The following is a 71,295-nucleotide window of genomic DNA, read 5'->3' as shown; positions in this document are numbered from 1 at the left end:
ATTTGGGTCATCTCTCTTTTCTTTTTGATAAGTCTGGCCAGGGGTTTATCAATCTTGTTAATTCTTTCAAAGAACCAGTTCCTAGTTTCGTTGATCTGTTCTACTGTTCTTTTGGTTTCTATTTCATTGATTTCTGCTCTGATCTTTATTATTTCTCTTCTCCTGCTGGGTTTAGGCTTTCTTTCCTGTTCTTTCTCCAGCTCCTTTAGGTGTAGGGTTAGGTTGTGTATTTGAGACCTTTCTTGTTTCTTGAGAAAGGCTTGTATTGCTATAGACTTTCCTCTCAGGACTGCCTTTGCTGTATCTCAAAGATTTTGAACAGTTGTGTTTTCATTTTCATTGGTTTCCATGAATTTTTTTAATTCTTAATTTCCTGGTTGACCCATTCATTCTTTAGTAGGATGCTCTTTAGCCTCCATGTATTTGAGTTCTTTCCGACTTTCCTCTTGTGATTGAGTTCTAGTTTCAAAGCACTGTGGTCTGAAAATAGGCAGGGAATAATCCCAATCTTTTGGTACTGGTTGAGACCTGACTTGTGACCTAGGATGTGATCAATTCTGGAGAATGTTCCATGGGCACTAGAGAAGAATGTGTATTCCGTTTCTTTGGGATGGAATGCTCTGAATAGGTCTGTAAAGTCCATTTGGTCCAGTGTTTCATTTAAAGTCTTTATTTCCTTGTTGATCTTTTGCGTCGATGATCTGTCCATTTCAGTGAGGGGGGTGTTAAAGTCCCCCACTATTATTGTATTGTTGTCAATGTGTTTCTTTGCTTTTGTTATTAATTGCCTTATATAATTGGCTGCTCCCACATTAGGGGCATAGATATTTACAATTGTTAGATCTTCTTGTTGGATAGACCCTTTAAGTAAGATACAGTGTCCTTCTTCATCTCTTATTACAGTCTTTGTTTTAAAATCTAATTTGTCTGATATAAGGATTGCCACCCCAGCTTTCTTTTGGTGTCCATTAGCATGGTAAATGGTTTTCCACCCCCTCACTTTCAATCTGGGGGTGTCTTTGGGTCTAAAATGAGTCTCTTGCAGACAGCATATTGATGGGTCTTGTTTTTTAATCCAATCTGATAGCCTATGTCTTTTGATTGGGGCATTGAGCCCATTTACATTCAGGGTAACTATTGAAAGGTATGAATTTAGTGCCATTGTATTGCATGTAAGGTGACTGTGACTGTATATTGTCTGTGTTCCTTTCTGATCTATGCTGCTTTTAGGCTCTCTTTTTGCTTAGAGGACCTCTTTCAATATTTCTTGGAGGGCTGGTTTTGTGTTTGCAAATTCCTTTAGTTTTTGTTTGTCCTGGAAGCTTTTTATCTCTCCTTCTATTTTCAATGATAGCCTAGCTGGATATAGTATTCTTGGCTGCATATTTTTCTCGTTTAGTGCTCTGAAGATATCATGCCAGTCCTTTCTGGCCTGCCAGGTCTCTGTGGATAGGTGTGTTACCAATCTAATGTTTCTACCATTATAGGTTACATATCTCTTCTCCCGAGCTGCTTTCAGGATTTTCTCTTTGTCTCTGAGACTCGTAAGTTTTACTATTAGATGTCGGGATGTTGACCTATTTTTATTGATTTTGAGAGGGGTTCTCTGTGCCTCCTGGATTTTGATGCCTGTTTCCTTCCCCACATTAGGGAAGTTCTCTGCTATAATTTGCTCTAATATACCTTCTGCCCCTCTCTCTCTTTCTTCTTCTTCTGGGATCCCAATTATTCTAATGTTGTTTCGTCTTATCGTATCGCTTATCTCTCGAATTCTGCCCGCGTGATCCTGTAGTTATCTCTCTTTTTCTCAGCCTCTTTATTTTCCATCATTTGGTTTTCTATATCGCTGATTCTTTCTTCTGCCTCATTTATCCTAGCAGCTAGTGCCCCCATTTTGGATTGCACCTCATTAGTAGCCTTTTTGATTTCGACTTGGTTAGATTTTAGTTCTTTTATTTCTCCAGAAAGGGTTTCTCTAATAACTTCCACACTTTTTTCAAGCCCAGCTAGTATCTTTAAAGTCCTGATTCTGAACTCTAGGTCCGACATCGTACTAATGTCAGTATTGAGTAGGTCCCTGGCAGACGGTACTACCTCTTGTTCTTTTTGCTGAGGCGATTTTTTTCATCTTGTCATTTTGTCCAGAGGAGAACAGATATGAATGAGAGAACAGAATGCTAACAGGTTAACAACGTCTCCAGCAAATATATTCTGTACAAATCAGAAAAGACCTGAAACCAGGGGACAAGAAAGGGAAAGAAAGAAGAGAAAAAAAAAAGGAAAAAGAAAAAGATAAAAACAAACAAAAACAGAACAAAACAAAATAAAACAGAATATGATCAAATATGATCAGGCTAGTGCATAGATCAGTGCCACACACTAGCTTTTGGGCATATTTTGGTCTGTTAGAAGAAAGTGCCTGCTAAAATTTTAAAGGAAGAAAGACTTATATATGTACAAAATAAGGGTTGATACAATGAAGGGATGGCAGATGACTGTAAAGATGAAAATTATAAAAGATTTTATAAAAGGAATTGATAAGAAGTTGTTTTTAAAAAGAAAGAAGATTTAAAAAGAAAAAGAAAAAAGAAAAAAAGGGAGAGAATGTGATCAGGCAGAAGAATAGAACAAAGCCATACACTAGTGATTTAGGGTATATTTTGATCTGTTAGAAGAAACTGTATCTCAAAATTTTAAAGACAGAACAACTTATATATATATGCCAAAAATAAGGGTAACTACTATGAAGTGATAAAATATGACTCTAAAAATGAAAAATAAAAAAATTTTTTTAAAAAAAGGGATTGATAAGATGTTGTTTGAAAAAGGGAAAAAGTAAAATTAAAAAAAAACAGTTAAAAAAGTTAACTTTGAAAAACTAATGAATTATGGTAAAAAAGCCATGAATTCTATGTGCAGTATTCCCCTAGCGCTGGAGTTCTCCCGTTCTCCTTGATGGGTAAACTTGGTCTTGGCTTGCTGGCTGTTCGTGCTGATCTTCTGGGGGAGGGGCCTGTTGCCGTGGTTCCCAAATGTCTTTGCCGGAGGCGGAATTGCCCCGCCCTTGTGAGTCCAGGCTAAGCAAGCTGCTCGGGTTTGCTCTCAGGAGTTTTTGTTCCCCGCAAGCTCTCGGTACAGCTTTGGAGGACCAGGGTGAAAATGGTGGCCTCCCAATCTCCGCCCAGAGGAGGTGAGAACTCGGGGCCCCGCTCCTCAGTGCGCCCCCAGAGAAAAGCAGTCACTCCCGTGTCCCCGGTCTCCGGCCGCACTCCGTGCTCACCCGGCCTGTGACCGAGCATTTCTATCTCTGGCACCCGACCCCGTGTGGAGTCTCCAAACCCAGCAGATCCCTGCGGTGCGCTCCTGCGCCGCTCCTCCCGGGGGAGGAAGGGGAGTCTCCCCGGCTCTGCCGCTTGTTGGGTCCCTGCTGGAGGAGCAGTGGCCCGACTGGGCCGCGGATCACAGTTTATGGCAACCCCGAGCTGAGAGCCCGCGCCTCGGCTCCGTCTCTGCGGCCGGCTTCCCTGCTCGGATACCTGGGAGCTTTGCCGCACTCAGGCACCCCCGGTCTTTCTGTGACCCCGAGGGTCCTGAGACCACACTGTCCCGTGAGGGTTCCACCCCCCCGCTTAGCCACTGCAGCGACGTCCCTCAGGAGAGCCGGCTTCTAAAAGGTCCGATTTTGTGCTCCGCGGCTCTAGCACTTGCCAGAAGCGGCCGACGGAGGCCCCCTCCCCCGCCGTCTGTCCTCCCGAATATCGCCTCGGATTCACTTCTCTGCACGCCCTACCTTCCAGAAAGTGGTCACTTTTCTGTTCAGAGAGTTGTTACTCTTCTTATCTTCGATCTCCTGTTGAGGTCATAGGTGTTCAGAATGGTTTGATCCCTATTCAGCTGAATTCCTGAGACCAGATGAAATCCAGGTCTCCTACTCCTCCGCCATCTTGCTCCGCCCCCCTTCATGTTGTTTTTTATCAGGTCTTTGATTACTTAAGAAAACCCAGTCTTCTCAATATTAAAAGAGCTGTTTTGCTCACAACTATGTAACCTTTCATATTTGATTTAAAATGATCTGTGATTTTATTTAGTCAAATGTTCCAATCTTTTGCCATTTTGACAACTTTCCTAAATCAAATTCTAAATAGAGTCTTTTTTATTTCAGAGTAACTTTGAGATTTCCTAAAGGGTCCCTGGAAACCTCGAAGGATTTATCACCTTGGGAAAGAGAGATATTAAATTAATCAGGTGTATTTGGTATGTTAAATTATGTGGGAAGCATTGTAAAATAAGAAATGATGATAAGCCTTTGTAGGTTTTATGTGTGTTGATATATGTTACTGATTTAGGATTCCAGAAATTGTTTAAAGGTTCCAGAAATTTGTCAATACTCTCATTGTCCAATTATTATCCTAAGTTATTTTTTGCCATAGAAATAACTACATTTTCTTATCGAATGAACTCTCATCAGATCTTTATCCATGGGCATTTTGAAATCTCTTGTCATTTACCGGCTATTATAGTTTTAGTCTGATGCTTTTGTTACTGTGCCACTAACATTGTCACATGGTCACAGCCGCTAACTCAAAGAATGAACGAGTAAGCCCTGGTGCACCACCCTGGCCACCTGGTCCAACCAGGGAAATCCTGCAGCCACTATACAAATCAAAATCATAGTTCCTGGCTGGGTTTGCCAACACTATTGCCAAAGTCCAATAAACTCATCACAAGAGAAGCCAATAACTCAAAAGATGAGTTTTTGGAAAAAAGAAAGGGAGACATTTGTTTTGGGTGCTGCTCAAGCCTTCACAACTGACCACTTAGCCCACAAGATGAACGCCTAGCATTTTCTAAGGAGAGGTTGGGGATGGGGATGGTATGTGCAAGAAAGCAGGCTGCATGGGCGGGAGTCAGTATGTGTTCAGCCCATTATCATGGGGAAGCAAGGGGATGTATGTACCTGTTTTGCCATTCTTCTTCCTCTTTTTGCCACTTGGAAACATAACGCTATCATTTGTATTTCTGGAGCTCTTGCAAAGGGGGAAACCTATATGATTATTGGGTTTGCCATCAAAGACTACACTTGGTCCATGATGCTGGTGATCCTGTAGTTCTGCCTGTTACAAACTTCTCCCTGATTTCCAATGCTTCAGTTTAATGGACCAAATGAAGCCCTTTCTCTACATGTCAGACTCCCTAAAATAAAGGACATCAAACGTGTTCCTTCATTGTCATTTAACAAAACAAAAACATAGAGCAATATATAGTTAACACACTAAGAGACCCAAATTAATAGTTACTATGTCAGCATATGAATGCTTACTATAGAGGAGGCATTTTATATATATTATCTCTAATACAACAATTTCAGAAGGTAAACTATATCCATCGTCATTTGCACATGAAGAAACAGTTAAAAGATAAACTGAGGCACATTAAAATTTTTTTAAGAGTTTATTTGAGCAAAAATCAATTTCAACTGGGAATCCGGAAGTGGTCAGGAGCAGTCCACAAACAGAAGCTTCAGGGAAGACTTTTACAGAGAAAAGGTGGAAGCAAAGCCAGCTAATCATTTTGTTGGCTGTAGCTTAAGCATTTGCATTATTTGCAAAAGCCTAGTCCGCTGTTTGTGGTTTGTTGTGAAGGGGCGAAGAATATGCCATCCCAAAATATGCCTCTTTGGCATAAGCATTATGTTGAGCTGCTTATTTTTAAGTAACCACAGACTCAAGAGAAGTTCTGAAAACCAAGTGGGAGTGGCCCTTCTGTAAGGGACATTTACATTTATAAGGGAATCTCCATTTGTAAGGGGGGGGTCTCCCTCCCGCTGCCAGGAGGAGAAGGATGACTCTGAATCACAAGAAACTCATCAATGGAGAAGGCGTAGACTTAAATCCGTCTAAGAACTTTACTTTTTACTGTGCTTTTCTTGATAACCTCCTGTAACTGACTCCTCCTCCCCATTCCAAAAAATTTTTTTTTCTTTTGTGTTTCGCTGAAGATAATGTTTAAGTGATGGCTTAGGCCGTTTTGGGGAGTCACTCAGTTTTCCTGGATATTTCCCATGTATACAAGAGGTATTCATGTTATTCAAATTCTCTTTGTTTTTCCTCCTGTTAATCTTTCTTTTGTTACTGAGGAGGGGGTGGTGTCTCAGCCCAGATCCTAGAGGGTAGGGGGAAAAATTAATTCTCCTCCCCTACAAAACCAAAGAGGAGTCTCTCTATAGAAATAGGAGTCTCTTTCCCATTACAGCTGGGAAAAGACCAAAGAACAAAATACAAAGAGGTGTTTCTAAAAGAAAATGGATACAAGTATAAAGGCACACTTTTTTTTTGAAGATTTTATTTATTTATTTGAGAGAGAGAGAGAGAGAGAACACAAATGGGGGAGGGGCAGAGAGAGAGGGAAAAGCAGAATTCTTGTAATCTTAGATGTATTATCCATCTTTTTAAAGCCCTGTTGTTTCATCTTTAAAATGGAGATTGCATTAGCACTTACCTTATAACGTTAAGATTAAATCAGAAAATTCATGAGTAATGTTGTTTAAAAAAACAAAATTCAACTGAGTAAATTTTGAAGATCTTACTGGTTCTATTCAATGATTAATTGGGCAGCATCCAATCTAGCAGATAGAAAAGAGCTCCCAGGAGCCGTACAAAATGAAAGATTTTATAGACAGACGGGAACAGAGAGAAGGAAGTTATACTAGGCCAAAAAGAAGATTGGTTATGGCAAGATTGCTTTCCTTTGGGGGATGACGTTGGGGGGAGTGTGTCATCAGGCAGATTACCTAATTTATGCAGATTAGGTGATTAGTGATTGGTTTAAGATCCCATTTCTGGAAGAGGGCCAAAACTATAATTAAGTCTCAGTTTGATGATGTGGGGTTTAGCATTTTGGGTTTGTTGGCTTGTTCTTAACAACGTTTAACATAGAACCAGGGGGCACCTGGGTGGCTCAGTCAGTTATGCGTCTGTCTTCAGCTCAGGTCATGATCCCAGAATCCTGGGATCAAGCCTCACATGGGGCTCCTTGCTTAGCAGAAAGCCTGATTCTCCCTCTGCCTGCTGCTCCCCCAGCTTGTGCTCTCTCTCTCTCTGACAAATAAATAAGTAAAATCTTAAAAAAACAAACAAAAACAAAACAAAACAAAAAAAACCCCCCACCTGGCATATAAATTTAGTCTTCATCATTACTGTCATTAAAAGACCAGGAGAATCTCGTCTACTCCAACGAGGAACATTGTTTATGGACCCAATTTGGAAAGGGCCAATTATTGCTATAAAGTCCAGTGTCTCCAGCTCCAGATGCTCTCAGATTCTAGCCACTTGATTCCAGAGGTGCTCTTTTTTCTTTTCTCTGCTTGGTTGGGTTTTGTTTCTCTTCCTCTTAACTGCGTGACCACCCTTTTAGTGGATTCCCGTGATTGTTTTATCAGTTCTCTCTAAGGTTTCCTCATTACAGCCACTTCCTCCAGAGCTGAGCCACCCAGGCAGCACCACAATCAGCTGCTGACCCCAAAAGAAGAGGAAGTCAGGGAGGAAAAGCAACCACAGACGAGAAGAAAGGAGAAAGAAGGATTGACGTATGGAGACTCTGGTTTGAGGTATCTCATCCAGGTCCTACACTGGCATCACAAGAGCAGCCTGGAAACTTCCTCTGGGAGTTCATGTCTTTGTGTTAAAACTTTGTCATCTTTAACAGCATTTTAGAAACACAAATACCCTAAGCTAAGTGGGTCATTAACTTCAGAGGATGCATTTGTTTACCTTTCTCAGAACAGCAGAGTGTTGAATTTTGATGAGAGGAGAGAGAAATAATATGACAGCAGGGCTATTTCCCAGGAGGCCAAGATCCATGACAAAGTGAGGGGCTTAGACAACAAAAGGCTATTTATCTCCAAGGACCAAAGTTAGTAAGGGAGGGGTAAGACTTGATTTTAGACCTACTTTTGCCACTCTCTGGTCTTAGGCAAGGCATTTTGTTTCTCTGGACCTCAGCATAATGAAGAGGATGGACAGGATGCTCTTCATCAGATATGACTTGCAAATATTTTCTCCCAGTCTGTGACTTGTCTTCTGATTCTCTTGACATCATCTGCAGAGCAAAAGTTACTAATTTTAATAAAACCCAGCTTATCAATTATTTCTTTAATGGATCATACTTCTGATGTTGTATGTAAAAAGTCATTAGCATATCCAAGGTCATCTAGATTTTTCTTCTTTGTTATCTTCTGGGAGTTTTATAGTTTTGCATTTTACATTAAGGTCTATGATCCATTTTGAGTTAATTTTTGTGAAGGGTTTAAGGTTGGTGGCTAGATTCACTTCTTTGTATGTGGATGTCCAGTTGTTCCAGCACCATCTGTTGAAAAGACTGTCTTTTCTTCATTATATGGCTTTTGCTTCTTTGTCAAAAATTCAGTTGAGTATATTTATGTGGGTGTATTTCTGGGCTCTCTATTCTGTTCCATTGATCCATTTGTCCATTCTTTTGCCAATAACCAGGTGTTCTTTAAGAGCTCTTCTTGTTTTTGTTCCTCTGTTAAGGAAAACCACTGAGTGTGAGTCTTCAGTGAATGTGCAATGGGGGAGAGCTGCTCCAGAGTCACTCGCCAGCCACCCAGGTTTGCAGAGCACAGCAAACCCTGCTCCTGCCAGAGAGCAAGGTGAGACCAGCAGCAGCTGTGGTGATGATGATGGAGGGGGGCCCGCACCAGTGCTGATGACTGCCAGATCTGTGTCTGGGAGGAGAAAGGGGAAACTGAGAGGTACAAGAGGAAAAAAGAGAAAAAGATAATTAATTGAAACTCACGTGTTCTCCATCATTGGGTACAACTTAATATTTCGTAATGAATTTTTTTAAATTTTTTATTGTTATGTTAATCACCATACATTAAATCATTAGTTCTTGATGTAGTGTTCCATGATTCGTTGTTTGTGCATAACACCCAGTGCTCCACGCAGAACGTGCCCTCCTTAATACCCATCACCAGGCTAACCCATCCCCCCACCCCCCTCCCCTCTAGAACCCTCAGTTTGTTTTTCAGAGTCCATCGTCTCTCATGGTTCCTCTCCCCCTCCGACTTACTCCCCTTCATTCTTCCCCTCCTGCTATCTTCTTCTTTTTCTTTTTTCCTAACATATCTTGCATTATTTGTTTCAGAAGTACAGATCTGTGATTCAACAGTCTTGCACAATTCACAGCGCTCACCATAGCACGTACCCTCCCCAATGTCTATCACCCAGCCACCCCGTCCCTCCCACCCCCCACCACTCAGCAACACTCAGTTTGTTTCCTGAGATTAAGAATTCCTCATATCAGTGAGGTCATATGATACATGTCTTTCTCTGATTGACTTATTTCACTCAGCATAACACCCTCCAGTTCCATCCACGTCATTGCAAATGGCAAGATCTCATTCCTTTTGATGGCTGCATAATATTCCATTGTGTATATATACCACTTATTCTTTTTTTTTTTTAAAGATTTTATTTATTTATTTGACAGAGAGAGACACAGTGAGAGAGGGAACACAAGCAGGGGGAGTGGGAGAGGGGGAAGCAGGCTTCCCGCTGAGCAGGGAGCCTGATGTGGGACTCGATCCCAGGACCCTGGGATCATGACCTGAGCCAAAGGCAGACGCTTAACGACTGAGCCACCCAGGCGCCCTACACCACTTATTCTTTATCCATTCATCTGTCGATGGACATCTTGGTTCTTTCCATAATTTGGCTATTGTGGACATTGCTGCTATAAACATTGGGGTGCACGAACCCCTTCAGATCCCTACATTTGTATCTTTGTGGTAAATACCCAGTAGTGCAATTGCTGGATCGTATGGTAGCTCTATTTTCAACTGTTTGAGGAACCTCCATACTGTTTTTCCAGAGTGGCTGCACCAGCTTGCATTCCCACCAACAGTGTAGGAGGGTTCCCCTTTCTCCACATCCCCGCCAGCATCTGTCATTTCCTGACTTGTTAATTTTAGCCATTCTGACGGGTATGAGGTGGTATCTCATTGAGGTTTTGATTTGGATTTCCCTGATGCCGAGCGATGTTGAGCACTTTTTCATGTGCCTGTTGGCCATTTGGATGTCTTCTTTGGAAAAATGTCTTTTCATGTCTTCTGCCCATTTCTTGATTGGATTATTTGTTCTTTGGGTGTAGAGTTTGAGAAGTTCTTTATAGATTTTGGATACTAGCCCTTTATCTGATATGTCATTTGCAAATATTTTCTCCCATTCTGTCGCTGGTCTTTTGGTTTTGTGGACTGTTTCTTTTGCTGTGCAAAAGCTTTTTATCTTGATGAAGTCCCTATAGTTCATTTTTGCCCTTGCTTCCCTTGCTTTTGGCGATGTTTCTAGGAAGAAGTTGCTGCGGCTGAGGTCAAAGAGGTTGCTGCCTGTGTTCTCCTTTAGAATTTTGATGGACTCCTGTCTCAAGTTTAGGTCTTTCAACCATTTGGAGTCTATTTTTGTGTGTGGTGTAAGGAAATGGTCCAGTTTCATTCTTCTGCATGTGGCTGTCCAATTTTCCCAACACCATTTGTTGAAGAGACTGTCTTTTTTCCATTGGACATTCTTTCCTGCTTTGTCAAAGATGAGTTGACCATAGAGTTGAGGGTCCATTTCTGGGCTCTCGATTCTGTTCCATTGATCTATGTGTGTGTTTTTGTGCCAGTGCCATACTGTCTTGATGATGACAGCTTTGTAATAGAGCTAGAAGTCGGGAATTGTGATGCCACCAGCTTTGCTTTTCTTTTTCAATATTCCTCTGGCTATTTGGGGTCCCTTCTAGTTCCATACAAATTTTAGGATTATTTGTTCCATTTCTTTGAAAAAAGTGGATGGTATTTTGATGGGGATTGCATTGAATGTGTAGACTGCTCTAGGTAGCATTGACATCCTCACAATGTTTGTTCTTCCAATCCATGAGTATGGAACGTTTTTCCATTTCTTTGTGTCTTCTTCAATTTCTTTCCTGAGTATTTTATAGTTTTCTGAGTACAGATCCTTTGCCTCTTTGGTTAAATTTATTCCTAGGTATCTTATGGTTTTGGGTGCAATTGTAAATGGGGTTGACTCCTTGATTTGTCTCTCTTCTGTCTTGTTGTTGGTGTATAGGAATGCCACTGATTTCTGCGCATTGATTTTATATCCTGCTACTTGACTGAATTCCTGTATGAGTTCTAGCAGTTTTGGGGTGGAGTCTTTTGGGTTTTCCACATACAGTATCATATCATCTGCAAAGAGTGAGAGTTTGACTTCCTTCTTGCCGATTTGGATGCCTTTGATTTCTTTTTGTTGTCTGATTGCTGTGGCTAGGACTTCTAATACTATGTTGAATAGCAGTGGTGATAGTGGACATCCCTGCCGCGTTCCTGACCTTTCAATGGGGAAAAGCTGAGAGCTTATTCATAGATGGCTTTTATGATATTGAGGTAGGTACCCTCTATCCCTATACTCTGAAGAGTTTTGATCAAGAAAGGATGCTGTACTTTGTCGAATGCTTTTCTGCATCGATTGAGAGGATCATACGATTCTTGTTCTTTCTTTTGTTAATGTATTGTATCATGTGGATTGATTTGCGGATGTTGAACCAGCCTTGCAGCCCAGGGATAAATCCCACTTGGTCCTGGTGAATAATCCTTTTAATGTACTGTTGGATCCTATTGGCTAGTATTTTGGTGAGAATTTTTGCATCCATGTTCATCAAGGATATTGGTCTGTAATTGTCCTTTTGGATGGGGTCTTTGTCTGGTTTTGGGATCAAGGTAATGGTGGCCTCATAAAATGAGTTTGGAAGTTTTCCTTCCATTTCTATTTTTTGGAACAGTTTCAGGAGAATAGGTATTAATTCTTCTTTAAATGTCTGATAGAATTCCCCTGGGAAGCCATCTGGCCCTGGGCTTTTGTTTGCTGGGAGATTTTTGACGACTGCTTCAGTTTCCTTAGTGGTTATAGGTCTGTTCAGGTTTTCTATTTCTTCCTGGTTCAATTTTGGTAGTTGATACATCTCTAGGAATGCACCCATTTCTTCCAGGTTATCTAATTTGCTGGCATAGAGTTGTTCATAATATGTTCTTATAATTGTTTGTATTTCTTTGGTGTTGGTTGTGATCTCTCCTCTTTCATTCATGATTTTGTTGATTTGGGTCATCTCTCTTTTCTTTTTGATAAGTCTGGCCAGGGGTTTATCAATCTTGTTAATTCTTTCAAAGAACCAGTTCCTAGTTTCGTTGATCTGTTCTACTGTTCTTTTGGTTTCTATTTCATTGATTTCTGCTCTGATCTTTATGATTTCTCTTCTCCTGCTGGGTTTAGGCTTTCTTTGCTGTTCTTTCTCCAGCTCCTTTAGGTGTAGGGTTAGGTTGTGTATTTGAGACCTTTCTTGTTTCTTGAGAAAGGCTTGTATTGCTATATACTTTCCTCTCAGGACTGCCTTTGCTGGATCCCAAAGATTTTGAACAGTTGTGTTTTCATTTTCATTGGTTTCCATGAATTTTTTAAATTCTTCTTTAATTTCCTTGTTGACCCATTCATTCCTTAGTAGGATGCTCTTTAGCCTCCATGCATTTGAGTTCTTTCCAACTTTCCTCTTGTGATTGAGTTGTAGTTTCAAAGCATTGTGGTCTGAAAATATGCAGGGAATAATCCCAATCTTTTGGTACCGGTTGAGACCTGATTTGTGACCTAGGATGTGATCAATTCTGGAGAATGTTCCATGGGCACTAGAGAAGAATGTGTATTCCATTGCTTTGGGATGGAATGTTCTGAATATGGCTGTGAAGTCCATTTGGTCCAGTGTGTCATTTAAAGTCTTTATTTCCTTGTTGATCTTTTGCTTAGGTGATCTGTCCATTTCAGTCAGGGGGGTGTTAAAGTCCCCCACTATTATTGTATTGTTGTCAATGTGTTTCTTTGCTTTTGTTATTAATTGCCTTATATAATTGGCTGCTCCCATGTTCGGGGCATAGATATTTACAATTGTTAAATCTTCTTGTTGGATAGAACCTTTAAGTAGTATATAGTGTCCTTCTTCATCTCTTATTACAGTCTTTGTTTTAAAATCTAATTTGTCTGATATAAGGATTGCCACCCCAGCTTTCTTTTGGTGTCCATTAGCATGGTAAATGGTTTTCCACCCCCTCACTTTCAATCTGTGGGTGTCTTTGGGTCTAAAATGAGTCTCTTGCAGACAGCATATTGATGGGTCTTGTTTTTTAATCCAATCTGATAGCCTGTGTCTTTTGATTGGGGCATTGAGCCCATTTACATTCAGGGTAACTATTGAAAGAGTTGAATTTAGTGCCAATGTATTGCCTGTAAGGTGACTGTGACTGTATATTTTCTCTGTTCCTTTCTGATCTGTGCTGCTTTTAGGCTCTCTCTTTGCTTAGAGGACCCCTTTCAATATTTCTTGGAGGGCTGGTTTCGTGTTTGCAAATTCCTTTACTTTTTGTTTGTCCTGGAAGCTTTTTATCTCTCCTTCAATTTTCAATGATAGCCTAGCTGGATATAGTATTCTTGGCTGCATATTTTTCTCGTTTAGTGCTCTGAAGATATCATGCCAGTCCTTTCTGGCCTGCCAGGTCTCTGGATAGGTCTGTTGCCAATCTAATGTTTCTACCATTGTAGGTTACATATCTCTTCTCCCGAGCTGCTTTCAGGATTTTCTCTTTGTCTCTGAGACTCGTAAGTTTTACTATTAGATATCGGGGTGTTGACCTATTTTTATTGATTTTGAGAGGGGTTCTCTGTGCCTCCTGGATTTTGATGCCTGTTTCCTTCCTCACATTAGGGAAGTTCTCTGCTATAATTTGCTCTAATATACCTTCTGCCCCTCTCTGTCTTTCTTCTTCTTCTGGGATCCCAATTATTCTAATGTTGTTTCGTCTTATCGTATCGCTTATCTCTCGAATTCTGCCCGCGTGATCCTGTAGTTGTTTCTCTCTCTTTTTCTCAGCCTCTTTATTTTCCATCATTTGGTCTTCTATATCACTGATTCGCTCTTCTGCCTCATTTATCCTAGCAGTTAGTGCCCCCATTTTGGATTGCACCTCATTAATAGCCTTTTTGATTTCGACTTGGTTAGATTTTAGTTCTCTTATTTCTCCAGAAAGGGTTTCTCTAATAACTTCCACGCTTTTTTCAAGCCCAGCTAGTATCTTTAAAGTCATGATTCTGAACTCCAGGTCCGACATCGTACTAATGTCCGTATTGAGTAGGTCCCTGGCTGACGGTACTATCTCTTGTTCTTTTTGCTGAGGTGATTTTTTTCGTCTTGTCATTTTGTCCAGAGGAGAATAGATGAATGAGAGAACAAAATGCCAACAGGTTAAGAACGTCCCCAGCAGATATACTCTATACAAATCAGAAAAGACCTGAAACCAGGGGAAAAGAAAGGGAAAGAAAGAAAAAAGGGAGAGAAAAGAAAGAAAGAAAAAAAAACCAAAAAGAAAAAGATTAAAAACAAAAACAGAACAATACAAAAAAAACGGAATATGATCAAATATGATCAGGCTGGTGCATAGAACAGTGCCACAGACTAGATTTTGGGCATATTTTGGTCTGTTAGAAAAAAGTTCCTCCTAAAATTTTAAAGGAAGAAAGACTTATATATGTACAAAATAAGGGTTGATACAATGAAGGGATGGAAGATGACTCTAAAGATGAAAATTATAAAAGATTTTATAAAAGGAATTGATACGATAAGAAGTTTGAAAAAAGAAAGAAGAAGATAAAAAAAAAGGGAGAGAATGTGATCAGACAGGAGACTAGAACAAAGCCATACACTAGTGATTTAGGGTCTATTTTGATCTGTTAGAAGAAACTGTATCTCAAAATTTTAAAGAGAGAACAACTTATATACATATGCCAAAAATAAGGGTAACTACTATGAAGTGATAAAATATGACTCTAAAAATGAAAAATAATGTTTTTTTAAAAAAGGGGATTGATAAGATGTTGGTTGAAAAAGGAAAAAAGAGAAATTAAAAAAACAGTTAAGAAATTAACTTTGAAAAACTAATGAATCATGGTAAAAAAAAAAAAAAAGCCATGAATTCTATGTGCAGTATTCCCCTAGCGCTGGAGTTCTCCCATTCTCCTTGATCAGTAAACTTGGTCTTGGCTTGCTGGCTGTTCGTGCTGATCTTTTGGGGGAGGGGCCTGTTGTCGTGGTTCCCAAATGTCTTTGCCGGAGGCGGAATTGCCCTGCCCTTGTCGGTCTGGGCTAAGCAAGCTGCTTGGGTTTGCTCTCAGGAGCTTTTGTTCCCTGCAAGCTCTCAGTACAGCTTTGGAGGACCAGGGGGAAAATGGTGGCCTCCCAATCTCTGCCCCAGAGGAGGCAAGAACTCGGGGCCCCGCTCCTCAGTGTGCCCCCAGAGAAAAGCAGTCCCTCCCGTGTCCCCGGTCTCCGGCCGCACTCCGTGCTCACCCGGCCTGTGACCGAGCGTTTGTATCTCTGGCACCCGACCCCGTGTGGAGTCTCCAAACCCAGCAGATCCCTGCGGTGCGCTCCCGCGCCGCTCCTCCCGGGGGAGGAAGGGGAGTCTCCCCGGGTCTGCCGCCTGTTGGGTCCCTGCTGGAGGAGCAGTGGCCCGACTGGGCCGCAGATCACAGTTTATGGCCACCCCGAGCTGAGAGTCCGCGCCTCGGCTCCGTCTCTGCAGCCGGCTTCCCCGCTCCGATCCCTGGGAGCTCTGCCGCACTCAGGCACCCCCGGTCTTTCTGTGACCCCCAAGGGTCCTGAGACCACACTGTCCCGCGAGGGTTCCACCCCCTGCTTAGCCACTGCAGCGACGTCCCTCCACGGAGCCGACTTCTAAAAGGTCCGATTTTGTGCTGCACGGCTCTAGCACTTGCCAGAAGCGGCCGACGGAGGCCCCCTTCCCCGCTGTCTATCCTCCCGAATATCGCCTCAGATTCACTTCTCCGCACGTCCTACCTTCCAGTAAGTGGTCGCTTCTCTGTTCAGAGAGTTGTTGCTACTCTCCTGTTCGATCTCCTGTTGAGTTCGTAGGTGTTCAGAATTGTTTGATCCCTATTCAGCTGAATTCCTGAGACCAGACGAAATCCAGGTCTGCTACTCCTCTGCCATCTTGCCCACATCACCGCTCTTTCATAATGAATTTGTTGTGAGGAAATAATACAATTGAGAGTATTTGCCCAAATAAAAAAATTTTTTTTCTTCTTGCTTTGGGGCACTTGGGGGCAACTTGAGTAGCTCAGTTGGTTAGTTATCCAACTCTTGATTTTGGGTCAGGTCATGATCTTGGAGCCATGAGATCAAGCCTGTGTTGGGCTCTGTGCTGGGTGTAGAGCTTGCTTAGGATTCTCTCTCTTTCTCTCTCCCCCCAAACCTTCACAAGTACGCACGTGCTCTCAAAAAAATAAAATAAAATAAAATAAAAATTTCTTGTTCTAACCAGGTCTTCCTATTCATTAACCTATATGGTAATAAGCATTAACTCACATTGGGCAGGAAAATTTTCCTCTACCCTACAGTAGTCTTTTGGTTGGCCTAAGAGTTAAACTGACATGAGACAGATAAACAGGAGAAAATCAATTTAATTACATTCATACAGGGGCTCCATCAGAACAGGAAGCCCCCAGGCAGACAGGCAATTGAGAGTTATATGCCATCCAGATCTAAGGAGAAGGGGGTAGGGGCCTGGGACTTAGAAGAAATCAATTCATAGAAAGATGAAAATGAAAATGAGTAAATGTTGGGTAAACAAATGTTTGCTGGGCCACACAGAAGCAATGGGTCATAGAGAGGAATTTTAACAAAAAGACTTTGCTAAATTCCTCACTACCACCCCTAGGTCATATTATACTGTAGTTATCTATGGTAATAGCAGGGGATGGGGTTTGGGGCAAGGGAGAGGGAGACTCTTGTGGGCCCAATATGAGCCCGCCCTGGGTCTTGATCTCAGGACCCTGAGATGATGACCTGAGCCAAAGTCAGATGCTTAACTGGCTGAGCCACCCAGGTGCCCCTTGAGCCTTCTCTTAAATTAATTAGCCTAAAATAATCCACATGCCAAAAAGACACATTTTGGGTGGTGAATTTAGCTCCCCACAGTCCTACCTTTGAAACTTCCCCCCAAAACTTCATAGTCCATGATGTAGAAAAGATGTTAGGGTTCAAAGCTGATGGCCAAGAAAGAATTCTTGAGATGTCTTTGGTGCAAAATGGTGGCTTTATTAAAGCCCGAGGACAGAACCCGTGGGCAGAAAGAACTATACTGGGGTCATGAAGAGTGGCCTACTATATACTTTCAAGTTGGGAGGGAGTTAGGGATATTGTGAGCCTCTACGGAATTTTGGAAGCAAGGTTTCCAGGACCTTGAGGGCTAGGTGTTGTTAGGAAAAGTCATCTATTACTGTCTAATAAAACCTTAGTCATGAGACCTATCAGATGTATATTCATGGGTCATATGCTCGGGGGATGATTGCCAATATATATTTGGGAGGGTAGAGATAAAGGAAGTTTCCAAAGGAATTTTAATGTTAAAGTAGACTTGCAGGATCCTGAAAGGTCAGGCTAAGATTGCCTTCTGTGCTTAGCAAAGTATTAACATGGAAGCAGCTGAGTTCCTAGAGAAATGTCACTCTGCCCATTTCAAGGACTTGTCAATGGGCCATAGGTAGTAACAGGAAGTAAGGAAATTTAATAATTTTCCTCTGCCTTTGTTTCCCACATCAGTCCAGAATCTAAGTTGGTAGATTATTTCATCTTACTGAAATAGTCTCTGTCCTAACAACAAGGTCAGTTCAGCTAAACTCATTTCAGAAGGCAATGGTGCAGGTGTGTTCCCAAAGTTAGGCCAATGGTTCAAATAATCAGGTATTAAATAAGGCATTTTTATGGAGATAAAAGTAAAACAACGGTTAATGATTGGAGCAAATTATCAACTCAGTTTCTGAGTTCTGAAGGCAACCAGTTGAGACAATTTTTAGATGTCCATCTTGAAGCATCTCTAGATGGAGTGAAGGCAGGCAGCAGCAATCTGGCATGAAGATCATCCACACATGAGCTGATGTGGTCATTTCTCTAAAGTTTATGTCGAGTCATTCCTATTTCATGTGTAGGGCTTCAGAAAAAAGAGCAGCTTTATCTCCCAATGATTTCAAGTCAGACGGGTGAGACAAAAATTGAAAACCTTAGTTTGCAGAGTTGTAGCCAGACATTAGAGGAAACTCGAAGAATCGGGATCTAGTCCACTTTGCGATTAACAGTATTAGAATTGAATAATCACAAAGGTGTGCTACTAAACAATTTTTGGTCTCTATAATCACCTTAATTTCTAGCAAAGGTAACCAGAGTATGACAAATTTTTTGCAAAATAAGTCTACTTTCAACAAACTTGGCCTGATTACTTGCAATAAGTACAGCAAGAATGGCAGCTAATTGTATAGGCTCTTTTATATCTGCTTTGCTACCACTTCTCATAAAGAATCTCCAAATTGAATTTTTAATCTTGAGGCTAAGAAGCCAAGCCAAATACTTCCTATCCGACTTCACTTGCAATACCTACAGATTTGAATTCATTCCTCTCTTCCTGAGGCCCTCGAAAGATCCTGAGATTCCTGCACCTGCCAGGAAGTGGCATTCTTTACTTACCTGGTAAGTTGCTGGAAACCCTGGACGCAAGCTATCAGGGCATTATTTCCAATACGGTTCCATCAAGTTAGTCTTCATGCCTTAAAGCTGTCTGACCATTTCCGAGTATATGCACATCTCTCTCAAAGATGACATTCCAGTCAAAGCCTTGGCAATATAAGAATGTTTCTAATTGTATCCTGTTGCAAGGAGACTAGATTCTTATATGAAAATAAATGTATTGCCATAAAAATAAGAATACTCATGAAGTTTTCAAATTCTGGAGGGGTCCAGTAGGGAGAAAAAGATCAATGTTTCCATTCTGCTTACAAAGGTACAAATTGCCAAATTGCTGTAAGTCATAGTTAGCTTAAGAGGGAAGGTTTCCTTATTGGGCTCCCTGCTAGGCGGGGAGCCTGCTTCTCCCTCTGCCTCTGCCTCTCTCGCTCTCTCTCTCTCTGACTCTCATGAATAAATAAATAAAACATTTTAAAAAATTTTTTAAAAGGGAAGGTTTCCTTATATCTGAAAAACAGATTAAAGAACCAGCAATATTTGAAACAAAAAGTCATAAAAGTTATAATCCTCCTCCTCAGTTTATTCAGTTCCATGTAATTAATTCTTATTCTGCTTGAATCCATTTTTTTTCCATTAGTTCTGGAAATGTCTACCCAGTTAATTTTATGATCCTAAACGTATCAGAAAGTTCTTTTTAGAGTCTTTTTCATGAGTCTCCTTTAAGATGAAGCATTTTTGCAGGAATTATTTTGTAAAAGCATCTGAGTAAAAAAAATAAATGTCTGTAAATGATAAAAGACTTAAAAATGACATAGTTAATGGTCTAATTAGAGTGCATTACAATGCAGTTATTAAGGACCCGTAGTTATTTCCGTGACATACAATATTTTAAGATAATAACTAGAATTATGATTGATAATATTATACATATCATATCATATATCATAATTTTAGGGATTTTATACAATTTCTAGGACATTTATAGTAATAATATTTACCCATACAGCATCATCTAAGAAAGTTCACATCACTTATTTGACAATGTTTTCCATGTAATGTAACACATCAAGTAAGCCTAATTAGTTCAATATCTCTCTTTTTTAAGGAGAGAGAACAAATCTTTTGTTTCTTTTTTTTCAAGGACCCTCTGAAAAATCCCAGTTATTTTGAGGTTAAAAAAAAAACAAAAGCAACTTCATTTAGGATTTGATTTTTTGGAAGTTTGTCAAAAATACCAAAAAGGTGGGGCACCTGGCTGGCTCAGCTGGAAGAGCATGTGATGCCTGATCTCGGGGTCATGAGTTTGAACCCCATGTTGGTTGTAGAGATTACTTAAAAATAAATAAATAAACTTTGGGAAAAAATATATCAAAAAGGTTTAAAAACACTTAGTCAAATAGGATCATAGGTCACTACGTAGTAACTAATGATACTTAGTTATCCATTTAACCATGGTGACAAAGACATGGTTTTGCAGGCAAACACAAAATGTTAAATGGCTGTAAAAAGGGAAAACTTAGCTCTTATAAAATTGAGAAGATTCGGTTTTCTTAAGCAATCAAAGATCAAATTAAGACAACATGAGGCACCAAACCTTATTTTGATAAACACAACATTTTTGTTTTCTAGACATCTTACTTCAAAGGCAAAAAAAACCCCTTCATAATCTCTTGTTATTAAGAGCAGAACAATAGTCCAAGAAAATTTTGTCCCCTTAACAGACCAAATTTTGGGGTGCCTGGCTGGCTCAGTCAGTTGAGTATGGGACTCTTGGTCTCAGGGCTGTGGGTGGTAAGTTTGAGCCCCACCTTGGGTATAGAGATGACTTAAAAAATAAAATCTTAGGGGTGCCTGGGTGGCTCCATCGGTTGAGAGTCTGACTCTTGATTTCGGCTCACGTCATGATCTCAGGGTTGTGAGATCAAGCCACAAGTCAGGTTCCATGCTCAGCGTGGAGTCCGCTTGAGATTCTCTTTCTCCCTCTTCCTTTTCCCCTCGCACTGCTCGAGCGTGCCTTGTACTCTCTCTCTCAAATAAATAAATCTTTAAAAATACATATTAAAAACAATAAAAGCTTAGAAAAAAGAAAAACCAAATTTTAATTTTGCACCAGCTTACTTTTGATATTAAAACCCATTTACTTAATTAAATCCCTTCCAATCTTAGCCAGTCTTAACCATATATAAAATTCACTTTCAAAGATTTCTTTTCCTCAAATCTTCTACAACTTCCGTTTTTTTTTTACAGTCAGATTTTGTCCTTTCCTCTTTCCCATAACCAGTTTTACTTCAGTACAAATTTTCTTTCTTTCCCCTTAACCAAAACATCTCCATATCTCATACATTTTCTTACCCAAAACATGTCCTACTTTACTTGTATACAGAGTTGCTTCCTTGTCAGTTCTAGTAGTTTTAACCACATACATTATTTAAAATTAACCCTTAGAAACTTTAATTTCTAGTGAAAACTAAGTAGCCAGCAATTGTGAACTGTTGTACTAGCATTCTTAGATTGGCAAATATATGAATACATGTCATAATTTCTAGAAACATGCAATCCTCTACAGTACAATCTTTCAATAAAGTACAAAACATGTTTTTTAACAGACCCAAATTTATCTTTACTTTCTCTGTAATAAGGAGCCAAAAGTAGATAAACCTACGCTCAGTAATTAATGTTTCATTTTTTATCTTACATAGAAATGATCTAGATATTTGATAAATTTCCATTATTTGACTTAACTTAGCAAAACTTTAAGGTTTTAAGTACCAGAGAGATTTGGGAAGCTATTTTTTTTTTTAAAGAATGTGGACTTTTTTTTTTTAAGATTTTATTTATTTATTTGACAGAGAGAGAGAGAGAACAAGCAGGGGGAATGGCAGCCAGAGGCAGAGGGAGAAGCAGGCTCCCCGCAGAGCAGGGGGAGCCTGCTGTGGGACTCGATCCCAGGACCCTGGGATCATAACCTGAGCCGAAGGCAGTTGCTTAACCAACTGAGCCACCCAGGTGCTCTGGGAAGCTATTTTTAGTATGTACACCATAACTCATGATTATTGCTAAAAAAAAGTTCACCTAAAAGCTTGTTATTCTACTTACATCTATTTAATTTACTGGTTATCAATAATTATGTTTAAATTACCCATGAAAACTTCATGAAACATTAAACAAAATCCACCATTATATTTTGCTCTGAGTTTTTTTATTATGTTAATCACCATACATTACATCATTTGTTTTTGATGAGTGTTCCATGATTCATTGCGTATAACACCCAGTGCTCCATGCAGAACGTGCCCTCTTTAATACCCATCACCAGGCTAACCCATCCCCCCACCCCCCTCCCCTCTAGAACCCTCAGTTTGTTTTTCAGAGTCCATCGTCTCTCATGGTTCGTCTTCCCCTCTGATTATCCCACCTTCATTCTTCCCCTCCTGCTATCTTTTTTTCTTTTTTCTTTTTTTTTAAAGATTTTATTTATTTATTTGAGAGAGAGAGAGCACGTGAGAGGCGAAAGAGTCAGAGGGAGAAGCAGACTCCCCGCTGAGCGAGGAGCCCGATGCGGGACTCGATCCTGGGACTCCAGGATCATGACCTGAGCTGAAGGCAGTCACTTAACCAACTGGGCCACCCAGGCGCCCTCCTTTTTCTTTTAAACATATAATGTATTATCTGTTTCAGAGGTACAGGTCTGCAAGTCATCAGTCTTACACAATTCACAGTGCTCACCATAGCACATACCCTCCCCAATGTCTATCACCCAGCCACCCCATCCCTCCTACCCCCCACCACTCTAGCAACCCTCAGTTTGCTCTGAGTTATTTTTTGCCAACAAATTTTGCAACAGAGTTAATGTAAACTTGTAAGCAAACCAACCTGAGTTCCCTCCTTGGTGAGTCAGAAAGTGGACCATGTTGATTTGTCCCACGAGGAAAACTTTTGTATGCAGCAAATAAGGAGATCAGGGGGAATGGCTTCCAAAGCCTTGACTCCCCAAATTCCTTTTGTTTGGAGTTGGGATGAATATTTAGATAGGGAAGCCTTGTCATCGTATATAGAGGCAGGCATAAGGTCATGCATGTGCCTTAAGGAAACATGCCTATATATACATGGTATGTTATGTAAATGAGGCTTGTGCTCCTCCTTGGGTGGAGATTTAATTTAATATAAAATCCTACTCACTAATGGCCAGATGACAGATCCTTTAAATTGGCTATATTTGAAAGAAAAAAAATTTTTGGAGACCTCTCATTCTAAACAATTGTCTTATTGGTGTAACAGCCATAGGGACTCCTTTAATAAGATGGAAGAACAGAAATTAGGCAGAGAACAAAAATCAAAGTCCACTCAGAACCCTTCTTTTTTTTTTTAAGATTTTATTTATTCATTCATGAGAGACAGAGAGAGAGAGAGAGAGGAAGAGGCAGAAGGAGAAGCAGGAGAGCAGGGAGCCCGATGCAGGACTCAATGCCAGGACCCGAGCCGAAGGCAGATGCTTAACCGACTGAGCCACCCAGGCGTCCCCACTCAGACCCCTCCCTATTGGCCTTCAGACATTTTTTTTTAAGATTTTATTTATTTATTCATGAGAGACAGAGAGAGAGGCAGAGGGAGAAGCAGGCTCCCAAGGAGCAGGGAGCCCGCCCAATGAGGGACTTGATCCCAGGACTCTGGGATCATGACCTGAGCTGAAGGCAGACGCTTAACCATCTGAGCCACCCAGGCACCCTGACCTTCAGACATTTGCAGATATGGTAAAAAATCAGTGCATTGGAAGTACAATTGTCTTCCACTTAGAAAGAAAAGAAAAAAATTGAGAGCAACTGTTCTTATTCTACAAATCTTTGCAAAACTAAAAAAAAAAAAAAAAAAAAAATGCAGCACTAAAGGCAATCCAAAGTCTGTTTATTCCTTTTTACCAAACCTACAACTCTCCCTATTTATCTCAAAGGATTTTGTAAATCATTGACCTTAGGAAACCAAAGTCCTTCTTGGAGGAACTGTCATACTTTTTCTGTCCCTTGAAGATATAAATGTTACCGTGTCTTTGAAATGTAACCATCCCAGAAACTGAAACCATTTAAAAGCATAAAGTTGAACAAAAATCAAAATGGCTGCACTAATGCTTCAGGGAAGCTCCATTTTAAAGTAACCTTTTCCCTCTCTGCCCCAAACCTCCCCTCCTCCCTTCTTAGCCTTTTGTTTCAGGAACCTGGAACCACCCTGGAAACGACCAAGGAGGCTGGCGACACAGACACAATTCCCGTGGAAACCAGCTAGATCCTGTAGATCCTGTATTTTCCTATTAACCGCCGCCCTCCTCGCGCGCCTGCCCCTTCTTCCAGGGCCTTGCAGTTTTTGAAGGCCTTAGCCTTCTGCAGCCTCCTTTGCTCAGCAAAGCGTCAATCTTCCTTCTTTACACCCAGTCCCTGTCTTTGCATTATGCTTTGGCTCTGAAGCACGGAGGTCAGTTTTTGACAACAGAAGTATCTGAAATAATGCCCATACTCACCAAAGACTAAAGAAAAAAAGAAAAAGAATGAAAACACAGTCTTTTTTAAAAAAATACAAACTGCATAAAGGGCTCTTGTGCCCAAACCTGACACCATAGCCTCCTTAAGATTACTTCCATGGACAAATACATATCTTAAAAGTTTTCTCTACAAATAGTAACAGGCCAGCCATCTGAGTGAGTAAAATTAAATTTATTACAACTATTATTTATAAGCTAGTGTGTTTTATATTGTTTTGAAACAGAAAATATGAGCTCTCTGTGTTTGTCTATAGGTATGTACATTATAGATTAGGTGGGTTTTTTTTTTAACCTTTGGAGGGTGTTGCTAAAATTAATTTGTAAAAGCGTTCTATTTAATTGGCTTAAAATTAAGCACTTACAAATAAACCATTTCTAAATCTCAGAAATACAATAGAAACTAACCCAGATTTTTTCAAGTTCTAGGATCTAGGATAATTTTTAGAAAATAATAGTTAGCTTAAGTTTGTTAGCTTTTTTTTTTAAAGCAATCTCTGTGCCCAACATGGGGCTCAAAGTCATGACCCCAAGATCAAGAGATGCATGCTCTACCAATTGAACCAGCCAGGTACCCTTAATCTTGTTGGTTTAAATAATACAGACATGTATTAGAGTTACCAACATTGAACATAATGCAGGTATCCAGCTTTTTAAAAAAAGATTTTATCTATTTGAGAGAGAGAGAGAGAGAATGCGAGTGTGCACAAGCAGGGAGAGGGGCAGAGGGAGAGGAAGAAGGAGAGCAGACTCCCTGGCCATTGGTGAGTAGGATTTTATATTAATCTCAGAAGAGACTTAAACCAAAAAGCTTTTTTATGGCTTAACCAAAGATGCGAGAGGTATACCACAAGAGAGTGCAAAAAATGCAGCCTTCACAAGATCCAGAAAGTTCATTCCCAAAGATAGTCTAAGAAAGTACAGGCGGTACTATGAAGGGCCTTATTTTAAACAGTTTCAAAACACAGGAAATCATGTGTTTTCCCTCTTTTTGAACAGAGTAGGGTGACTTACCAAGCCAAAAGTTCACCACCTCCCTGCCCCTTTTTTAATTTAATTCCCTAAACTTGGGTCTCAGCTGCCTGCCAGAAGCATATGCACCCTCCAGCTGATGGAGACCAGAGAATATTCTTACTGATCATAAAGTAGACAAAAGAAAACAATGACCATCCCTGGGAGGAAAAAAAAGGATCAAGAGAAAACAAAAATACTTACAACAAATTCTTACCAAAGTTGCTATGCGCAAGGAACTAGTTTCACAAATATTTTCTTCTGCTGATTTAAAGTTAGATTTTAAAAATGTACTCTTACCACTAACACCTCCATTAGACCCTGCAGGCAGATTTCCAGAAGACTGACTTGGTAAGAAGTCTCACCTGCTCAGGTTTTATCAGAAGTCCCAGGATCTCTCCCCTGCAGTAGTCCTGGGGGAACAGTATCCAGTCAAAGTTTATCCTGCCAGTGACACCAACTGTTGGGGAGGGAAAAACAGTCCTCTACCCTCTAATATTCTTTTGATGGGGCTCAGAGTTAAATTGACGTGGGACAGATTAACAGGAGGAAATCAATGTAATTACATTCATACAGGGGCTCCATCGGAATAGGGAGCCTCCAGGCAGTCAGGCAATTGAGGCTTGTACGCCATCCACAGCTAAGGAGAAGGGGTTAGGGGTCTGGGACTTCAAAGGAAAGGAACCCAGTTCACAGAAAGATGAGAAAGAGTAAATGTTGGGTAAACAAATGTCTGTTGGACCATACAGAAACAATGGGACATAGGGAGGAATTTTAACAGACAGACTTTGCTAAGTTCCTCCCTGTCTACCACATCTAGCTCATATTATACTGTAGATAACTATGGTAATAGTGTCCTTCCTGAAGAAGTTCCTCTGTCTAAATTCCTTTATGCAGTTAGTGTAAGGTCAAAGTTCTTCTTGAACCTTCTGTTTCTTAAAAGTAATTTGTTTAAAATAATCCACATGCCAAAGAGGCACATTTTAGGATGAAAATTTTGCTCCCCTACACTCATTTCCAATTTTACCCAGTACAGGCTCCAGACTCAACTTTCTCTAATGTTAATTCCCAGCCTGAGGGTGACCAATTTTCCATAACCTGTTAGGAACAAGAGAAAGTAGGGATCCTAGATCACACCCAGGCAGGCTGTCTCTTGGGGCAACAAACAGAAGGGTGAGAACTAAGATACCACTTACCATAAGAGCTAAACAGGTGCTGAGCCAGGAGGGAAGATGTGTGCCATCACCTGGACGGAAAGCAGAAAAGTCTGGAGCCAGAGAACCCCTTTAATGAGGTCTCTAGAGTAGAAGTACTGGAGGATGAAGAATCAAAAACAGATGGTAGTGTGGTGGGTCTAAACTCAGTTTGGAACAAATCTTATCAACACAAAAATCTCACAATCTATTCTTTTTATGCATTGATTGGAGGATTTCTGGGAAAGGACAAATCCTAAAAGGACAAGAATGTAAATGAAAACTTCTTTTGACCATAGCAGTTGAGTGAAGTTGCAAATATAAAAGGTGTTTGTTGTTCATTGAGGAGACTTAAGGAAAGGTACCTCTAGTGGGCTTTAGTTTATCATCTGGAAACTGGGAAAAGTCATTTTGAATAAGATAGTGGTAGTCGCCTGCTCATCATCTGTTGTTTCCTGTGGCCCCCGGTCTCAGTGGAAGTCCAGAAGAAGATTCTACTCTGGCAAAGGTGCAGAGCAGGTGGGCAAGCTAGAGTGAACTTGAGCCCTGGCAGAATTGCAGAAGTAAAGCTAGTCTTCTGGAACCGCTGGAGGGAAATGATACTGCCACTAGCAATAACACCAAATGCTGAGCAAGGGGTAACTTGCCCAAGGGTGTCTACTAGAAACTGAGTGACTCAGTTAACACCCAGTACTTTAACCCTGTGTTGACATTATGCTCATAAAAGAGGTGGGGTGGGGGGTGGGAGGAGAAGATGAAGAAATAAGAGACAAGAGTCTATGCCCTAAGGAATTCTTAGTATAATGGGGAAGAGACGATGCATGCAGGAGACAGATATAAAAACAGCACAAATACATCCTATCTTTCACCTCTATTAGCAGAATACAAAGGAACTTCAAATTTATGACTGAATCAAATATTGAGGGAAAGTATGAATATTAGAAAAAAATGATTATTAATTGTAGAGTCAAAGTATGTCATCAAAAGGGTTTTGATTTTGGACACACCTACAGGTTGGTTGCAAGGTAGGTCTGAGTATCAAGCAGTAATAATGTAAATGTGAGAAAACACTGAAGAACACAGTAACTAAGAGAGGCTTGGACCATTTATGTTCAGGGTGGTCATAAAATTAACGTTATGTTGATATTACAAACAACATAGCCTCAGGGAAAACAAATACCAATATCATGCAGTGGTGAGAGCTTAGCATAGGAGAGACTGCAAACTGAACATATGGTGATGAGAAGAACATATAGAAAAGCCTACCACCAGAGCATGGCTCCTGCTTGTATAACCTCCTAGTCACAATTGGGAAATAACTCTTAGTCACTTTGGATGAGGACTTTTATTTCTTATTTATTCATTTTCATTTATTTATTTATTTTTAAGATTTTATTTATTTATTTGACAGAGAGAGGTACAGCGAGAGAGGGAACACAGCAGGGGGAGTGGGAGAGGGAGAAGCAGGCTTCTCATGGAGGAGGGAGCCTGATGTGGGGCTCGATCCCAGGACCCCGGGATCATGACCTGAGCCAAAGGCAGACGCTTAATGACTGAGCCAACCAGGTGCCTCTTATATATTTATTCTAGAGAGAAAGAGAGAGCGAGCATGAGCGGCAGAGGAGGGGCAGAGGGAGAGGGAAGAAAGAGAATCTCAAGCAGACTCTGTGCTGAGCATGGAGCCCAACACAGGGCTCGATCTCATGACCCTGAGATCATGATCTAAGCTGAAATCAAGAGTCAGATGCCCAACTGACTGAGCCATCCAGGCACCCCTGGATGAGGACTTTTAAAATACACCATTTCTACACAGAAACAGGAAGAATGGAACAATGGGGATACAAAACAACCAGAAGGCAAACAATGGATGGCAGTGGTGTCTTTACATGTCAATAATTACTCTAAATACAAATAGATTGAATTCACCAACCAAAAGGTATAGAGTGGCTAGATAGATTTTAAAAAATAAGACCTGGGGTGGCTCAGTCAGTAGAGCATGTTACTTTTTATCTCGGGGTTGTGAGCTCGAGCCCTAAGCTGGGTGTAGAGATTACTTAAAGAAATAAAACCTTAAAAAAAAAAAAAAAGACCGACTATATGCTGCCTACAGGAGACTCATTTCAGCTCTAAAGACACATAGAGGCTCAAAATGAAGAAATGGAAGAGGATATTGCATGTAAGTAGAAACCAAAAGAAAGTGGGCATAGCCATTCTTACATCAGATGAAACAGACTTCAAGCCAAAAACAGTCACAGGAGACAAAGAAGGCCATTATACAAGGATGAAAGTGTCAATACAAGAATACATGACAATCATAAATATATATGCACTCAACATCGGAGCACCAAAATATATTAAGTAAATACTAACAGATCTAAAGAGAGAAATAGACAGCAATACAATAATAGTAGGGGACCTCAATATCCCCCTGTTGGCAATGGAGAGGTCATCCAGACAGAAAATCAACAGTGAAAGCTTGAAATTGAACCATACTCTAGAAAAATAAATTTAACAAGTATATACAGAACTTTCCATCCAATAGTAAAATACACATTCTTCTCCAGTGCACATGGAACATTCTGCAGGATAGATCATATGATAGGACACAAAACAATCAGCAAATTTAAGAAGACGGAAACCATACCAACTATCTTTTCTGACCACAGTGGAATGAAACTAGAAATCAACAACTGAAAAAAATTGGGAAGTTACAAATATGTAGAAACTAAACAACACACTTTTTTTTCAATGAGTATTTGATCATGTTATTAACAAAATAAAAGCAAGAAATACATCCCTCTCTGGTGAAACTTTTCAAATAATTTTATGTGGAGAGCCTTGAGATGTATCAATTATAAAACATTAAACAACACACTTCTAAAAAACAATGGGTCAAAGAAGAAATCAAAAAGGAAGTAAAAACTTATCTTGAGATGAATGAAAATGTAAATACACCATTATCAAAACTTATGGGATGTGGCAAAATCAGTTTTGAGAGGAAAATTTATAGCAATAAATGCATATATTAAAAAATGACAAAGGTCTCAAATAAAGAACTCACTTTACACCTCAAGGAACTATAAAAAGAACAAATTAAGCCCAAAGTTAGCAGAAGGAAGGAAATAATAAAGATCAGAGTGTAAATAAATGAAATAGAGACCAGAAAAACAGTAGAAAGGATCAATGAAACTAAAAGCTGTTTCTTCAAAAAGATAAACAAAATTAACAAACCTTTATCTAGACTAACCAAGAGAAAATACTCAAATAAATAAAATTAGAAATGAAAAAGACATTGCAAATGATAGTGCAGACATATATAAGACCATAAAAGACTGTTATGAACAATTATATGCCAACAAATTAGATAACCTAGAAGAAATGGATACATTTCTAGAAACATACAACCTACCAAGACTAAATTAGGAAGAAATAGCAAATCTGAACAGATCAATAACAAGTAAAGAAATTGAATCAGTAATCAAAAACTTCCCTACACAGAAAACCCAAGGACCAGACAACTTCACCGGAGAATTCTACCAAACATTCAAAGAACTTAACACCAATCCTCAAACTCTTTCAAAAAGTTGAGGAGGAGGAGACACTTCTAAACTCATTCTACAAGGTCAGCATTACCCAGCCAGATAAGAACACAAGAAAACTATAGACCAATATCCCTGATGAATATAGATGCAAAAATTCTCAACAAAATATTAGCATGCCAAATTCAAGAACACATAATCAATCATAAAACTATTTGAACTAATCAATGATTTCAGTAAAGTTGCAGGATACAAAATCAACATACAGAAATTAGTTGCATTTCTATACACCAATGATGAAACATCTGAGGAAGAAATAAAGGAAAATATCCTATTCATATTAGCATCAAAAACAAAACACTTAGGAATAAGTTTAACAAAGGAAGTGAAAGATTGTTCAACGAAAACTACAAGATTTTCCTGAAGAAATCAGAGAAGACATAAACATGGAAAGACATCCCATGTTTATGGATCAGGAGAATTAATATTGTTAAAATGTCCATACTACCCAAAGCCATGTACAGATTCAATGCAATGCCCATCAAAATACCAATGGCATTCTTCACAGGAATTAAAAAAGAAAAAAAAAATTCTAAAGTTTGTATAGAACCACAAAAGTCCCTGAATAGCCAAAGCAATCCTGAGGAAAAAGAATAAAACTGGAAGTATCACACTTCCTGATTTCAAACTATACTACAAAGCTACAGTAGTAAAAATAGTATGGTACTGGTACAAAAATAGATACATAGACCAAGAGAGTCCAGAATTAAACCCTTGTTTGTCTGGTCAACTAATATTTGACAACACAGTCAAGAGTACCCAATGGAGAAAGGGTAGCATGTTCAACAAATGGTGCTGGGAAAACTGGACAAACAGACGCAGAGTGATGAAATTGAACCCCTATCTTGCACTATGCCCAAAAATTGACTCAAAATGGATCAAGGGCTTAATCATAAGATCTGATGCTATAAAACTCCTAGAAGAAAACTTAGAAGCTCCTCGACATTGACCTTGGCAATGATTTATTGGATATGACATCAAAAGCCCAAACAACAAAAGCAAAACTCAACAAATGGGGGACTGCATCAAACATAAAAGTTTTTGTACAGCAAAAGAAACAATGGACAAAATAAAGGCAACCCACAGAATGGGAGAAAAATTTTGCAAACCATATATCAGATAAGGGGTTAATACCCAAAATATACAAATAACTCATACAACTTAATAGCAAAAACAAAACAAAACAAAAAACCCAAACAACCTGATTTAAAAATGGGCAGAAGAACTAAACAGACGTTTTCCCAGAGAACATACCCAAATAGCCAACAGCGACATGAAAAGATGCTTACCATCATTCATCATCAGGGAAATGCAAATCAAAACTGTAGAGAGATACCACATTACACCTGTTAGAATGGCTTTCATCAAGAAGACAAGAGATAACAAGTATTGCCGAGGATGTGGAGAAAAGGGAACACTTATACACTGTTGGTGGGAATGTGAATTGGTTCAACCACTATGGAAAACAATATGGAGGTTCCTCAAAAAACTAAAAATAGATCTGCCATATGATTGAGCAATTCCACTTCTGGCCAAATACCCAAAAGAAATGAAAAAAGAATTTTGAAGAGATATATGCACTTCCATGTTTACTGCAGCATTATTCACAATAGCCAAGACATGGTAACAACTGAAGTGCCCATCAATGGATGAAGGGATAAAGATGTGCTACACACACACACACACACACACACACACACACACACACACACACACACAATGGAATAATATTTAGCCATGAGAAAGGAGGACATCCAGCCATTTGTGACAACATGGATGGACTTTGAGCACATTATACTAAGTGAGACAGAGAAAGACGAGTACTGTATGGTGTCATTTATATGTGGAATTTTAAAAAGTCAAACTTATAAAAACAGACAGTACAATGGTGGTTATCCGGAGACAGAGGTTGGGACAGATATTATTTAAGGGTATAAACTTACAATGAATAGTAAAAAAGTCCTAGAGATCTAATGCACAGTACAGTGACTATAGATAGAAATATTGTATTATAATCATCAAACTTGATAAGAGACTAGAACTTAATTATTCCAACTACTAAAGAAAGTATAATTTTTAAAAATTTTTTTTTATTTATTTGATAAAAAGAGAGTGAGAGGAGAGAAAGAGCACTTGCGCACACAAGTAGGTGGAAAGGGCACGAGGAAAGGGAGAAGCATACTCCCCGCTGAGCTGGGAGCCTGATAAGGGGACCCTGGGATCATGGCCTTCCTTCCAATCCATCTTCTCTACTGTTTTCAAAAAGACTTATCAAGCTTTTTCATCAAAATACATCATTTAACAACTGAGTAGCCATGAACGAGGAGAAGATATTGGTAACAGGTATATCTGACAAAGGAGTCTTATATCTAGAATCCACAAGGAACTCCTACAAATCAGGAAGAAGACAGACAACACAATTAAAAAGTGAGCAAAAGAGTTAAACAGACATCTCACAGAAGAGAATATCCAAATGGCCAAATAAGCACATGAAAAAATATCCAACGTCATTACTTGCCAGGGAAATGCAAATTAAAAATACAATGAGGGCGCTTGGGTGGCTCAGATGGTTAAGCGTCTGCCTTCGGCTCAGGTCACGATCCCAGAGTTCTGGGATCGAGTCCCGCATCGGGCTCCCTGCTCCTTGGGAGCCTGCTTCTCCCTCTGCCTCTCTCTCTCTTTCTCTCTCTCTCTCATGAATAAATAAATAAAATCTTTTTTTAAAAAAATACAATGCGATATGGCTATATACCACCCGATGGGCTAAAATTTAAAATTATACCAGTATACACCTCAGTTAAAAACAAAACCAAAATTGGCTAACAGATCAAGTTACCACCCTGCTCCAAATCCTTCAGTGACTTCGCATTGTCTTCAGGATGATATTCAACCCTTCAAGATGGCATCTATACCCATCAGGGTAGCACACAGCATCTGAGAGCATATCTATTACTGCTGTCTCCACCCCAGTCCTGTGCTCCACTAAAACCCACCTTTTTGTCGTTCCCTAAATTTACCACGTGTTGCCATGGTTTTGCCCATGCTATTTTCTGTGAACAAAGCTATTTTGCCAACTCATATGCATTCTTCAAGGCCAAACTCCTTCATAAAGCCCTCCTTGAGTTGCACATAGCTAAACAGTTGTTTGCAAGAGGAGGAGTCATCTAAAAGTTACTGACTCTCCAGGGACTTCCCTCCCTCCACAAAGATCTCTCACATTCATGAACACATGAAGCCTGATGTGCCATATTTTGGGACCTGGACTTTGGGATAATGTAAATGGACTTTTTCTCTGAGCTTAGAAATGTAAGCTGTTAGCAGCTCTCTACTGCCCTCTGTCGAAACAAAATGGACAACGTGAGTCTCAGCGGCAGGAGAAAACTAAAGAAAGGGGAGCCTGGGTGGCTCACGACACGATCCTGGGGTCCTGGGATTGAGTCCCACATCGGGTTTCCCTGCTTAGCGGGGAGTCTGCTTCTCCTTCTGCCCCTCCGACCGCTCATGTTCTCTCTTTCTCAAATAAATAAATAAATAAATAAATAAATAAATAAATAAATAAATAAAATATTAAAAAAAGAAGAAGAAAGAAAGAAAACTAAAGAAAGATCTGAGTGAGTGGCTTAACACAAAAAACAGCCAGTCTAAGGGACTAGGAAAGTAAGGAATGAGTCAGGTTCAGGAGTAAGAAGAACATGAGAACGCTCTTACTTTAAGCCACTTGCTCCATTCTTCTGCTTGAATGACTCTTGATGTCAGACAATGACATTCAGAAATAGTCTTGCTTTCATTCATCTGCACTCTGGCTTTGGGTCCTGAGGGATGAGGGTAGGATTTGAAGTTGTAGCAGAGAGCTAGGAGTTAGATCCAACATTTAAGGTCTGCAGCTCATATAGCTTAGATCCCACTCAGACCTGCTCTGTCCTTTGTCCACTGTATCAAGTGCATGGGTCTCTAGCGAGGGTAAAGATTTGGGGGTTGGGGGTGGTAGGAATACGGTCCTAAGCCAAGCATGCTGAGGGTTGCTTCTGGGGAGAGTGAAGCTGCTTTGCTCGGTAGCAAGTAAATATTTCACCAGAACATCTGAAGAACTGTAAATGAGATTCTAAGTGATTCAATATTATCTTCTTGTCACTAGAAATACATCTACCGTGAGGCCTCAGCAAATAAAGGAATCACTTCTATGGCTTCCAGTTAATTTCCTATAGCACAATTCAGCTGGAGTCTGTGTCTCTGGTTCTAGCCCAGCCTTCTCCTTCCTGATATCCAACTGATTCTAATCACTCACTGTTATGTCCTGCAGACACCTCAAACCCAGAGTCTCCAAACCTGACCTTATCATGTCCCCCCAGCTCCATCCCAGCTAAATTCCTTCCCTTCATATTTCCCACCTTAGGAAATGGCACCTCCTAAGCCCGAATTCTGGGTATCACAGTGGCTTCCTTCCTCTTTTTCATAATCCACATCTAATTTTGCTAGTTCTCCTTGCTGAATATCTCAACCCAACCACCATCACCTTAGCAAAAGAATTCAAAACAGGATTGTGAAGTTTTATCCGCACTCCCGTGTTCCTTGCAGCATTATTCACAATAGCTAAGACATGGAAACAACACAAATGCCCAGATAAATATGTATCAAGAGATAAATACGTACAGAAAATGTGACATATGCGTTTGGTAGAACATTAGGCAGCCTTAAAAAAGAGGGAAATCCTCTCACATGCTACCTCATGAATGAACTTCAAGGACATTAAAGTACGCAAAATACGCCAGTCGCAAAAGGACAAATACTGTATGATTCCACTCAAAAGAAGTATCGAAGGAAGTCAAAACCATAGAATCAGAAAGTACAAAGATGGTTGCTAAAGGCTTGGGAGAGGGGAGAGGGAGAATTAGTGTTCCGTGGGTATAGAGTTCTAGTTTTGCAAGATGAGAAAATTCTAGAGATCTGTTGTACAGCAATGTGAATAGATTAAACACTGCTGTACACTGTAAAATGGTTAAGGTGGTAAATTTATGCTATGTGTTTCTCACCACAATTTTTTCTTAAAGTAGGGAGCATAATAAAGCAAGTTGTTAGACAAACATCATATTTCAGAAGGGTCACAGGGTGAGCCATAAGAACCAAGCTATAGGACACCCGGAGTATAATAGAGCTGAACAGTGATCAAATTCTTTCAAGAAAGAAGATTTCTAAGCCTGGGGGGTAGAGAGAAGGAGGGAAAGATCTTCAAAAAACTTTTAAATTTCTGAGTAATACAAAGCTAAAATCAGTTCAAAATAAACTACCAACTGCAGATTTTGCAAAAAAAAAAAATTTTTTTTTTTAAATTATGCCCCCCAAAGAGGTATTTTTATTATACAAGCCATTAAGGAGAAGAACATAGATCACTTCTCTGCCTTTTAGCTAAGATCAAGTGTAAGGAGAAAAACATAGAGTCCTGAGCAATAAGCAGCAGCGGGGGTACCAAGAGACATCCAAAGACATTTGGTTAAACAGACCTTAAATGTCTAAGTGTGCCAGACACTAGGTCTTAAGTGCTTCCCATCTAATAGAAATATCAAAGAGGAAATGCAGCCAGTAAAATACATGGGAAGTGTTCAGACACACTAGTAATCAAAGAAATGAAAGTTAGAATGATGAGACCCCATTTCTCATCTATCAAGTTACTAAAGGTTAAGAAAAAGAATGTGAAAGCAAACGAACAAAGGAGGGAGAGGGACGACGGATGAGGGATGAGGGAAACTAAGCAAGACTCTTAACTGTAGAGAGCACACTGCTGGTTGCCAGAGGGGAAGTGCTGGGGGGGGGGCGGGGAAGGACGGGGATGGAAACACACTTATAGTGACAGGCACTGAGTAATGTATAGAATTGTTAAATCACTATATTGTACACCTGAAACTAATATAACACTTAAGTTAATTACACTGGAGTTAAAATTACAAACTTAATAAAAAGAATGTGAGGGGCACCTGGCTAGCTCAGTCAGTTAAACTTAACTCTCAATTTCGGTTCCGGTCATATTCTCAGGGTTTTGAGGTCAAGCTCTGCTTCAGCCTCCACCCTCAGCAGGGAGTCTCCTTCTCTCTGGCAAGGGAAGTGGTTCTCAAAGTGGGTTCTGGGACCAGCAGGATCACCATCACCTGGAAACTTACTAGAAATGCAAACTCAGGGCGCCTGGCTGGCTCAGTTGGTAGAGTTTGTGACTCGATCTCAGGGTCGTGAGTTCAAGCCCTAGGTTGGGTGTGGAGATGACTAAAAAAAAAAATAATAATAAATAAATAAACTTGAAAGAAAGGAAGGAAGGGATGCATGCAAATTCCCAGGCCCACCACAATCAGAAAATCTGAGTGAGGCCCATGAGTTTGTACTTTAACAAGCCTTCCAAATGACTCTGACTTACATGAACTAGAGGTCACTTCCTGAGCTTGGGAAGAGGTCTGGCCTCCATCTATCTGAGCAAACCCATGTTCTGTTAGCAAGGGAGAAACAGCTGCAGAGCAGGCCGCCTCCTTCCAGGACAAAGCCTCTGTTCTGGTGCCGAGAATGACCTGAGCATTTTAAGAATCCAAGTCAAAGGAGTAACACTGTCTCCTCCTTCCCACATGTTCCTTGAAAATATTTAACATCTTTTTCTCCAATGAAAAAAATGTGGAAAATGTTGAGTAGCGTGTACCTATGGGTATCTGGAATTACTGTAAAAAAATCAAGTTGGGGAAAAATCCTATAATACAATATGTAAAATGTAAACAGTATCAGCAACAAATCAACAGAATATAGAGATGTATAGATAGTTATGTGTTTATATGAATATGAATGCATAGGGCAAGTTCTGGAAGGACATAACATTCTCGGTGGTTATCCCTGAGGAAGGGAGAAAGGTCATTAAGAGTCACTTTCACTTTTGGTTCATTAACTTCTGAAGTGCTTTACTTATTTAGTGGCAAGAGTATATTATCCCTTCGTGTGCATGTTTTCAAACAGAAAATGTTGAAAGCAGACAACGACTGAACACTGGTGAGAGGGACAAGGACTGAGTCTCCAGGGCTGGTTCTGGGTTCTGCTCACACTCCTGAGGGGCCTCCAAACCCCCTCATCGCCAGAGGGACGGCATCGAGTGACGAAACAAAACGTTTTTTCCATCTCCTTTCCAAACCTTCTTTTGGTGTTATCTTTTACTTTCCTGGGTACTGACTAGTTTGCATTGTGAGTGAAAGCATGAGTTCAGGCTTTCTGATTAATTTTTACATCTTAGAGGAACTAATTTGCTAGCGCTGCTAGAAAAACTCTTTAGTTCCCCCAAAGTTGTCGAATGGCCATCGTTGGGATTTTTAGAAGACAAAGGCTACTGCATTCTGCAATGTCTGGAAATACCATTGGGAGCCAGCCTATTTAAGATAGAAGGAGCTAGACATAATCATTACCTCACTTGAGGAATGAAGAAACAGGGGTTTAGGGAGGAAAGTGGCTTGACAGCCAGCAATGCTCCTACTGAAATCGAAACCTAGATTTCCTTCCTCCTTAGCCAACATCCTCCCCAAAAGCACATCATCAACACTTCTTTTGAAACTTTAAATGGTTGCAAGGCTGGGGGGACTCTTAAGTGTGTTCTGATGGGATAACAAGGTAGGGCATTTATAAGTCCCTCTAGCAGATAGCATCAAAATTCTAGAACCCTCTTTTATGTCAATAAGCTGTATCATATTAATGAGCACAGCCAAAGTAAACAGGCTGTCACTTAAAGTCACACCACAGAACAAATTTTATTTGTGTTGTTTTCTCCCCACCCCACCCCCTTGCATCTATGACTTCCTGTTGTGTAGAGTTGACTTTCCTCTTTCGCCAGGACCACCTGTATGTGCCACTGTAGGTGTGTCTGTTCCCAGACCTCTGTGTGTGTGTCTTGTGCTGTGTGTATCTTCCAACTATGTTTGAGACTTGGGGTCTGTGAACCCAGGTACATTTCCTGTTACCTTTTACTTTTCCAGGGTTTTCTCTACCTTCTGCTCCCATGGTATATCTTGTGTCTCGCTCTCTGCCCCCCTCCCCGCCCCCCCCGCCCCCCCCCCCGCCTCCTTCTCTTTGATTCTGCCAGTTTCCTTTTCTGTTTCTTTTCCTCACTTTACTGGACGTGTAACAGTGAATCTTTTGTATAAATGACTCTGATATCGATTGTATTTCTAGTTCAGAGATTACTATATTTTGCTATTAAATTGAACAAGTGGAATATTTCCTTTAAAAGGCAATTACATTTTTTTCCCTCTCTCTGGGGCTTCATTGTTCATTTCTTTGTGATGCTTACCGAAAAGTGAGGAGTCGTCTTTCCTCTAGTTGACATTCATTAAGGCAGAACTGTCTAGTCAAATGGGATCTTAACAAACATAGAGTCCACCTTCTCCTCCCGTGGACGTAGAGACTGAGTTCTGGTGGGATCCGGTGACTTGTTCCGGGTCCCATAAGCTAGGTCTAGAACTCCTGGCCTCCCCCTCAGTATTCTCTCTCTTCATTAAACACCAAGTTTTCTCCCCTATTCACTAGTAGCTCTTTCCAGAAAGAGAGTTTCGTATCCTTTTAGTTGGTACTCCGTAAATACCTAGGTATCCATTAGGATGTATTTGTCTCCAAGTAGCAAGCCTGATTTAAACAGGCTTAAACAATAAGGAAATGTATCTCCAATTATGAAAATCTGGACTGGTTGCCTCAGAAGTTCGGTGATGTCACCAAGGCGACATTCTACCCCTCCCTTCCTCTCTGCCCTCCTTCATAGTTTGCCTTTGGCCTCATGCTGGCTGCCCTCAAAGTCTTACCAATAGCTGCCAACAAACCCTGAGACATAATGAGTCCTTTTTCATATCCAATGGAAGAGAGACACCCTCTCCCCCAAATATGACATATAAAAGCCATTTCTTTCTGCCCCATTGGATCTTTTGAACAATGGCCCCTCGTCCCTCGCTTAGCCAATAAGAGCCAGGAGAATGCTATACCCTCATGGCTCAGGCCAATCAGGATTCACGTCTGTATATGGGATGCCGTGAGCTCCCGAATCAAATCAGCACTGTATTAGGAAGGAGGAAGGATGGATATTGGGTAGTGTTACCCCCTCATTGTACGTCGTATTATACTTGTTAAGTCAACTGAGTCATGGCAAGTTTTGAGTTGCAGAGAACTCAGCGGTTACTATGGATCAGAGTTCAAGAAGTCCTTATTTCCTGGATATCTCAGCAATTGCATTACAGGGCTGAGGTAAGAAAGTGCCATGAGGTTCACTGTTTTCTCGTGGCTGTAACAGTGCCCAAACTCTTGGGGGAGAGGGAGGGAAGGAGGGTTGGGTAATGGCTTTCTTCTTTCCAGTTAATACCAACCATCTCCCTCCTTCCTGTGAGTGTTCTCGGATAAGATGAAAATTTGTTCCTTCCCTCTATTTTACAGTCTCCCATACATGTCCACAGAGACTGTCTATTTTAAAGATTTCGCTTTAATCGCTGTACCCTCAAAGGATCAGGAAATCCTCCAAAAGTTACTGAAGTCGCTAGTTGTGGTGATATTGACACATGACAACAAATTTTTGACACTCTCTCCATCAAGAGACAGATCTGGAAAAAAAAAAAGAGAGAGAGAGAGAGAGAGAGATGGATCTGTATCTCCTACCCTTGATTCACGGGGGGTTTATATCTGTTCTTGTTGCCAGGTGAACTGGGGAGACCCCAGGCCCTGGGGCTTCGACCCAGCCTGTCTCAAAGATGTCACCAAGATTTCTTGGTCTCCTCAAGAGAAAGAATTCAAGGATAGACACAGCACACTGAAAAGCAACACAAGGGGGAAAGTGGATTAAGGTGAAAAGTACCCTTTCGAGATGTGAGGGCCTGTGAGCTCAATACCGCTGCTCACCTCCGGGGTTGAGTTTCTAGTGTTTTTTTGTTTTTGTTTTTTTGGTTTTTTGGTTTTTTTTGAGAGTTGCTAACTAGGGGATGGAATATTCATTACTTTGGGGCAGGAAGCAGAGTTTTGCCCTTTTTCTTCCTTACTGGTCAGGGGTTTCTGTCAGGGCATCCGCTGCAGTCTGGGCCTGTCTGGTTTGATCCGGCTCTGGCGGAGGGCTACCAGGAAGGCCTCTGACTCTCCCCGTAGCTGGGCCGGACTTCCTCATTGCAGACGTCCAGGTTTCCTGTTAGAACCCACCTAACTGCCTACGCCAACATTCTGACTAGCGGGCTGCCTTGGAGAGTGAAGTTAGTCCCCATAATGGCCGTTAAGAAAGTTAAATGATGGGGTGCCTGGGTGGCTCAGATGGTTAAGCATCTGCCTTTAGCTCAGGTCATGATCCTAGGGTCCTGGGATCAAGGCCCCCATCAGGCTCATGGCTCAGCGGGGAGCCTGCTTCTCCCTCTTTGTCTGCTTCTCCCCCTGTTCATGCTTTCTCTTTCTGTCTGTATCTCTGTGTCTCAAATGAATAAATAAAATTAAAAAAAAAAAAGAAAGTTAAATGACCTGTGGATAAGTTCAAGTCTCTCCCTTAGGACAAAACAAAATCTCCTTTTCTTTTCTTGATCCCCTCTAGTTACCATCTTCTGATTTTCCTTTCTTACTGTATCACTCAGAGCTCTTGACTGTAAGCAACTGTCTCAGAATCTAGGCATATTAAGGAAAGGAAAGGAATTTACTGGATGGAAACTGGAGGCAGGTCATCCTCTCCTGTTGTTGTGATGATTAGTCGTCAACCATCTCCTTCCCTTATGAATGAATCTCCCTTATAGGTGAATAAGTGTCACTTGTTCGGGATTCAACATTCCAGAAGAGAGACAAGTTGGCCAAGCCTAGACCACATGTGCTCCTTGGCTTCCTGTCTGAATGAGCTCAGGCTGCTATGCAACAAAGTACCACACACCGGCTGGTTTGAAGAACAGAAATTTATTTTCTCACAGTTCTGGAGGCTAACAGTCTGAGATCAAGGGTTGGGTTTTTTTCTGAGTCCTCTCTCCTTGGCCTGTAGACGGCCATCTTCTCTTTCTGTGTTCCCACGGTCTTCCCTCTGTGCCTGTGTCAACCTTCGTGTAGGGACACCAGTCATATTGGATTAGGATGCATCCTATTGACTTCATTTTAACTTAATGACCTTTCCAAGATTCTGTCTCCAAATACAGTCACATTCTGAGGTACTCGGGGTTAGAACTTCAACATAGAAATTTGTGAGAGACACAGCTTAGCACAGAACACTGGCCCAAGGCAGGGGAAAGGGGGATCTGGCCCACTTGGCTTATGTAGCGGAAACCAGTCACCACTTTCTGTTAAGACTACTCACAGTGGGGGCTTCCTCAAGGGAGAATGAGGTGCTGATACGAAGGCGACATCCCCGACAGCCCCGACAAAGCCCCTGGACAGCCTCGACAAAGGTCCACGATGCCTTCATAACAGAGATTTTCAGAAGGAGTAGTAATTCATGAAAACGCTTTTTCACTTCTACTCAATCTTCAACCAAAAGTTACCAGTTTTTGTCCCCCAACCACAGCCCTTGAAATTGTTCAGGCAAAGGTCATGAATAGGTCCCAGAAGGCCACATTGAAAGGGCTTCTTGAACTTTCTACAGCTCTTAATACTGTTGACTTCTGCCTCCTTAAAAGTCTCTGCCACCTGGGCTTCCCTATTCTCCTCTCTTCTCTAACCCTTCCTCCCCAATCTCCTTTGTCAGCTGTTCTTCCTTTTCACACTCTGCAAAAGTTGCTGTGTGCCAAGTTTCTGTAATTGCTGCCCTTCTCCCACCCCACCCTCCCATCTACTCTACTTCCTTCCCTCACTGGAGGTCCCCTTTTTTCTCACTCGATACTCAGAGAGATCTTACCCATATTATATCTGAACCTAGGATCTCTGGATGGGCTTCACATGGAACTTCTTAAATTATAGGGAAATTTATGTGTATATTTATTTGCATTTTTTCTTAGGAAAAGGACTAAAGCCTTTACCAAAAGTTTAAAACACCATGTTGATGCCTCCTAAATCTTGTCTTTTGTCCAGACCTGCTTCTGAGTTCCCAGGCCATATGCCCAACTGCCTACTTGGAATCTTCACCTGAAATCAAAACTACCTCCAACTCAATAAGATCACGAGCTGGGATCATTATCTCCCCCCACCCAAAGCCTGCTCCTCTTCCTTTATTTCTTAGGTCCAGGAAATGTACCACCATCCTCCTCATCATCCAGATCAAAAAGCTGTGCATCGGCCAGACCCCTCCTTCTCTGTTACCCTCATAGCCAATCACTCATCCAAAGCCTGTCCGTTCTACCTTCTTCACCTCTCTCTTAGAGGCTTCCGTTGCATTTCCACTTCTTTAACAGGGAATCTCCTCTTGGCTAGACTGTCAAAATAACTTCCCAACTCTTCTCTCCACCTCTGATCTCTCTCCTTTCCAGTGTATTTATTGGACTTCTATCAGAGTAATTTTTATAAAACGTAAAACTGATCATGTCATTCCCCAGCTTAAAATGTTGATAATCCGTTTTATATTTTATAAAAATTATTCTGAAAGCAATCTAAGAAGGTATAGACTGTTCACCATGACATACAAAGTCCTTCGTGATCACTCCATAGATATCGAGTGCCAAGTATGTTTTAGGCACTGTGCTAAATGCTGGGGATACAATATAAACAAGAGGAACAGATTCCCTGCCCTCACAGACCCGACCGAAATCTGATGAGTACTACAAAGGAAAAGCACAAGCTCCTAAAGGAGTAAGGGGATGGAGAGGTCACAACTTCATTCGCATCACCAGGGAAGGCCTTCACCTCCCATCTTGCACAGTTTTTTTTTTTTTAAGATTTTATTTATTTATCTATTTGACAGAGAGAGAGCTCAAGAGCACAAGCAGGGAGAGGGGCAGACAGAGGGAGAAGCAGCCTCCCCGCTGAGCAAGGAGCCCAGTGCGGGGGCTCAATTCCAGGACCCAGGGTTCATGACCTGAGTCAAAGGCAGATGCTTCACCACCCACTGAGCCACCCAGGCGCCCCGCCCTTAATCTTTTAGCTTGTGCTTCTCCTCTGTGGTTCTCACAAATCTTGCGGAGCTATACCCAACTCTGCAAACATGCCAGCAGCCTCTTTCACTCCATCTTTGCTCATGCTTCCCTGTTTGCCTGAAATGCCTTTCCTCAAAACCTTCCTGCTGAACATAAAATTATCTTTTGTTATCCAATTAAAGTGTTCTTTCTTCCACGTGACTCCTCCCACAGGTGCCTTCTTTGTGCACAAACAGGATTTTGCAAATACTCTCACGGTCCCTCTGGCACTTCAGGCCCTTATCTGGTGGTCTCCCCTACGCAAGTGTGAGTATCGGGGGATGAAAACTAACTGGCCTGGTCATCTCAGAACCTTGTGCTGTGGCTGGCATGTCGATTGTGAAGGGAAAGTAAGGGGAGAGAAGAAGGGAGAGAGGAAAAAACAACAGTGAGGGGAGAAAAGAAAAGGCAAGCTTGGAGACAGACAAACACTCCAGCATAAGCTATCCCAAGACCATCTGTCCTTTGAAAACTGTGCGTTCTAGCTACCCCATAAAATTAGCCCTTGCAGCCCCAGGCTCAAGCTGAGGCTGGCTCAGTAAGCACTTGATGAAAACCTGCAGCGTGCTCCCCAAGCAGTCCTCCTGGGCTCCCTGCTTCCTATCGCCCATCCTCCGCAGCCAACAATTCCTCCCTCCACGTGAAGACCGCAGACCGAAGATGAGTCCGAGGAGATAATAAAACCGCAAAGAAGGCAGACTAAAGTGGCTGCCGCGAACCGCGAGCCACGTGCGAGAAAGCCACGCAGAACTGTGAAGAACAGAGAGCGCGGGCCCGGGCGGGTCCCCCTTCACCTCGGAAGCTTTCCACAGCCGCCCGCCCCCGGGAAGGGTGGGGCACTCTCCGGGCCTAGGCTTCCCAGAGAAGCATCTGAAGTGCATAGTGTGGGGCTTTACGTTTTCAGACGCTGGTCTGGATTTTGCAAGGTGTAAACGCGGCGCGTGAGAGGGAGCGCTAGAATGGCTGCGGGGTTCGTGTCCCGGGGGGACCCTAACCAGACATCCAGCCCCAGGGCCTGTGGGGGAGGGGCTGCTGCAAGAGTGCATGAAGGCGGCGGGTGGGTGGGAGGGGGGCACCAATGAACTCTACTAGGAACAAAACAAAATCCTGAGAGGTGGTTTTTATATGACGTTGGAGTGGACAGGGGCATTGGTCCCCAAGCAGTGGCCAGCAGGCACCCGTGCCGGCCCCGCCGCCCCTCTACCGCTGCCAAGCCTCACACCTGTCGGCTGCTCACCTCCCGGCCTTTTCCAAGGCTTTTTCGAGTGAGACCTGTCCCAGATGTCCAGGAACCCACTGGGGCAGTGGCACTGCCAAGCAGAGCCATTTGATTCTTTGTCTGAGACCTGGATTTAAACAAGGTGGGAGGGGAGGAGGGGGAGGGGAGGAAGGTGCATGTGTTGGGGAGGGGGGTGCATCTAGGGAGCGCAGAACAGGTTCGAAATCTGATGGCTTCCCCGCCGCTGCACCTCCACCTTTTTCAATAAGGAGCCCGGGCCAGCCGAGGCCCGGTGGGTCCGGTGGGTCCCCGAGGGGCTGAGCTCCCCTGAGCTGCGGTGACTTAGCTCAGAGCCCTGGTAATGGTGGGTTGATCGGAAGGAGCTCCTGCCCTCTCCTCCCCTCCATTCCTCCTTCTCTGCCTTCCCTGCAACCAATCAGTGACATCCCCCACCCCCACCGCCAGGGCTCCATTCCTCCCCCACTGCTCGGGTTTCCTTTAACAGAGGGTGTGAATCTCAGGGTCAAATTCACGCTAAGAAGTGCATTGCGGATCCCAAGGCACATGCATTTTGAATTTTGAAAAATATGCTGTTGGAGATAACCCTGGAGGGAGGGATGCTTTCTAGGGGTTTGAAGATTTCAATGTAGCAGGCAGATCCAGGCTGGATTATGCCAGATCTGGGCAGTGACAAGTTCTGAAGTAGAACCAGCTCTCCCTCTCTAGTCTCATCCCCAGGGTCCTGCTATCTTGTCTTTGGCACTGAGTGGATCCAAACCCACCAGGTGGGGGGGAAATATCTTGAGATTTACCAGATGCATTCTGACAGCCTCTGCGGCACCAGATGCTCACCTGTAGACCTATGTGGACCCCCAAGGGGGACATGCCCCCTCAGCTTCTCTTCCAGACTTTTTTCTTCCCCTTCCTGCCCTACCATGGGGCTCACTTGTCAGAATTCTGGTTCAGAAATCAGATGATGTTCTGGGAAAAGGAACCTAGAGAATAATGAGCTGGGGGGTGGGGTGGGGGAAAGACTATTTACTTCCTCTCTTCAAGTCAGCTGTGTCCCTTAAGGGCTCAGTGTATCCGCGGTGACTTGTTCACTCTGATGTGGCAGCATGAGGCAGTTGCTGCCCTCAACGGTTCTGCTGCTCCTAGGTAAGTCAGAGTCACTTGGGCTGAGAGAGAAGCTCCAGATGCCCTGGTTCAGCAGAGCCCACTTTTCAGGCCGGGGAGAGGACCCCTACCAAGGAATAGGACCCCTTACCACATGCAGGGCGCTCAGCTCAATCGAGCTTCCAGGACAAACCCCTGGGGGGCTAGAGATGAGAATGCAGGCTCTGATCTGGGCATAACCAGGAAGCCAAGGGGGACTGGGAGGTCTCTGTTCCTTCACCCTGCTGGGGCTCAGTTTCCCTATCTGTAAATTGAAGGCTATGGACCAGATAGATGGTCCCTAAGTTCTGTCTCTTCTGCTCTGACATCCCTGGGTTCCCCTCCAAGACCTGATTTCCACCCTCGTGGGAGACCTTGGGTTGATGTGGTGTCTCTGGCTTGATTCAGGGAAATTCAGTCTGTACCCTTGTTTTGGAAATTTGAAGAGGGACTAAGGAGGGAAGGAGTGGTGTTGAAAGCAGGGATGTGGGTGGAAGGCAAGACAAGAGGCGTCGACACTGGTGACTAGAAGGCAAGCAGCGGGAAAGATAGCCACCATACATACCTTGATTCTTGGCGACACGGCGGGACTCCCAAGGCAGGGGCTGGTGGGGGAATTTACACCCCTTCCACACTCCAGCCCCCTGATCTCCACTTCTGCTCAGCATTTGTTTCGCCTTTTTGTCTTGCAGTTTCTGCTGGCACACAAGCTGGTGAGTTTGCTTTCTGGTCTCGGATGGATCCAGCTAGGCACGCAGTGTGTAACAGCCATGGGACCCTGGGAAACACGCACCACGTGGGAAACAGTTGATGTGGGGTTGTCAGGGGGCACTTCCCCAGTACAGTCAGGCTTGGCCCTAGGCTTCTCTGGCTAATTTTCCTCAGGATAATGAGAGGCCAGAAACAGGGCTAAGTGCCTTGAAGCCAAGATGTTCTGAGTCTGAGTCACCAACCAAGGCGGAGTCGCCAAGCGTGGGTTTGCAATGGGCTCACTCTGGCTCTGAGCCTCCCCGGGAATGCTAGTGTAGGGTCCGCTCCCCTCCCTGCCCTAATCCACCTTCTCTTGGCTCCTTAGCAGACCTCACAAAGGCTGTGGTGGTTCTGGAGCCTCCATACAGTAGGATCCTCACGTTCGACAGTGTGACTCTCAAGTGCGAGGGGACCTATCCCCTTGGGGACAATTCCACCCAGTGGCTGCACAATGGGACCCTCATCTCAAATCAAACCAGCTACTTCATCAAAGCCGCCAGCGTTGAAAACAGTGGCGAGTACAGGTGCCGGAAGGGCCTCTCCGAACTCAGTGACCCCGTGCAGCTCGAAGTCCACATGGGTGAGTGGGCGAAGGGGAAGAGGGGACTCGCCAATAGAGGGTGGACGTGGAAGACTTGAGAAGACCCGAGACTTGGGGGTTAAAACTGAGACGAGATGATCTGTGGCCACCCTGAATTATATCAGAGTCGTAGTCCTATCTCCAAGCAGGACTTGGGCAAAATGTCAAAAGCTGGTGCCTAATGGACCCGGCACCCTGCAGGGCACAGTCCCAGCAACCACCGTTAATATAGAACGTACCCAAGAGAATGGTGTCACCTGAAGGTCAGGCCGTGCCGTTAGTGCTCACTAATATTTATTGAATAAGTTAATGGTTCTCTTTTTATGACCTCCATCTCCATCTGACTCTCAGAGGCACAATGCCCTAAGTGACCCTCCGAACCCTTCCAAATGGCCCAGGGTCCTATCTGCCGCCCCGCCTGCATCAATACCACACTCAAACTTAAACTTCAGCATAACTCTCCTGGTGGGGATAGAGACATGTTCAGCCTGCACACTGGTCATGGAACGGAAGTCTTTAGCATTGTTTGCAGAATGCAGGCATCAGAAACAGGTGAGGGAAGGATGTCCGAGGCAGGGCTATGTCCTACTCTCCCTGGAATCACAGCGCCTGGCCCAGTACCTGCAGTGTTCCCCTCTCAAGCCTGACGCTACTTCAATGGCTGCCTTAGGGGCACCATGTGTATGGGTGGAAGGAGCCTGGAGGGGAAGGGGGGCCTGACTTGCAAAGAGTTTCACGGAACTAGGCCTCTGAAGCTGACTTTTGTGGCTCCCTAGCCTCTGACCACCACGTAGCTGACACGGTCTTCATGCTACAGAGTTATGGGGAGGAATGTCTGTTCTCGAGCTAGGTGAGGCATGGCTACCTTAGACCAAATAAAATGGGTTATTAGAAAAATCAAGCCTGAGAGCTATTAGTTTGCCTTGGAGTTCGATCTAGAACCTGGGCTTGGATGTCCCGTCAATGAGGATTGCACTAAGCTGTGACCATGAGCATTAACTTCACCAGGAAAAACTCTCGATCATCTTTCAAGACTCGTTTCACTTTCTCCTCGTCTGAGAAGTCCTCTTTGTGCCATTCTCTTTGGCCCTTGAGACCTTTGTTCTTCATCTGTTGTAGCACGCTGTGTTGGAATTATTTCTGCGTATGTGTTTTTCTATGTTGGGTCTACAGATTCTTTGAGGTTAGGGATCATGTGTCTTTGTCAGCAGACTGCACAACACCTGGTACATTAGTGAGTGCTCCACCAAACCTTCGCTGAATGGATGTACATATGGACATTCATGAAGTCCATGGCAGGACAGACTGGCCCAAAGGCCACCAGACTATCTATATGTATTCTTATAACCGTAATCTTTTTTTTTTTTTTAGATTTTATTCATTTATTTGACAGATAGAGACACAGCAAGAGAGGGAACACAAGCAGGGGGAGTGGGAGAGGGAGAAGCAGGCTTCCCGCGGAGCAGGGAGTCCGATGCGGGACTCGATCCTAGGACCCCGGGATCATGACTTGAGCCGAAGGCAGACGCTTAACCAACTGAGCCACCCAGGCGCCCCTCAACCTTTCCTTTAATGGAACAAATCCTCTTTTATTTTTAAGATTTAAATTATTTATTTATTGAGAGAAAGAAAGAGAGCTCGTGCGTGCGTGGGTGGAGGGGTAGAGGGAGAGAGAGAATCTCCAGCAGACTCTGTGCTGGGCATGGAGCCCGATGTGGGGCTCGATCCCACAACCCTGAGGTCATGACCTGAGCTGGATCCAAGAGTCAGACGCTCAACCAACTGAGACACCCAGGCACCCCACAAATCATCATTTTCAAATGCAATTTTTAATCTTTGACCTAGAACTTACGGTGGCTGCTTATAGCCTTACCTGCCATAGCAAATCCCAGGGCAGCCCTAAGGACCCAGCAGATGGCTTCCCCTCTACCTCTTCCCTTAGTCCCTCTGCTCTACCCTTACAGTTTGATTTGTGTGTCCCTCTTCCCCTTTAGACAAAAAGTCTTAGTGTGACATGAGTTCTCCTGCAGGGCCCAGTGGGCTTTTTCCTGAAGCAAGCTCTGCAGGGATGGCTCCCAGGCTGGCTCTCCATGGTGCCCCAGGATCTGGGTGGTGAGTATCCCCTTCCCAAGGTCTTGGCTCTGATTGCTGAGGCCTCTGGGCCGGTGGCCTTCATGTCTTTCAGGCTGGCTGTTGCTCTGGGTCCCTCGGCAGGTGTTCCAGGAGGGGGAGCCCATTAGGCTGAGGTGCCACAGCTGGAAGAACAAGTCCGTATGGAACGTTCAATATTTCCAGAATGGAAAAAGCAAGAAGTTCTCTTATGGTAATTCTGACTTCCACATTCCAGCAGCAACAAGCAAACACAGTGGCTCCTACTTCTGCAGGGGGCTAATTGGGAAGAAAAACGAGTCTTCAGAGCCTGTGGACATCATCATTCAAGGTAAGAGCTGCACAGCCCCCGAGGGTCCAGAACCTCCTGGGCATGGATGGAATCTGCGCTCAGACTGTGAAGATGAGTGGAAAGGAGATTCTGGAATATTCCACAGGCTTCTTTACAAGGGGTTCTGAGGGGTATCATTGATTCTGCATGAACAGAAGCCACATTTCCTGTCCCATAAGTACACCTGTCCCTCCTTGCCCCAGTCACACCATGCCCACAATGTTATGTGTCCCTACAGTGATAGCCCATGTTCACTGCCCTCCTTTCCTCTCCAAGCCTCAAGTCTTAGCCAAGAACCAACCTGGTGGGCGCCCCTCACTGGCTCACAGAGAGGGCATGGAAACTGGGTCCTGGCTCTGCTGCTCATTAATCGTGTGACAGTGCATAAACCATTAGTCTCTTTGAATCTCAAGTTCCCCTTCTGTAACAAAGATGAGTTGACGTTTATCGGGCACCTTTCAGTGTGCGGGACACCCCACTAAGTGCTTCTTTCCATGCACCCAGTTTGACCATCACAGTGACCCCCTCGCCACGACGTTATGAGGTTATAGGTATTACTGAGTCTGCCTTACAGATGAAGTAACTGTAACTGAGGGGAGAATGGGGGGGCGCGTTAGTGTGTCTCTAAGATCACACCAAAGATTCAAAGACCTTTATTTTTTTTTTAAGATTTTATTCATTTATTTGACAGAGAGAGAGAGCACAAGTAGGGGGAGGTGCAGGCAGAGGGAGAGGGAGAAGCAGGCTCCCCACGGAGCAGGGAGCCCGATCTGGGGCTCAATCCCAGGACCCTGGGATCGTGACCTGAGCTGAAGGCAGACCTTAACCAGCTGAGCCACCCAGGCGCCCTAGACCTTTATATGTATTTAACCACTAGATAAAAGGAAAGAATTGGACACCAAATTTCTGCCTTAACAAGTGTCATTTTTCTCATCCCTCTGCTTCTCTCATTAGGTTCAGCAGTTCCATCCCCCTCACCACTCCTGCACTGGCCCCAAATCCCTTTCTCCCTGGTGATGGTACTCCTATTTGCAGTGGACACGGGGCTGTATTTTGCTGTGCAGAGAGACCTTCATAGCTCAACGAGGGGCTGGAAAAACAGCAAAGTCTCCTGGAAACAGGGCCCTTAGGACAAATGGGGGTAGTAAAAGCAGCACCTTTGAGCCTCTTCCTGGATTCACAACCCCATCATCCCCACCAGGCAGCTCTGGGAGCAGCAGGAAAACTGCGCATCAGGGTCTAGGCTGAGGATCTTCCACTCAACTCCATTTTGTCTTGGTCTCTGCTGGAAAGGAAGAGTCTGCGATCTCTAGGAGCCAACCATGAAGCCCCAGTGAGTAGACACAGTACTCAGACTTGAATTCTCAGAACTACGCAGATACTTTCTCTGCCCAACTGTCTGTCACAGCAAAGCCACAATGCAGACTCTGGATGGTGACCCAATGTATGAACTTGTTCTTAAATAACAGGATAAGTGGATAAGAGAGTTATGGACAAGGGCCAGCTGGGTCGTGGTCTACATCTGTTGCTGCCACCCTAAAACCCCTTCCATATAGATTGTGGGGGCTGTTGAGGGTCTAGGGGAGATAGCAGAACCAACGAAGGGGGTGGCTTGAGAAAGAGCAAGGCAGTCCAGGACGGACCAGGGGAGACCCCTGCCTGGGCTGTCTTCCTAGAACGTGAGCGGTGGTGTAGGTACAGAAAAATCACAGGGTGATGTAGAATTGATTTTTCGGGGGAGCCCCTGTCAGAACTGGGATGGTGTGTGAATATTTAATGATGAACGCTCTTGATGTCTGTCATGAGTAGAAAATGCTCTCGGAAAGGGGTTGGGGATGGGACGGTCTTGGAAAAGAAAGAGCAGATCAAACTCTGTGTCCATAGGAAGGAGAGCCACATTGCTGTGCCAGACTAAGCTCAGTGAACAGAGATCACTCTGGGTCTGAACTGAGAAAGCATGACAAGAAAGAGTCAACGACAGCTGTTCAGGAGGCAATGGGCAGGACACGAGGACAATTGTGGGCCAGGATAGTAGGAATTAGAGAGAGGAGATGCGGGGACTGCGGGGACTATGACCGGCTTTCTGCTTCAGTATTTAATACAGCTCCCCCTCCAGCTTCACATCATTCAGCCACCAAATGCTGGATAAGCGATACTAAATGTACTCTGCTGAGTTAAACTCTGAGACTTTGAAATCACGAGCGTGGCTTGTGGAAGAAAGCTTAGCTGTCTCTGTATTAGAAGCTTTAAGCAGAGCATTTCTTGATTCCAATAAAGCGTTCAACAAGATCTTGCATGCTGCTCTCCAAAGATGGAAAAACCATGATAATAAGACCTGAATGGTAAAATCCATTTTTCCTCCTGCTGTCCAGAATTCTACCAGGGATGAGTTTGGGTTAACGAAATCATATCCGCACAGCTCACACGAATTAACCAGTTGCAGACTCAACCAATCTTGCTAAGGCAACTGGGTGAAGGGGACTTTTACAGGTGGTGTGAGATGGGAGGGTGGGTGGCTGTTAGAGTTAGTTCCGAGCAGGTGGTGGACAGGAGAAGGCATCCCCAGGAAGGACATAGGGGCCTGGACAGAGGTATAGGTTAGTTAGGTGTCACTTATGAGCTACATGCCAACATGATTCAAGTTTGACGTTTGACTATTACATGAGATCCAGACATGAGGCAAGTGCATGGGGAAACCCCATTCAACTCACATCTAGGGGGCCTAGGTGGCTTGGTTGGATGTCTGCCTTGGGCTCAGGTCATGATCCAGGAGTCCAGGATCAAGCTCCGGGAAAGGCTCCCTGCTCAGCGGGGAGTCTGCTTCTCCCTCTGCCCCTCACCCCGCTCTCATGCTCTCTCTCTCTATATCTTTCTCTCGAACAAATAAATAAAATCTTCAACTCACATCTATTTAGTACTTATGATGCCCCGAGCTTGGGCTTAGGTGCTGAAGATAAAAAGATGAACAACATGGGGACATTCCTGGACGAGCTTTCATTCTAGGGAGAAAAGCCCAGAGGAGGGAATGAAGAACAGCCTGCAGAGGCTTAGTTTTGTGGTGGTGAAGGATGAGTAGGAGTTTGCCAGGCAAGGGGGACAGACGATGAAGAGAAGTTTGCCAGGCAAAGATTCAAAAGCCAGAGTAGGGCTCAAGAAAGTAGTTTAGCTGTTTTCTAGTGTAAAGAGCCAGGGAGGGAGAGGAGCGAGTTCAGGATCATGAAAGGCACTGCCTTCCAAGCTAAGGAGCGCCCCAGCCAGCCAAGCAATCCTTTGAGGGATTTTAAGCAGAACAAGTTTGCATTTTAGGAAGCCTCTCTAGCAGCTATGAGGAGGAAAGAAGGGAGGGGGGGTTGAAGACAGGAACCCGCCCCCTCCCCCCCCCCGCCCCGGAAAGCCGGGTAGTTAACCCAAGGGGGAAGTGGTAAGGATGTGAAAGGCCGCGAGGCTGGAGAGGAAGGTGTCTACTGAAAAGCTAGAAGGCATTCTCTCCAGACACGGGTAAGCAGTAGAACTCAGCATGACTAGGGGCCCAGGTTCCGGACACGCCTGTTTCATGAGTAAGGAAATCCAAGCACAAAGGCAAGGCAGGCACAGATGTGCTAACGAATTCATCTTTGGCTTAGCAGTACTTGCTTCCTTTGGTCGGCAAACATTTTTAAAACATCAGTTTCAAGGGGCAGTTTTCGTAGGACCTAAGTCAAGCCGCTAAAGGGCTTGCTACCAACCGCAGGGTGGATCTTGCAGACCGACGGCCTGGAAACACCCCGGGGGGCGGGAGAGTGAGAACCCGAGAGCAGCGCCCAGGACTCCGCGGCTTCCGCGCCCCGAGAGACACACCCCGGGTTCAAAACGCTCATCTCCCGTCCCTGGGTGGGCTCGAACCACCAACCTTTCGGTTAACAGCCGAACGCGCTAACCGATTGCGCCACAGAGACAGGCGAAAGCTAGCGCCTCTGCCAAGTCAGTTCACCGCAGAGAACATTCGTACTGCTTCCTCCTGTGCCCCAAAACTCGGGCGGGGCTGGTGCCCTTCCGGCGCACCGGGCGGCCCGAGCGAAGCAGGGCTTTCCCCCGCGCTGGCACCTGCTTAGACCTGGGACCGGCCTCAGTGCCCGCCCAGACGAGGCCGAGAAGCCGGAGCAGCCGAGGTCTCTGGGGAAGCCCTAACGAAGGCTCTCTGGGCTCGCGAGTTCCCTTGGTCTTGCTCCGGAAAGTACAGGCAACTTTTTTTTTTTTTTTTTTTTGCCGATCTAGACAATTTATGTGTTCGTGTCAGCTTGTTATTGTGAATATTTAAAATACGGCATCACGTGTCCGATCCTGCCTGGCTCGAGGGAGCCTAATAGGCCGAGACTAATCTCCAGCCCCAGCTGTTTTGAAAGGTTTCCACTAGCGTATTAGGCACCCGGGCAGAACACAGTTTATAAATGCCAATGACTTAAGGACTTTCACACTGAAATATCCGGATCTAAATATCCGAGGGCAGAGACCCCGCATCCAACATCATCAGGCCAGGGATCCTGGTCAGGGCTGGGCCTCCTCTTCTCTCCTGCCTGGAGGGAAGCTCCTCTCTTGGTTCTTGGCCCATTTCGCAGCCACAGGCACACCCAACCGCTCTACCACCGTTCTTTGCCGCACCCAGGCACCCACAGTGTGTGGCTGGTTCCGGGGGCCCCTCCCCAGCCTCCACCCAGAACCTCCTCTTCCTTCTACACCCCCGCCCTCTGCTCCAGTTTAGGTGCAGGTCAAAGTTCCCAGCGATGTTGGGTGAAATGAGCGTACACACTAATGTGGATAGAGGGGCATGGGCATCAGTTGTGTGTGTGTGTGTGTGTATCTATCTCAGATAAGTTCGCCAAATGATCTCTGCATTGAGACTACCTTTTTTTTTTTACACTTTAGAAGTTTGGCTTTAAATGTTCTTTACTTTATAAAATTATGGTGAGGATAGGTGATAGTTGTGGCTGTGGTTGTTTTCTAAACTTCCTAACTTGGCAAAATAAAAATTTGGCAACTCTATATTGACCACCAACATTTTAGGGGAAATTTTACTCATCCGCGAAGTGCAAGTTTAGGAACCGCTCCTCTCACCTTCACCTCTCTTATTGGATTGGCAGCAGGAATTAAAAATTACTTTCCAGTTTATTCTAAACACAGATACATTTCCTATGCTTCCCTTTGCGTGGACACATAACAGCGATCCGAAAGAAGGCCAAAAAAAAAAAAAAAAAGAAAGAAAGAAAGAAAGAAAGAAAGAAAAACTGAGGCATGAAAAAGATAGCACAAAATGGGATGGTGAAATAAATCCAAATATATCAGTAATCACAATTTATAGAAATGGAGAAAATTTGCCAAAGTGTATTTTTAAAATATATTTTCTATTTTATCCTGTTTTACAAAAATGACATTAAAACATTAGAAAAAAAAAACAGAAGGATTGAATGAAAAAGAATGGAAAAAAGATATGCCAGGAATAGTCTAACAAAAAGAAAGTTGGCATATAGCTATATAATATCAGACAAAATAAAGTGTAAGAAATGATGCATCACGAGGAATGGAGATGGTCACCAGATGGCAATAAAAGACTAAACTCATGATGAACATATAATAACTCTAATAATATATGTATCTAATAAAACAGCATTAAAATATAAAAGCAGGAATATTTGACCTACAAGGGAAAATTGACAATTTCATTTACAGTGAATCTTCAAATTCTATGGTGAGAGAATTCAACGTACTACTTTCAGCATTCAATAGGTCAAACAGAGAAAAAAAAATTAAACATATGAACACAGTAAGCTTGGTTTAATATATATTTACAACTCTGCAACCAATAATTTTTGGTTATACATCCTTCTCAAATGCATATAGAACATTTACAAAAATTGACTTTAGATGAGGCCATAAAACAAGTCTTAAGATACATCATGGAATTGGCACTATATAGAACACATTCTTTGAACATAATGCAATTTAACTCAGAAATCAATTACAAAAAAATATCTTTTAAAATCCTCATATAGGCCTGCCTGGGTGGCTCAGTCGTTAAGTGTCTGCCTTTGGCTCAGGTCATGATCCAAGGCTTTTGGGATCGAGTCCCGCATGGGGCTCCCTGCTCTGCAGGAAGCCTGCTTCTCCCTCTCCCACTCCCCCCTGCTTATGTTCCTGCTGTCACTATCTCTCTCTCTGTCAAATAACTAAATAAAATCTTTAAAAATAATAAAAATAAAACCCTCATATATGTGGAAAATTTAAAACCCATGCTTTTTAAATACCTCATGGATCAAAGAGAAATTGAATGGAAATTGAAAAATACTTCAATTGAAGAGTAATAAAAATATAACATACCCAAATTGTGGATTGTTCAAGGTTTTACATGTGCACGAGGGAAAAGGAACACTATACCAACCTTCAATGTTTAGCATATGTGTTAAACAGTATTTTCTGTTAAATATTATCTGTTAGGGAAAAAAAACAGGCAACTTTTGTAATGCAGTTAATCCTGTTACAAGGAGGGAAATGTACAGGCAGTTACATGCTGATTGGTCAGGGCTATAACAACTAACTTCCCTCAGAAAGAGTCATCTTCTAGGGTCTGCTTTGGCTTTCCCTGGACACCCCAAAAAGCCAGTGCCCATACCACTACTGGCCAACTCTAGGAAACTCTTTGTGGGCACTACCCAGAGGCCACTCAATGCCTCCCAACATGCAGGTCCAATTTAAGCCAACCTACTGCAAGTCCTGGTTATAGGTCCCTGTCCCTGTTTGTCTCCCAGGACAGGGCCACCTGAACCCTGGTCCAGGTAACAGGAGTCCAGTGTCAATTTGACCCCCCCAAGACCGTGGCTGCCCACTACCACTCAGTACTACTCTGTAGTCACCCTTGCTTGTGGCCACTTGTGGGAACTGAAGCCTCCACCCAACCTTGGTACCAAGAGTCCAGAAATAACAGAGAGCAGACAGGCAGTAATGGGTCACACTGAGAGCATCAGCCAAGTGTTGTGGCCGTCCTGTGGTAGGATGGAGGCTGTGAGGCAGACTGGACCATGGGGGAAATGTGGGGCTCAAGGGTGACTGAGGGGCGGGTGCCTCTTTTCCGCAACTGTATTGTATTTTAACTTCAATTCATGGGACAAGGTTGTCTTTTTTCTAAACTCCAAACATCCTCCCACCATTAATAATTGTTTTAGTAATAAAGTGCGAGCAGGGGTGTGGGGAGGGCAGAAGGAGAGTGAGAGAGAGAGAATCCCAAGCAGACTCCCTGCTGAGCTCAGAGCCCCATGATCACCACCAGAGCCAAAATCAAGAGTCAGACACCCAACTGACTTAGCCACCCAGATGCCCCACAGACAATATTTTAAAGACTAGAAAAAATGTATTACAGTTGTTGTTGGTTCAACAGCAGATGACAAAGGATGCAGTATCATTAATACCCACCCTTTCCTAATTTTAGGAAAACAATTTCAACTTATTCAGACAAGTCACCTAATGACTATCAACCTACTGGAAAGAAATTGCAGGAAGTTGATGCAGTTCCCCATGTTAAACCAAGGCTCAGATAGAGGCAGCTTTTAGCTGCTGACAGCTGTAGCAAACAAAACCAACAATTGTTAAAAATCAAATATTTTGGAGATGATTTGGAAGGTTGACATAGTATTTGCACTACAACTTACATTACCCGGAAATCAGTTGTATGAGAAACATAAACACACATATCTATCTATCTATCCATCTATCATCTATCTATCTACTTAAGGACTAATAGGGAATAATTGAAATATATAATCCTGCAACTGTTTAAAATCTTCTGAATACCATTCATGGCTATGTGTCTCAACATAAATGAATCCTATAAAAATAATACTTAGTAAAAAGGGGGGGGGAAGCTAGTTGCAAAAGACTGTGTACCATCTGATACCAGTTACATAAATTTTAAAAGCGTGAAAATCCAAATAATATATATATTTGATAACACATACACATGCACTGAAACTATTACAAAAGCCAAAGAAAGATTACACATAAAATCCAGAATGAGGGTTGCTCCTTATTGGGAGAACGAGACACCAGATCCAGATAGATTACTTAGATTGCTTCTCATTCAAGGATAAGCACAGTAAGGTTCCTAATCGCAAACAACAGCATCTACTCTAGCTTATTTAAATACAAAAGGATTTACTGAGGGCTACAGATAATTCACCAGGCATTAGGAAGACTGAGGAAACAGACTGGAGGCTGACTTCCAGGAATAACTCCCTAAACTATTCTGTATACAGGGCTACCACACTACCCATCAAAAACTGCTACAAAGCAAATAACAAAGCTTCTGCTGTTTCCAGGCTCTGCTCTAGAACAAAGCTGCATTGGCCACTATTTACACCTCCAAAATTGTATCTCTGTTTCTCTCCCATGTAACTCAGTTACAAATCAAAATCTCACTGAAGTACATCCAGTTGGTGAAACCTAAATCATAACTAGAAACCCAGCCGCAGAGGAATCTAGAACATGTCCTGTTTAGCTCCCCAGCCTCAACAGCACAGGAAAGCAAGCCAGAATGATACTGGAATGGGTGTTGAGCAAACCAATCCACATATTCACTACAGGGAGTAAACTGAAAAGCAAAAATAAAATAAAATAAAACCAACACCAAATTAAATATATAAAATATATTAAAATATAAGCAGGTAATGTTCCCACTTCTGCCTCTAATATAGGACTGTTAGAGAACGAGGGGATGAAAAGCTCTGAAGAACTATGTTGTCGTGGGCTACAGTTGTATATATTCTGATAAACTGTGGCAAGGGTCTGTGCATGTTTTTGTGCTTAAAAGACAGCCTGGGGGTGGGGAGAGGGAAGGACTCCAGGTCCATGTGTTGGACTCCTCCCAAATTCCTGTGGAAAAGACGCCCATGGTGTATCAGAGGAAAGTTTATACCATCCCATTGATCCACAATATCTAAGAGAAAGTTTGCAATCTACTGGGTTCATGATAAACAGCTCATAATCCAAGATGGAGTCAAAACGGTCTTGGAAATCAGAGTGGGACATCACTCACAGAGTTGAATATCAAAAACATGGGCAAGAAAAGAAGGGACAGCAGCATAAAAAAACATAAGCCATTGACTCCCAGTCATTCACAATATCCAAGAGGAAGCTTGATATCTTCTGGTTTCACCATTGTCTCATGGATCCCAGCTGAGACTGGAGTCAAGTATGTCCCAGACTTTGTGTTTTGTTTTGTTTGAGAGAGATGGATGGATTAGTAGCCATCACTGATGTCATTTCAAATCAGTGGTTGAGGGATGGGCTATTCAATGAATTGAATGGAGGGATGGGAATAGAGTTATAGACTTACCCCATGTTATATCTCAAAATAATTTCAAAAAGAACTAAAGGGATAATATCAAAAAGCAAAAGGAAACAAAATTACTATAAGGAAAAGGGGGCAAAAACTGATCTGATATTGGGGTGGGAAGGAGTTTTCTATATATGAAAAAAAAAGTTTAAAAAAACTACCAGGGAAAGTATTTGACTACATAAAAATTAAAACTTCTGAAGTTCAGAAACACTATGAATAAAATTAAAAAGCAATTTCATTTTCCATCATGGTGGAGGAGCTTGCGTCGTGCTAACCACTCCAGAGATAACAATTATAAACTCCGGACAAAATATTTTTTTTAAAAATCTGTAAGACAATGGATAGCAATCAAATCAGATTGAAAATAAAAGAGCATTCAAGCCCCAGAAGAAGGAATCACAATGGGTGAGATCCTCATCCTGAGGGCACTCGCCAGGAAACTCAGGGGCATAAATGAATGCAGAAAACTAGTCTTATATCCAACGCACTGGGCTTCCAGACTGGCTGGAAATTGAAGAAGTCAAACTCAGAAAAGAGATAGTCTCATCCAGGAAAACCAAATCTGCAAATCAAGCTCTCATATCTTTGGGTCACCCTTGAACTGAGTATGGACTGACCACAGATTTCACCAAGGCCACGCTGAAAGTAATGGCTGGGGGGTGAAAGAGTACCCAGCAGAGATTTCAAGAGCTGCCCCACCAGAAAAGCCAGAAAAACACCATGACAACAAAAATGCTTAAAAACAGGAGATTCATTAAAGAAATGATGATGTGGCCACTTAATATAGCACAACGAAGCTATTAAAATAATGTTTTAGACTAACATTTAATGAATTTACAAATATTCACATTTTTAAGTAAACACTCTAGTAGGTTAAAAAACGATATGCACAATGTGATTCCAGCTTTGCATTTAAAAAATGCCAAAGACATAAACACACAGCAAAATATTAATAGAGATTTCCTGGGTAATGGAAATATGGATGCCTCTTCTTTCTTTGTGGTTTGTTTATCTCCCATATTTTCTACAAGGACTACATCTTACTCTTATATTCAGGAAAAATAGTATCTTTTTAAAGCATGAGCCAGCTGTGAGTGCAGGGCACTACTTCAAAGGACTTTAGCCCCAAAGAGTCTCAAACACTGTAGCTTGGTTCCTCCAGGTTACAAATGAAGAAACCGAAGTCCAGAGAAAAATGGCTTGCGCAAAAGCAAACAGCTGCTTAGTGATGAAAGGACAGGTATTCCCATTGTCAGACTAGAGCTCATTTCTGTTTGCTCACCTTGGTTGTAGTAAGGCAGCAGAAAGAGCGCGAACTTTTGAGAACGTGGGCTGGGCACAGGTGGATAGCAGTATACCCAGGAGAAAGAAAGGAGGTAAGTCGTTGGGGTGGGAGAGGGCAAGAAGGAGAGTGAAAATCTGGAATACAGGGCTCGAGGTAGAGCCTGGATCCTGGAATTTTCTTCCAGTGGGCAGCAAGAAATCATGGGGATGGGAGAAGTTACACTCAGTGGCAGGCCTCTTCAGCGGTACATCAGAGGGAAACTCGCTTGCAGGGTTAAGAACCAGGGTCAAAATAACCGTGCCTACCAGTACTCCCGCCCATCATCCGAGAAATTCACCGGTGGCAACCATGCTCATGGAGAGAACCTAAAATTATTTAGGAAAACCGTTTGTTTCTGCGGTAAGCGAGAATGTAGGCTAAGGAAGGGAGAAAAAGATGCCGCTTTCGTCTCCCCGTCGGGGAATCGAACCCCGGTCTCCCGCGTGACAGGCGGGGATACTCACCACTATACTAACGAGGAAAACCGCGGCAGCGGGTCAAAAGTCATTGTTTAGGAAGTTACTTCTAAGTTGCCGGGACAATTCCTTTTGTGAAAGATTGCTGATTGTCTCGACTGACACGTTACAAAACTGACGTGATGGGAGCCCTCTGTGTAATTTAAATTTTCTTGCAGCCACATTAAAAAGAAACTTGTAATAATTTTAAGACTACATCTTAAGTAACCCAAGATTTCCAAAATATTGTTTCGACATGCAGCTAAGATAAAAATATATAGAGATTTTTTTCGTACTTAGTTTTCAAACCAGTATGTATTGTACACTCACAGACAGCACTTTTCATCTCGGGCGTTAAGTTTTCATCCGAAAACTTGATCGGTACTTCGATTTCATAACGTCTACAGTTGAAAAAGTGGATTCATATACCCAAGTTGCTCCGAGCGTAAACTTTTCTCCGACAGCTAAATTGAGCATCTTTTTTAATGGTCTATTTATTGCCTTCAAATAATTGATCTGTTTACCGACGTAGACCAGCAAGTGCACTTCCTCCAACGCACCCGCTAATGTCACGCGCAGGGCCCCGGGGAGGACGTCTCGCACCTGCACGCAGCGCCGGGGGAGACTCGGCACCCGGACTGGGTAGGTTCCTCCGCAGACGGAAGCGCTTAAAGGCAGGCGGGAAGGAGCTGCAGAGAGGAAAGCGTTCAGAGTCGAACACCGCCCAAACGCAGCGGGGCGGGGAAAGGGGCTCTGCCGCGACAGTCGAGCCCCGGCGAGAGAGAGCAGCGCCTGCAGTCCCCAGTTTGGGTTCAAGCTTTTAAAAAAGCACTCCACGCGCTCTTCCAGGAAAAAGCGGAACGTGCGTTGGCCGGGAATCGAACCCGGGTCAACTGCTTGGAAGGCAGCTATGCTCACCACTATACCACCAACGCCGGCGTCCGTTGTCCTTCCGAATTCCATCCATAAGGAAAGTGGAGGCCGTGGATTTTTTTTTTTTTTTCCCCCCTGACCTTGGCGTTCTGTGATTCCGAGGTACACGGAGCTTTCCTTTGGTGAGGATGGATCCCGAACTTACTCCTAATCGGTCCGCCAGTCACGTGGGAGGGTTGGGGTGGAGGGTTCGAGGAGGCGGGCGGGAAGGCGGAAGCCTCGCGTGGCTGGGGGATTTTCCCTGCCGCCTGCTCTGATCCGCGCTCCCAGACCCGCCGCTTGGCGCGCCTCAGCTCTGGATCTGCCGGGTGTGGGATTCGGTACCAGCGATTTGGCTGAGGGTCCAAGGGTGACCGGCCGGAAAGGGCGCCAGGAAAAATGGATCTTTACAGTTTAGGATGGTGGAGAAGTAGGAAGGAGGAGTCAGGGACAGTTTTATTTTCCGTACTTTGCCAAGGAGCCTAGGGAGAGTTCTAGTTTTATTTAAAGCAATAAACGCAGCATCGATATAACTTGACGTCATGGTACAGCACTGTAGGGTAATCTGAAAGTGAAATAAGAAAAAGCAGGTTTCTGTGTCAGGATGGCCGAGCGGTCTAAGGCGCTGCGTTCAGATCGCAGTCTCCCCTGGAGGCGTGGGTTCAAATCCCACTTCTGACAACGTTTGTTTTTTTTTTCCCCCCCTTCACTTTTTCCCCACCAACAAATACAATTGAATTCATGGAGAAAGGAGTATTGATTAATCGACACCTTTTTGTCCTGCGTATCTATTTATGAATATTACGCCTCACTGTGAATGTGGGACTGAATCTATTTTTTTCTGTATTGTAGGCAGGAGACTGATCTATGAAAACCGGAAGCAGTTGAGATCTATACCTAACTATGAAAAAAAAAATTTGAGCCCTTTCTATGTGCCCAGCACACTAGGGCAGGCAGATGTCAAATTCTCCTCCGACTGAACAAGGAAAAGCTCTTAACTCAGATACCTTCATTTGCTAACTTGGCGGGAGTCTTCTAATGCTCAGACAGTAGTGTCAAACTTTGGTAGGCCTCACATTTCGCACCATCTTGTGCGACCCACTCCTACTGTTGCAGGGTGGACTGGGGAGACCCCTGGACCCGGAGGCCTCCACTCAGCCAGTCCCTCAGATGTGACTGGAGGCTCTTAGTCTCGTGGCAAGAGAAAAATTCAAGGAGGGCCCAGACGATGGTTGAGCGGTGAAAGTGAAGAGTTTATTAAAGAGAAAGAGAGTGCACTCTAGAGATATGAGAGCCGGAGTGCCTAAGAGAGAGCTGGGCCCGGGGTTTGGGTCTCTCTCTTTTATTGACAGTTGTTAACCAGGGGGTAGAGTATTTATTAGTTGGGGGAGGAGATTTCTTTGGGAGCAGGGTTTGTGGACTTTTCTCCCTGATTTGGTCAGGCTCAGGCCTTCTTTGTTTTGGGCCTGTCTGGTTTGATCTGGCTTTCTTGTGGCTTTAATTTTGGAATGCTGCCAGGCTAGGTATCTGACTTTCCTGATAGCTTACCCTGACTCCTTCGCCGGCCTCCAGGCACCAGGTTAAAACCCAACCAGCTGCTGACTCTAACACCACCACCAATTCTAATCCAGTACATGTGCTGTGTAACCAAAACCCAGGAAATGAAGTCAATAGAACAAATCAGGAAAAGTAATACACAGGAAAGGTAAACTTGCGGAGTGTGTTGTTGCATGAGCTACTTTTTCCTGAAGATCACAAATAAGATGCTTTCAGATGTAGGAGGAACTCGTTATGAAAAATTCCTGTTGCCCTTCTGGGAAGAGGATAGAATTGTCAAGATGAAGAGGCTGAATATGTGAAGTTCACAAGTGTGAGGATGGTGAGGATGGAAGGATTCTTCAGGTCGATTGGGGAAAGTTTGCCAAACAAACTGCCTTCTTTGTTATTTACTAGACCTTGATCTTGGGAAGTCTGCCTGCAGTATAACCTATACAGAGTTGTTGGGAGGCTTAGGTGAGAGCCTAGGGGTTTATTAGAAATGCAGATTGCAGGCCGCACCTCAGACCCACCAAATCCAAAGTTTGTAAGATCTCCAGGTCATGCATGTGCATATGAAAGCTTGAGAAACCCTGGTCTGTCTAATTTAGGTGCCTTGGTACAGGTTGATCTTGAACTTGGAATATCCTTTCCCTTCTCACCAAGGCAACTTTTACTCACATATGTCAGACACTGTGCTTAGAACACAAGATCAAAAGTTAAATCAAAAATTGTATCTAAACAAAAGACAATAACGCATTCCTAAGAGAGACATGTAAAAAAAAATAAAGCTGACCTTAACCACGTGATCAAGGTGAACATCACTCGTGACTTGTCCCATTGCTATCACATACCCCCGGTCAAATTCATGGAGATGGGCCTCCCATCTTCACCTGGTGATCATGAAAAACATCGGATAAACCCAAATTGAGGGACAAGCTGCCAAATACCTGGCCAGTACTCTTGAAAACGCCAAGGTCATGAGACACAAGAGAAGGTTGGGAAACTGTCAGACTGTGGGTTAGACATGATGACTAAATGCAGCGCAGGATCCTGGATCAGCTTCTGAAACAGTAAAAAAAAAAAAAAAAAATTAGTGGAAAAACATGAAGTCTACAGTTCATTATACCAATGTCAACTTTTTAGGTTTGATAAGTCAGATCTTAACCTTACGGGGAGCTGGGTGAGGGATATACAGTGACTTTCTGTAGTATCTTCACAACTCCTCGGTCAATCAAAAATTATTGCACAATAAAAAGGCCCTTAAAAAAAACAAACTTGAAAATGGCTGCCTGTGAGGAATTGAAAGTGGGGCAAGAAAATGCTGCTTTTTCATTAGAAGGCTTGTAGCAAGATTTGATTTTTAAATAATGGGCATGTATTTTGATTTAATTTGCTGTCATATTTTTGAGGAGGAACTGGGTGACATAGTTGTTATTACACTAATCAAACTGTGTTAAAAAGTTACACAGGCCCAAGATGGAGTCACTTAATGCTGGGCCAAGTCACCAAACTGGGGCTTAATACCTAACCTAATTGCAGTTTCAACGTCCTACAGAAATGTAGTCTTAACCAGTCAGTCAGGGATGTTCTAGTCAGCACCAGTGCGGGAATCGCTCACACGGGCCCTCTCCATCCCCCAAAGGAAGAGGAGGTAAGACCCCCTGCTTGCTCTTACCCCTAAGGGAAGGTGACCTTGTCTGGAACAATCCTTTCTTTTCTTTTGCTAATAACTTCCTTGCCCCACCCTTCTTCCTATAAAAACCTTCCATTTTGACCAAGGCCTTGGAGCTCCCCTTTACTTGCTAGATGGGATATTGCCCAATTCTTGAATCACTTACTCAAGCCAGTGAGCTCTTCAGATTTACTCAGTTGAGATTTTATTCTTTAAAGACGCCTGTTATTCAAGAAACAGTTCCCGAAGAAACAAAACCGTTAACAAGTCATTTAAAAGTAGATGAAGTAGTGTGTTTAAATCCTTCTATGGAAAAATAGATACAACACAAATGAGAGGATCTGAAATGTTTCACAACTAAGCACAAGAGAACTTTCCTTCTTATACCCTATATGTGTTTTTAAAGAGAGAATGAGATATATGTTGTTGAAATGCTAAGAAACTATGCAAACCCTGTGAGTGTTATGATTAAGCAGTTAGTTAGGTTCCAACAGAAGACCCAGAAGCCAGCAGCGAGGAAGCCATGGCCAGCTATTGGGAAGGTCAGAGGCCTGTCCTGGCAGCCGTCCACAAGAAGCCGGATCAAACCAGACAGGCCCAAGATGGTGGATGCCATGACAGGAAACCCCTAACCAAATAAGGAAGAAAAAGCTTGAAACCCTGCTTCCTGCTCCAAGTAATAAATATTCTGCCCCCTTGGTTAACAGCTGTGAATAAAAGAAACACAACCCCAAGCTTACATGGCTCCTGCACTCTCTCTCCCTCCCTCCCTCCCTCCCTCCCTCTCACTTGGCTGCTCCTCATATCTCAAGAGTGTACTTTTCACTTTAAATAAACTTTCCTGCTTGTGTCACTTGTCCACTGTGCTTTGTTGTCTGCCCTTGAATTCATTCGCGTGACAAGACCAAGAACCTTTGGCGAATCCTTGGGGTCTGGCTGGGTCGAGGCCCCAGGGCCCGGGGTCTCCCCCGTTCACCAGACAACACAAGTACCATCATTCCTCTTGGAGGAACAAACAGGTGGGGTGGTCCATGTTGGAAGCTGGGAGGAAATTCAGGAAAGGGAAAGTGTAATACTGAATGTGTATTCAATGTCCTCTTTTGGGGGCAGGTTCCTTCAATTGAAACCAGGATGCCCAGGATGAAGGCCAGATGCAAGGAAAGGAGAGCAGTTAAAAATGTGAAATGACAGGTACAGGAGGGGTAGTTGTCTCTGCAACCCCCTCTCCACCCACTAGAGACAACCCTTAGCTGTTGTTAATGTAGCCTCCCTCTAGCCAAACACACCTGCATCTCTGAGATAAAAATGCATCTCCTATTGCTCATAGGAGAGATACAGTGTGAACTGGGTTAACTGGGAACTGACTCATGCAAGTCTATCCTTGCTCTCAGAGTGTCATTTACTTAACTGGCAGTAAAATTGAGCCTGAGGAGACTTCCCAGCTTCAGTCATTTGCTATAAAAAGCACATATTCACTTAATGAATAATGTAAATAATACAATAAAATATACACTTTTCTCTCAGGGCTCAGCATCCAACTCTGTTCTACAGGAATAACATATCCAATTTCACAACGTCTGGGGGAAGTTCTGATAATAAGTAGAGTTGCGGCCTGTTTGTGAGGTGACAATGCACAAGCTCCAGAATCAGGCAGGACAGCATTCTCAATTCCAACCCCCCCCCAACACACACACTTAATCGCTATGTGACCTTGCGTAAAGTGTTTGACCTCTCTGAACCTCAGAATCCTCAGGCTCCAAAAGAGCTACTACCTTGGATTGTGGCAGTGGGGATTAAATTAGATTATGCATGTCAGATACCTGCTACGTAGTTGCCACCCAACTAAGATAATTAGTAATAGCTACTATTTGTTGCTCATATGCTATATGCCTAACATTCTTCGTCACTTCTTACATATATTAATTAATTCAACCCTCTTGGCAATCCTGAGATAAGTCCTATTGCATCACCCCCCCATACAGAAAGTGCGACCAAACCTCAGAGAGTTTAACTTGCACCATATATAAAGGAACAGAGCTGAAAACCTAAGCAGCCTGGTTCCAATACTGTCATTATGATACACGGCTGTCATTATTATTATTATTATTATTATTAATTACTATCATCATCATCATCATCACTCTACGGCCCATCAGCAGAAACCAGATGGGCCCATGCTATTTCTCTCACACACATAAGATCAACAGGGACTTTAATCACACTCCTCCATGTACTCTCTCCAGAGTCAGGAGAACCTACATCTCCAGAGTCCAGGACTGGGGTTTGTTCTCTGAAAGAACAATGGATAGGTCACTTGCTTAGAGACAGCTAATTAGCATATAAATTATTTCTCAGAGTATTAGGACACTAGACAAACTAAACTAGAATCCCAATACAGGATTTTTTATCTTAGGGTCACACATGGGAACCTTGCCGGGACTTTGTTTCTCTCCATTCTCCACGTTTCTGACTCTATCTCCTTCACTCTTCCCCTGATAACTCACAGCTCTCCCCTATCAGCCCTCAGATTTTACCACTGTCTCAACGTGTCTGCCTTACAGTCTCCTCACCCTGTTTCCTTCTGTGGAAATCACACACAGGGTTGCACGTTGTCTTCATATCCCTCCCTCAGTAGCGACCCCAACATTTTCTGCTTCCAAAAGCGTTGCCTCTTTACGTATTTAATTGGTTGGAATGAAAACTAAGGAGGAGTTTCAAAAAGTTTATTTAGATCTGTATTTCACAAAATCCATATATATTAACAAAATCCATACATGCAAGTAACAAAAAAAAAAGTAGGTAAAAGAGATGTTGAAGTGCCACACAAATGTTAATAATAATTACTTCTGGGGGCGCCTGTGGCTCAGTCAGTTGGGCATCTGCCCTTGGCTCAGGTCGTGATCTCAGGGCCCTGGGACTGAGCCCTGCGTGGGGCTCCCTGCTCAGTGGGGAGCCTGCTTCTCCTTCTCCCTCTGCCCCTCCCACGGGTCGTGCTCTCTCTCTCTCTTTCTCTCATAAATAAATAATATATTTAATAATAATAATAATAATAAATACTTTTGCCTGTCTGAAATGGGAGAAGGGGATTTTTTTAAGTGAAATGACACAGACCTCAATTATACAACATACTGCAAAGAAATCTCCCGGTTTGGGAGGAAGATTCCCCTCCACCCCCATTCCTGGGGTTCACAGCCAGATCACAGAAGACAGTCTAGAAGGCACACAAGTCCAGCCCTTATGTCACAGAGGACTTGTCAGAAGGGGCCATTCCATCTACCTCCATAATGTCGGGGCCCTACTGGGGGTTCCCTGGTCAGCTTCAGCTCCACAACGACCACCCCCAGGGACAAGAGGCCCTCTGTAGGCCTGGAGAAGGTGAGGTGACGGATGTGCTCCAGCTCCCTCTTCTGATGCTCATACTCCTTCTCTGCCAACTGGCTGTGCTCCAGCCAGGCAAGAACTCCCTGACGCTTGTCTTGTACCCTGTGCCTGTCCTCTTTGGAAATCTTGTCTCTAAGGCTTTCCTCTTGCCCCAAGCCCTTCACATGGAAGACACTGGCCTCTAGGGAGTTCTGGGCAACCACTCTGTCCCTCTGGGCCTCATCCTCAGCCTTGTGCTGCTCAGCCTCCAAAACCATCCTCTCAAAGTCCTCTTTGCTCAGCCAGCCCTTGTCGTTGGTGATGGCCATCTTGTTAGCCTTCTCTGGGCTCCTGACAGTAGCTGCACACTCAGGATGCCGCTGGCATCAGTGTCAAAGGTCTCCTTGATCTGGGGGACTCCATGTGCTGTAGGAGGGATACCAATGAGCTCAAAGTGCCCCAGCAGGTGATTGTCCCTGTTGATGGCCCCCTCACTCTCATACACCTGGGTCAGGACCCCAGGCTGGTTGTCTGAGTAGGTGGTGAGAGTCTGGGTCCTTTGGGTAGGGATGGTGGCATTCCTCTGGATCAGCGTGGTCATCACCCCGCCTGCTGTCTCCAGCCCCAGGGACAGGGGAGCCATGTCCAGAGCAGGAGATCCTGTACTTTCTCACACTCATCCCCCATCAACATAGCCACCTACACAGCAACCCCACAGCTACAGCCTCATCAGGGTTCACGCTCTTGTTCAGCTCCCTGCCCCCCAAGAAGTCCTGTCCACTAGGACAATGTCATGGATCTGGCCTTCTCCAGCTTGGCATCCCGCAGGGCCTTCTCCACCCAGCCCAAGGCTCTGCGCAGAACAGCTAAGCTCAGCTCCTCCAAGCAGGCTCGAGGGATGGACGTATAGAAGTCCACGCCCTCAAACAGGGAATGATCCCCGGAGTGGCCTGGGCGCGGGAGGTCAGAGGGCGCGTGGCGCTCTCACAGGCCGTGCGAAGCCTGCGTGGGGCCTGCTGGTTCCCGCTCAAGTCCTCCCCGCGCTTCCCACCGAGGTCCTTCATGAAGTGGCTCACCAACCTGTTGCCGGAGTTCTCTCTGCCCCGGCGAGCGTCTCCAGCCTCAGACGTCTGGAAGACACCGGCGTCCATAGTGAGGACCCTTACGGCGAGGGTGTTCCCACCCAGGGCGAAAATGAGCACGTTTTGCTCTCTGGCGCCCCGCGGGTCAGCGGGTTGGCGAGGGCGGCCGCCGTGGGCTTGTTGATGATCCGCAGCCGGTGGCGCCCCGCGATGGCACCCGCGTCATTGGTGGCCTGGCGCCTCGAGTCGTTGAAGCAGGCGGACTTGTCTCCTTCCCCTGGTCCAGCACAGCGGACGAGACCTCCCCGGGGTAGCAGGCCTTGTCCTGCCCGCGGTAGGACACGCGCACCCAGCCCTTGCCGCCCTCGCTCGCCCCCGGGAAGGGCCGGTGATACGGCCGCCTGCACCGCCGCGTCCGCGAACCTGCGCGCTGTCAGCCTCGTGGCGTCCAACCGGGCGGTGCGCGGGGCTCTCGGCTGCCCGCACCCTAGCGGCGCGAGGTCGGGGAAGGCCACCTAGCGTGGCGCGTGCCCCACGCCCACGCACGAGCGCGTGGAGCCCGGGTCCGTGCCCACGGCCACTTCGCTGGGGCGGCTGTCGCTGGGGCTTCTCGCGCTCACGGGACGCGGGCCTCGGCCTCCACGAGCCTGTCATTCCCCGCCTCCGCGCCGCCTGCCGGCCACCCGCCTCTGGCTCAGCATCGGGGAAAGTTCAGCTCCTCCCGGCCGGTTCCAAGCGCGGTCGGAAGCCACTGAAGGCCGCAGCCCCGCGAGAGAACAAATGCTCCCGCTGGACGGTTGAAGAGGGCGGGTCCGACAACTGCAGCCGCGAAAGCCGACGGCGCGTGGCACTGTGCGCATAGAGCCGTGGCCTCCGAGCCAGGACTTCCTATAGCCTTTTTTATTGTTGTTCTTTTTCGAGTCGTAACGTTTTTCTGTCTTGAAACATAAAGGCGCTACTTTCTAAAGGGTGACTCGGCAAGGACCTGTTTCCCGTAGTGGAACGGAGCTGGCGAAGCAGATGAAGTTAAAGGATGGCGCCAGAAAAGGTCACAGTGTCAGCATTGGTGGTTCAGTGGTAGAATTCTCGCCTGCCACGCGGGAGGCCCGGGTTCGATTCCCGGCCAATGCAACGTGTGACGTTTTTATGTCGCACACTTGTTTGAACTAAGTCTTTTTCCGTTCTTGGATTTGTGACACTGAACTAAACGAAACCAGCTAGCTGAAGCCTTTTGTGTTGGTCCCCCTTCTTTACCAAGTCACTCTCCTCTGAGGAGCGGGGGGCCTGGAAGGAGGCGGCGCATGAGCTGTGGTGGAAATACCCTGCTCTTGAGACCTGTCCCTGATGCCCCGCTTGTGTCCCCAAGGGGCATTGTCCCAGAGGCTGGCTGGAAAAGCACAGTATGCCAAAAGGAGGAGACTTTTCGGAGAGGGGAGTGTGGCAGTGGAGGAAAGAAAACAAAATGTCTTTGTCATTTGCCCACTGGGGAGTGGGACCTGAGTCTCCCAGGTAGCAGGCAGAGACACTCCCTGCTACATTGACCAGGGCAGTATCTAAGAGTATGTGATACATTGCATGAATGTGATACATTAAACTTCAGTAGTTTATTAAAGGAGCTTAAAGTTGACTTTTGTGTAATTCAAAGGATTCTTCTCAGAGGGCTTAACCTATTTTGTAGCCCCAGAAGAAAGAGGAGTTGTCCGCTTTAAATTCATTCATTCTTCGAGTCTAGGCCAGCAAGGCCTGGGTATCATATTTGGGACATTTTAGCCAAGGGCCTGCAAGAGAAGGGTCCTCAGCTCAGGAGGAAAGGTGGCCTGGCCTTGGATCTGTGCCCTGGCCTGTTCAGAGACTGTCTTCTCCAGTCTCCTCCAACATTCTCTCCCAGCCCTCAGCAGCTCAAAGCCCCACCCATCCACCCACCCCCAAGAATTCTAGGGATAGCTAAAGCAAGCACCTCCATACCTGGACATTAACCACACAGGCGCTCTTCCAAAGTCCTTAATTTCTTTATCTTTTAATTCAGAAATGTTCCAATATAGAGGAGCTTACGTTGCAGTGCTAACTTCATACACACACTTAAATATATCCACTTATGTTTAGTAACTTAGCTTGAGTATCTTCAGAAGTAGAACAGATTTTAAAGTGATAACTTAAATGGACATTATGAAGTGGAGGGAAGCTCAAGACCCAATACTGAGTGCAAAAGCCAAATTTTAAAGCAAAATGTATAGTACAATCCAAAACTGTATATGTAAAGGTTTCTAACACCAACTACCTGTATATCCTTGAACGAGTCATTTCGACCATCTGGGCAATAACTTCCTCAATTTTAAAATGAGGAGATTAAACTATGTCATTTATAAGGACCTTCTAGGTTTAAAATTCCGATTTCAAATGCTAAAGAATTTACTCATTCCACAAATATTTGAGTGCTTTATCA

General features: G+C 43.6%; 1 protein-coding gene and 6 non-coding genes across 7 annotated transcripts; 3 read left to right on the top strand and 4 right to left on the bottom strand.

The window, feature by feature from the left end:
• Window positions 1-45,275: 45,275 nt before the first annotated feature.
• On the top strand, window positions 45,276-51,436 carry LOC114210408 (low affinity immunoglobulin gamma Fc region receptor III-A-like). The gene is made up of 5 exons (XM_028104678.2): window positions 45,276-45,380; window positions 46,070-46,090; window positions 46,453-46,707; window positions 48,893-49,147; window positions 50,102-51,436. Exons 1-5 carry the CDS (start codon window positions 45,341-45,343, stop codon window positions 50,275-50,277), a joined length of 747 nt encoding a protein of 248 aa, XP_027960479.1. The 5' UTR covers window positions 45,276-45,340; the 3' UTR covers window positions 50,278-51,436.
• Window positions 51,437-53,008: 1,572 nt separating this feature from the next.
• TRNAN-GUU (transfer RNA asparagine (anticodon GUU)) lies at window positions 53,009-53,082 on the bottom strand. The gene has a single exon. It is a non-coding gene; the product is annotated as a tRNA-Asn (tRNA).
• A 1,863-nt stretch (window positions 53,083-54,945) lies between these two features.
• LOC114210450 (uncharacterized) lies at window positions 54,946-69,654 on the bottom strand. The gene is made up of 3 exons (XR_015766488.1): window positions 68,851-69,654; window positions 63,532-63,800; window positions 54,946-61,764 (listed from the first exon to the last, which is right to left on the bottom strand). It is a non-coding gene; the product is annotated as an uncharacterized LOC114210450 (transcript).
• On the bottom strand, window positions 60,242-60,313 carry TRNAD-GUC (transfer RNA aspartic acid (anticodon GUC)). Its single transcript has one exon. It is a non-coding gene; the product is annotated as a tRNA-Asp (tRNA).
• On the bottom strand, window positions 61,151-61,222 carry TRNAG-UCC (transfer RNA glycine (anticodon UCC)). The gene has a single exon. It is a non-coding gene; the product is annotated as a tRNA-Gly (tRNA).
• Window positions 61,798-61,880, top strand: TRNAL-CAG (transfer RNA leucine (anticodon CAG)). Its single transcript has one exon. It is a non-coding gene; the product is annotated as a tRNA-Leu (tRNA).
• A 258-nt stretch (window positions 69,655-69,912) lies between the features above and the next one.
• TRNAG-GCC (transfer RNA glycine (anticodon GCC)) lies at window positions 69,913-69,983 on the top strand. Its single transcript has one exon. It is a non-coding gene; the product is annotated as a tRNA-Gly (tRNA).
• Window positions 69,984-71,295: the final 1,312 nt, after the last annotated feature.

The sequence above is a fragment of the Eumetopias jubatus genome, unplaced genomic scaffold (genome assembly GCF_037043125.1).
Source record: "Eumetopias jubatus isolate StellerSeaLion01/CBP00866 unplaced genomic scaffold, mEumJub1_p1.0 scaffold_12, whole genome shotgun sequence".
NCBI classification, from domain to species: domain Eukaryota; kingdom Metazoa; phylum Chordata; class Mammalia; order Carnivora; family Otariidae; genus Eumetopias; species Eumetopias jubatus.
The sequence above is the reverse complement of the archived record's forward strand: the minus strand, read 5'-3'. Positions and strand labels throughout refer to the sequence as shown.

Bases quoted from the DNA above. Each gene is read 5' to 3' on its own strand.
- LOC114210408 (XM_028104678.2), top strand. From the start codon at position 45,341: ATGAGGCAGTTGCTGCCCTCAACGGTTCTGCTGCTCCTAG. The intron at 45,381-46,069 runs GTAAGTCAGAGT...TTTGTCTTGCAG, and splicing joins AACGGTTCTGCTGCTCCTAG to TTTCTGCTGGCACACAAGCT. The intron at 46,091-46,452 runs GTGAGTTTGCTT...TTGGCTCCTTAG, and splicing joins TTCTGCTGGCACACAAGCTG to CAGACCTCACAAAGGCTGTG.